We start from the raw sequence: 53,995 nt of genomic DNA, 5'->3' as shown, positions 1-53,995 counted from the left end.
TCTGTTTGATGCTGAGGGTGTGGTAAGAAATATTCTAAGCATATGGTGTTGGGTAGCCTGGAAAATTTTGGTTGCCTTCCAAAAGCCAGCCTTTTCTAATCCAGATTAAATGCCACCCTAACATTTTCTGGTGATTATTCCTGAGTGAAAGGGGATGCTAAAAATTATTAACGTTATATAAATCTGAGTGAAAGATGCCTTTCCCAAATATATATTTATTTATTTCCCTGCTATTACCTCTATTGCAAGACCTCCAAAGAGCCATTACCTTCTCCCCTGCAGCTCTGGTTTGCATGGTGATGTATGCTTTCTGCAAACAAACCAGCACTATGGAGAGAAAAGGCAGTGGCACCATACAAGCTGGTGCTGCGGAGAAGAAGGTGCAATGTAGCACACAAAAAGAGCACTGTGAGGGAGAATACAGTGGCACCACCCAGGCCATCACTGGGAGAAAGAAGAGGGCAGCTGCCTGGAGGTTCTCAAGGGATGTAATAGTGGGGAGGGTAACTAGGGCTATAAATCCAGGACAAATGGTAAACTGGCCAGGACAACAGGTATAAATTGGGACTGTCCCAGAGAAACTGGAATATATGGTCACCCTAGCTATAGATTGTCAACCCCACAAGGTGAACCAGACTAAGACACTAACGCCATATAAGTCAGGCCTACTTTTATTGTAACAGCTATCGTCATAAAATCTTGCAAGTCTGAATGTGCTTCGCACTCCCGCCCTTTATCTTCATGTGAACTAACGAGGGGCTTGTCTGAGATGTTTTCTCACATTATTTTTCTTGGTCCAGGCTCAAGCCCTCTTATCTGGACTGTTGCCTTAGTAGTAGCTCTTTTCCTTCCTGTCCTTCAAGGCCATTCCCTATTCCTCTTCATAGATCTTACTTTCTGGAAGATTTTTCCAACAGAATATAGTGCAAATTTTCACAGATCCACCACATATGTAGAAATGTAGCCATCTGGTTACATCCCCTCCAACAGTTCTCTAAATAATACATATGTTGTTATGGTAGATATATACACTATTCATATTGGGGCTAAATGCCATATATGAACTACCTTCAGCTACCATTCTTGTATGGAGGTCGGTAAATAGTGCCCTCTGACTTCCATAGGTTTTGCCAGTCCTTTTGTCGCGTTTACTTTTACCCAAATCTGTGTGTCCCAAACCTCCTGGCTAGTTCCATCTCTATTAGTAACTTACGTATTTTAGAAATATTTTTTTTTCAATTGTAAATAATAATTCATTATTAATTTGTTGAAACTGGTCAAGTTTGTCATTTCCTTTACCACATTATCATTAAAAAAAAAAAAAGATTTAAGTTGAATCCATGTTAACCAAGGTATCTGGCGGCCAACTTTAAATTCAATCTTATCTTTTCCACATAACAAATCATTGTTATAAAAATCTCTTATTCTATATAACTACATTCTCTCCATGGTTTGAACTGATTTTCCATCTTTAGATGAATTGTAAAAATGGGGAATTGCCCTTTTATCAGTTCTGCATGTCTCCTCATCCATACTTGAAACATAGCTTTAGTAAATATTTTCTTTATATTGTATATTTTTCTAAGATCCTCTGGAAAAAAGAATAGTTGATTTATATAACTATCCAATTCTTGTACATCAATCTGAATCCATTGTTTTGTTGTATCTTACAATATAAACAGATGTGCTAATTGATAATATAATTTTAATTATGGGATTCCCCCATCTGCCCTGTTTCTACAATCTATAAAAAAATTTCCTCTTACCCCTCAATCTTTTAGTATTGTTTTTTTTTCTCTGCCATATTTTTAAAGCATTTTTCTGGAATTTTGACCAGTAAGACTTGAAATAAAAGGTTAGTTTTGAAAATACCATCATTTTAATAGCTGCAATTCATCCTGCTATATTCAAATATTTCTTATGCCACCTTTTATTTCTTTTTTAATTTTCTTCCAAATAAGAATATGGTTATTTTCAAATAATTTATTATTACTTTAATAGCATTCATTCCTAAGTATATGAAAGATTGACATGCCACTGGTATATTTAAGTTACTAGATATCTCTTTCTGCATTGAATGTGGTGTGAAGGAACATTAGCTAAGACTTCTGAAAATTCACTACTAAACCTGATGCCTTTGCAAATTCCTTCATCTCCATCTTAATATATTTTGCAGAATCCCCAGGATTTGAGAGAGTTAGAATGAAATCATCAGCAAATAAGTTTAACCAATAGCTTTCTTTTCCTATCTTCTTAATTTCTTTGTTATGCGATGCTACCGCTGAAATTCATATGACAAGATAGAGAATTTTTTCTGTTAATTTTTCCTGGAGTTTTCTTTAACTCTATCAAAGTTCTGGTTATTTTGAAGAGAGTGGAAATAATCTCAATCTCCTTGAAGTCTGAACATAAATGAAACTTCCTGTTCATATCTTATCCCTCATTTTATAAATTCTTCAGTATGAGCTTGAAATCTCTTGTGTGTATAAAGGTTTGAATCCGTTGGACCTGAAGAAGTGGAGAGGATCCTTATGACTGTGAGCTCAGCCACCTACTCTCTAGATCCATGCTCCTCCTAACTAACTAAAGCTGCCAGGGAAGTATTGTGTGGGTGGGGTCTAGTGGTGCTGAATTCTTCCTTGAGCAAGAGGGTTGTTTCTCCACCCCTTAAGGAGGTATTGGTCTGCCTCCTCCTCAAGAAACCATTGCTGGATCCCAGCATACTGGACACTTTTCATCCAGTATCTAACCTTCCCGTTTTAGGGAAGAGGATTGATAAGGTGGTCATGCAGCAGTTTTCAGTTTCAGAGGACTCTAGATGAAGCGTCCTCCCCGTCCTTCAGTCGGGATTCAAGGCTGGGTATAGGGCAGAAATGGCATTGGTCACACTTTTAGATGATCTCTCGCAGGAGTGGGGATGGGGGTTGTTCAACCATCCTTGCTCTGCTTGACCTGTCAGCAGCCTGCAATACCATAGGCCATGGTGTTCTTCTGGACTGGCTCCAGAGACTGGGGTGGGCAGCGCTGTACTGTGCTGGTTCTCCTCCTTTCTCTGAGGTTGATTCCAATCAGTGATGACTGAAGAGGAGAGACCCCACCCTCGGCACCCACTCTGTGGGGTTCCGCAGGGTTCAGGCTCTTCTCCTATTCAGCATCTACATGTCGTCACTGGGTAAGATCATCCGTCACCATGGGGTGAGGTATCACCAGTATACTGATGATACCCAGCTGTACCTTTCTGCTCCTGGCAACCTAAGCAGTGCTGTTGATCCTGGTGCCTAGAGGTTCTGGGGACCTGAATGGGGAAAACAGGCTTCAGCTGAACCCTTGCTAGATTGAGTGGCTCTGGGTTTTGGGGCCTCTGACTCAGGGGCTATGCCACCTTTGGTACTGGATGTGGTTGCACTGCCCCAAACAGGCCAGGTATGCAACTTGGGGGTCCTACTAGATGCGTGACTCCTACTCAAAGAGCAGGTGGCAGTCATGGCGAGGAGGGCTTTCGCACAACTTCATGTTGTGCATCAGATGCCCAACATTCCTCGACCGGGAAGCTCTGCTCACAGTCGCTCATGCCCTGGTCACCGCCCAGATAGGCTACTGTAATGTGCTTTACATGAGACTGCCCTTTGAAGAGTATCCAGAAGCTCAGCTGGTGCAAATGCAGTGGCATGAAAGTTGTGTGCCCCTAGAACAGCACACATTATACTTTCTGCTCCGCAAGCTGCACTGGTTGCCAGTTTGCTTCCGGGTCCAATTCAAGGTGCTGGTTTTGACCTTTAAAGATCTTCATGGCACGGGGCTGGGTTGTTTGAGTTGATTACATCTGCCCACCTGATTACATCTGCCCATCCAGTAGGTCTGGCAGAAGTGGTATGCTGCTGGTACTGTCTGGCGAGACCCAGGAGGTGGGCCTTTTCTGCCATGGCACCCACTCTAAGGTGAGATTGGCCCCAACCTTGATATCCTTCCAGAAGTCCCTTAGAACATGGCTGTGTCAGCAGGCCTGGGGGAATCTCAAGGAAATGGTGATGTGATAGATGGCTGCATTGTTTTTGACATCAGTTCTCTCCACTATCTTGTTATTAATAATATTGTTGATGTCTTTTAATTGTAGTTTTTAACATTTGGATGTTATGATTGTTTTTATTGTAAGCCACCTAGAATCACTTTATTGTGAGATGGGCAACTATATAAATGTGATAGGTAAATAAATAAATAGCTGAACTTACACCCTGGGCGGATGTGGTTGATTTATCCCTTTCTTGTTGATGTTTGTAAAATACACATCAAAATTTACAAACCAGAATAGTAGCCAATAGAAAAAGTGCTTTGTCATTTAGTCAGCAATTGTGCTGAGTCATTATGGCTGAAAGGAAGTTGAAAAGAGAGATGATGCAATGTATGCTGCTATTGGATAATTGATGTATAAAGGTACAATTCTAACTTTAATTCTTGCTTGAGTTACTCCATCAGTTGTTGGATGGAATAACAAAGATCAACATCTAGGTCTTGGCTAGAACAATATTCAATTGCCCTCTCTGAAGATCCTTGTCCTCCATTCTTTCTTCTTCATTAATGAATGAAGGTGCTGCTTCAACTCTCTTTGAATCTTCCATATACACCTTTTTTTCCTTTATTTCTTTGTGAAACCAGCAAAGGTTTTAGCCAAGTTTGAACAGCAAGATTTTAATATAGCTGATTCAGGGGGAGAGCAATTAGTTCAGCATGTCCCTTTCCCCAGTTACGAGCCACTTCTCATTATTTTTTGGCACTTAAAACCCAAGCTAACTAAGGCTCTGTTTTGATGCAAGGCTATCTGGGTTGTCATTTCTCTGTTATGGCACCACCAAAAGACACTTTAGTTGAAGATACAATCTTGGAGGACTTCCGTATTCTGTGCTACATCAGGCGGCTTAGAGGCTATCCTAGAATTCAAGATGCCCAACATGAGTAGACTGAGAGAGGGAGGAAAATAATACTAGGGCAGGAAATCCAGTGAGCAAGACTGTGCACATATAATGCCCGAGAAAGCTGCGGTTTTGTCTACCCTGAGAGCATCACTTTAAACATGGTATTGTTAGGTCATCTTAGCAAGCCACCCCTACAAGTTAGGGATAATGATGATGGTGATTGTAAGAGTTATTGAAATAATGTATCCAAAGTGTTTTATTAACCCTGTGAGAATACTTACAAACTGTACCTGTGTCAGGTGGCACAGTGAGCAACGAGCAGCCCAAAGAGAGGCCTGGGCTGCAGCAGCCTGGGCAACTCAAATGGCCAAAAATTGGCTGGGCTGCCACTGGAGTGATAGTGGCAGCTCAAACAGGACCAGTGGCGACAGCCAGAGAACCAGGACCATTGGAAATCGGCCTGAAATCTGGCTTGTAAGCCGGCGCCCGGGCAGCAGTGGTGGCCTAAGTGGGCCCAAAAGGCCTGAAAACTGGCCTGTTTGGTTCCCGGGCAGTGATGAAGGCCTGAAGACCAGCAGCAATGGCCAAAGTACTGAATGCAACAGCCTGAGTGAAGCATAGGGGGCCTGGAAGGTGGCTGGATCGCTGGCTGGGTGGCAGTAGAGCAGCTGAGTGACCTGAGGAGCCAATTCAATGGCAGTGCAGCATGAGGAACAGCCTAGGTGGTGACCAAACTGGTGCCCTCTAGCCTGTCTAGAGAGGACAGAAGTGTGTGGGGGTCCCTCCAGTGTGTGAGAGTTGGGCCTCCCTCCCTAGTGTGAGAGACAGGTAGGGGAGTCTGAGGGTAGATGTGTGTGTGTGTGTGTATGAGTGCATGAGTGTGGTGAGGACACTTGCTTCCCAAGTGGGAATTGGGGAGGGAAGAGAAGAGAAGGGGTCAGGTGCCTCCTGCTGATTAATGAGAGGGGCCAGTAAAGCGGGCACAGTGGTGAAGGGGCTGGGGTTAGTGTTCCAGTCACCATTGAGAATGAGAGCTGATGTGCTGGGGAACCTGCTACCACCCTTCAATTGATTAGGTGTATTTGTTGACATATGGTTGGATGGAGGGATCCCCTAACAAGGGAAAACAGAGGCCCAGGATTGGGGGGAAATGGAAGCTCTGGGGAGTTTAAGGTGGATTACACTATTCAGACGGTGATGGGGAGGGGATGTTACGACGGGAGTCAGAGGGCAGGCAATTCTCAGGGAAGGTGGCCACAGTGTTGATTACTGGTGGCATGTTCCAGCCCTCTGTACTCAGACCCAGGCCCCGGATAGCAGACCCATGGAGGCTCTGGCTTTTGGCTGATGCTTTGTAACGCCAGGTCAGTTAACAACAAGGCCCCCCTTATATGTGATTTGATCACTGAGGACTGGGCAGACCTAGTATTTCTAACCAAGACCTGACTGGGCCCTGAAGGTTCATGGTATGGCACCATCTGAGACCCCAGGGCAGGGGAGGAGGGGTAGCAGTTGTCATCCGGGAATCTCTGCTGGCCTTCAGGGGCACTGCTCCATAAGTGGCCAGTTGTGAGACCCTATTCCTGAAGTTGGGCTCTCAAGAACAGTTGGGATTGTTGCTACTGTACCAGCCTCCCTGCTGCATAGCAACCTCCCTGCTTGAGCTACTGGAAGCTGTCTCAGGGTTGGCAGTGGAATTCCCCAGACTTATGGTTCTGGGGACTTTAACCTGCTATCCCTGGGGCATGCCTCAGAGGTGGCTTGGGAGTTCATGGCCACCATGGTGGCCATGGGCCTTTCCCAGATTATTCACAACCTGACTCGGGACAGTGGCCTCACACTGGACTTGGTTTTCTTGTCAGAGCACTGGCAATGTGACCTGAAGGGGGAGTTAAATCTGTCCCCCTTGTCATGGTCAGATCACACCCTGGTGGCATTGAGATTCTCTTATACTAACCCCCTCTGCAGGAAGGTGCAACCCATTCAATTGGTTCACCCAGTGGGGTTCCAAAGGGAGCTGGGGATTATACCCAAGGATTTGCTGCATGGTTCAGCAGACGCCGTGGCCGCCACTTGGAATTGGAAGGTGGCTGAGGCCTTGGGCAAGATCGTGCCCATGCAACCTCTCTTGATGCAGCAACCCTGATACTCCCTGTGGTATACGGAGGAGTTGAGGGTCCTGAGAAGGATTAAGAGATGTCTAGAGTGGAGGAAAACAAGGACTGAACCCGACTGAACACAGGCTAGAGCCACTATTAAAACCTACCTCGTAGCAGTAAGAGAGGCAAAAAATCAATATTTCTCCACTCTTATTGCATCTGCCAACCAGTGGCCCTGTTTAAGATCACTTGATCTCTTCTGGGAAAGGTGGCCCAGTAGTCCACCTGCAAAGTCATGCAGAAGAGTTTTCGGGGCATCTGGAGGATAAAATCGCTCAAATCTGTTCCCAGTTGGATACCAAGCGTCTGGCATGGCCTGTGGAGATGCTTGGGGTAGATACTTACCCTGTTATCTGGGAACAGTTTGATCCTGTTGAACCTGAGGAAGTGGACATCATCCTCCAGGCTGTAAATACCACCACTTGTCAATTAGATCCATGTCCCTCCTGGCTGGTTAAGGCAGCTCATGAGGTGATGAGAGGGTGGGTCCAGGTGATGGTAAATGTATCCTTGAGGGAAGGAAAGTTTCCAGTTGCCTTTATGGAGACACTAGTGTATGCCCTCCTCAAGAACCCATCGCTGGATTCTACCATACTGGACAATTTAAACCCAGTCTCCTACCTCACCTTTTTAGGAAATGTGGTTGAGAAGGTGATGGCATTGCAGCTCCAGAGGATCCTGGAGGAAACAGATTATCTGGACCCTTTTCAGTCAGGCTTCAGGCATGGATATGGGATAGAAACAGCATTGGTCACACATTTGGATGATGTCTGGTGGGAGCAGAATGGGGGTGGTACATCCATCCTTGCTTTTCTTGACCTGTCAGCATCTTTCAATACCACTGAGCATGGTAAACTTTGGATCAGCTTGGAGAGTTGGGGGTGGGTGGCACAGTTTTGTGTTGGTTCACTTCCTTCCTCCAGGGTTGGCCCCAATCAGTGTTGATAGGGAGCATAAGGCCGCCAGTACGGCTGTGGGCAAGGGGGCTGGAAAAAAGTTGCACCCCAATTCAAAAATGGAGGGCGGAATGGGATTTGAGATCGAATTTTATGCATAGAAACTGTTTTGAATAGAGATTTCCGGAACGGCCGATTTTGGCTATCCAGGAGGAAAATTCATGATGCCGGAAGTAGGTGCGCGGGCCGGGGGGCAGAAAAAAAGTTGCACCCAAAATCAAAAACAGGGCAGGACGAGATTCTGGGTGGAATTTTATGCTTAGGAACGGTTTTGCAGAAACATTTGCGGAACGGCCGATTTTGGTTCCCCAGGAGGAAAATTTGTGACACCGGCAGTAGGCAAGCGGCCTGGGGGGCAGAAAAAAAGTTGTACCCGAAATAAAAAATGGAGGGCGGGATGAGGTTTGGGGTGGAATTTTATGCTTAGGAACGGTTTTGCAGAGACTTTTCCGGAACGGCCAATTTTTCCCAGGAGGAAAATTCGTGATGCCGGCAGTAGGGCCAGGGGGCAGAAATAAAGTTCCACCCGAAATCAAAAACGGAGGGTGGGACGAGATTCAGGGTGGAATTTTATGCTTAGGAACGGTTGTGCAGAAACTTTGGCGGAACGGCCGTTTTTGGTTCCCCGGGAGGAAAATTTGTGATGCTGGCAGTAGATGCGTGGGCTGGGGGGGCCAAAAAAAAGTTGGACCCGAAATCAAAAACGGTGGGTGGGTATTAATAGAACAAAAAAAATTTTTTTTTCTTTTCTTTTTTGTTCTATTAATATCTAAGATCTATCTCTGGACTACACTTCTAGATGCTGGTGAGTTATCTTTTTATTCTCTGTCATGGAACGTAATGGGTGGAAATTGACAAATGGACTTTGCTATGATATGGAAATGTTTTATGGATTTTAAATAGAGGATTTTATAAATTGTTAATGGTTTGCCTTTTTTATGGGATTAAAAAAATTTCTTTTTTTTCTTTTTTGCTTTTTTTTGGCTCATAAACATATATTGGATTATGAAACTGCTGTTGGATTTTTATAGCTGAGTTTTCCCTTTTCTCTACGTTGAACTTAAAAGCTTGAGAACTGAGATGTTTATATATTTTATTATCTATATTTGGGAACAATATAGTCAGCTTTCTATAGCTGGGATTATAACTGCTGTGTTGTTAGAGAACTTGGAAGAAAGCTGTTGCTATTGGATTATAATTGTTGTTCTTTGAAGATCTTGAACATTCTACTGCTTACAATGGCCTTAAGAGGGAAGAAGGATCAAGAAAAGGAAGGAGAATCAACAAGAACTTTTACAGAACTGGCTGAGGGGGGTGGAGACGTGAAAAAAGTACTAGATGCAATTGCTGCCTTAAGCCACCAGATGGACCAAAGAGACACAAAAATGAGTGAAAAAATAGACAATTTAAAGAAGGAATTGACTCAAGAATTTAGAACTGAGGTTCAAAAAGTGAAAGATGTGGTGGATGATTTGTTAACTGATCTCAAGAAAACTCAAGGACAGGTACAGTTGTTAGAAATTAAGTCAGAAGCAGTTACTAAAGATATTGATCGAAACCTGGATGCTATTGCATTAGCAGAAATGAGGGAGAAAGAATTCATACTGAGATTGAGATCAGTAACAGAAAATTCTGGGGAAGATGTAAGAAAATTTATTACTACCGCATTAGCACAATTTTTAGAGATGGAAGAACAAGATTTAAATTCTGAAATAGACAAAGTTTATAGAGTCAATTCACGTTATGCTAGAGAAAAAAGATCCAAATATATATACTAATTCATTTTGTACGGAAGGTCACAAGAGAACAAATCTTGAAAAAACATTATAACGATGGATTGAGTATTGCAGGTAAAAAGGTGATTATCTTAAAAGAAATACCTTTAAGAATCTTGAGAAAAAGAAAGGACTACTCCTTCTTCACAGATAAATTAAAGCAACATGGTATTTCTTTTAGATGGGAGAGATTAGAAGGAGTATCCTTTATGTATAAAGAGCAAAGATTTAGAATAAATTCTGTTTTAAAGGCAGAAGCTTTTTTGGAAAAATATAAGGCAGACTTTTGCAATGCCCATAAAGAAATAGAAGATAAAGAAAAAGAAAAGACTGCAGAAGACATCGAAACCAGTGTGGACTTAACAAAACTTGGGGCTTCTGGAGTGGATTATAAAAAACTTTAATATAAATATACTTATGAATTACAAATACTTAACTTGGAATATAAATGGAGCAAATGCCGCTCAAAAAAGAAAGAATTTTTTTTATTTTTTAAAGAAACTGAATTTGGATATAATTTGTCTGCAAGAGACACATATTTGTAAAAAAGATATTAAGTATTTGGTTCGGAAACAAATTGGAGAAGAATTTATGTCGGCTGGACCAAAAAAGATTAAAGGAGTTGTTTTGTATATACAATCAAAATTGAATCCACAATTGATTTTGACCGATGATGGAGGAAGATATGTGGCAGTTGAAATTAGTATACAAGGGGTCAAAACACTACTTGTTGGACTATATGCCCCAAATGTTGATAAAGGGATATTCTATAAAACTTTGATGGACAAACTGATGGACTTACAATATGAGAATTGGTGCCTTATGGGTGATTGGAATGGGGTGATTTCCCCAATGGAAGACAAACAGTCCCCAAAGGGACTGAGACTTAAACAAGGAAAACTTCCTCAAACATTCTTTGATTTGAAAGACATGTTGGATTTACAAGATATTTGGAGACTTTTAAATGGAAATTCCAAAGAATATACATATTATTCTGAGAGATTTAAGTCCTTTTCTTGAATAAATATGTTTTTGTTTTCTAAAACTTTGATGATGGATGTTACTAAAGTTGAAATATTACCTAAGACCTTTTCAGACCATAATCCTGTTAAATTGACTATTAAAGGGGAAAAGAGTACATTTCGATGGAGATTAAATGAGACAATTTTACGGAAAAACGAAATAGTAGATATTTGTAAAAAAAAGATAAGAGAGTTTTTTCAATTGAATATGAATGAAGTCACTAATACACAGACTTTGGAATGCTAGCAAGGCTTATATGAGAGGTTATTTCATTCAATATAATGCCCAGTTGAAAAGAAAAAAACAAGAGAAGATGCAATTGATTTTAGATGAAATTAAAAATAAAGAGATTGAGATGAGGAACAATCCATTGGATGAGACTTTGAATACACAAATTAAATTTTTACAAAAACAAATATCAATGTTGATACAAGAATTAGAAATTCAATTGAAATTTGCGAAACAAATATTTTGAATCTGCGAATAAACCAGGTAGATGGCTAGCTTATAAATTGCGTAAACAAAGACAGAAAAGATTAATTTCTAAAATACAACATGAGGGGAAAGCTTTAATGGATAATGCAGGCATTCAAGAGGCCTTTTTCTGTTACTACTCATCATTATATAAATAACAATATGTTCATTTAGATGATATTGATAAATATCTGCCTAAACAAAAATTACCTATTCTTACTGATCAACAGAGAAAATTACTTAATGATCCCATCACATTAGAGGAAATGTCAACTGCCTTTAAGAAAATTAACTGTGGAAAAGCACCTGGCCCAGATGGTTTATCAGCGGCTTACTATAAATATTTTGAGGAGGAGCTTTGCCTTCCTTTACAAATGACTATGAATTCAGTTTTGGACACAGGAGTAATGCCAGAAACTTGGAAAGAAGCCCATATTACCTTGATTCCAAAAGATCAACAGGATTTGACCTTGACAAAGAGTTATAGACCAATATCTCTATTTAACAATGACTATAAGATATTTACAACAATTTTAGCGGAAAGAATGAAGAATATTCTGGTAAAATTTATCCATCAGGATCAAGCAGGATTTTTACCAAAAAGACAAATTAGAGATAACATTCGAAATGTTTTGGATATATTAGAATACCTGGAACAACATTATGAAAAACAAGCAGCTTTGATATTTTTGGATGCTGAAAAAGCCTTTGACAATTTAAATTGGCCCTTTATGTTTAAAGTTTTGGATTCTATGAAATTTGGGGAAAACTTTGTTAAATGGATTAAATCAATATATATACCACAAACTGCAAAAATAATTGTTAATGGAGACTTTACTAGACCATGTGAAATTCAAAAAGGTATGAGACAAGGATGCCCCGTCTCCATTATTATGTATATTGGTTTTAGAAGTATTACTTAGAGATATTAGAAAAGATGATAGCATTTTGGGAATAAGAGTTAAAAAAAAAAGAATATAAGTTAAGAGCCTTTGCTGATGACCTAGTCATTACTTTAGAAAACCTGTTGGAGGGGGTTGAGTCATTAATGCAAAAATTGAGAGACTTCAGGTCGTTAGCAGGGTTCAAAGTAAACATACAAAAAACAATGGTTTTAACTAAAAATATGGATTTCCACCAACAGAAGAAACTGAATGAAATAACTGGATTTACAATAGAGAAAAAAATAAAATACCTGGGAGTATATCTGACATCTAAGAATGCTGGTTTATTTCAGAATAATTATGTTCCACTCTGGACAGATATTAAAAAGATGTAGACCGATGAGAAAAGTTACAATTGTCATTATTAGGAAGAATATTGGTAATCAAAATGAATATTTTGCCATGAATTTTATATCTTTTCCAGACAATTCCAATATTGACTTCAGAAGCACCCTTTAAACAATGGCAACGTGATATTTCTAAGTTTATATGGCAAGGGAAAACAAGAATAAAATATAAAGTTTTGCAAGATGTGAAAGAAAGAGGCGGTTTGGGTCTTCCTGATTTGAAATTGTACTATGTAGCTTGCTGTTTAGTATGGCTTAAAGAATGGATTACCTTGAGAAATGATAAAATTATTAAATTTGGAAGGTCACAATTTGAGATTTGATGGCACGGATATTTGTGGTATGATAAAGTTAAAGTTAATGTGGACTTTAAAAACCACTATATCAGAAGATCTTTATTAAAAAGTTTGGACTAAATGTAGACCACTTTTATGCCCTAAGATGCTGATGTGGACCTCTATACAAGAATCTTTCTATAGAACTGAATCAATAGATAAAAACAAATGGATGAGATACAAAGACTTATTAGAAAAAGAACAAGGAGAATATAAAATTAAATCAAAAGAGCAATTGGTTTTAGAAGGACATACTTTTCAATGGCCTTCTTATATGCAATATAAAGAAAAATTTAAAATCGATAAAAAGAATTTGGATTTGAACAGAATAAATCAGAATTTGAAATTCAATTTTGTGAAACAGATGAACACTTAATAGCAAAAATGTATAAATTATTGTTGAGAGAAGAAAAGGTTGAAGAACAAGTTAAAGAAAGCATGATTAAATGGGCAAAAAAAATTGGACATAATATACATATGCACAAATGGGAAAATATGTGGTCTAAAGGATTAAAATTTAGTTTATGTTATAATTTAAAAGAATTTTTTATAAAATGATGTATCGATGGTATATGACACCCCAAAGACTATCAAAGATGTATGGGACAATTTCCAACGTTTGTTGGAAATGTAACCAACAAGAAGAGTTGTTTTATCACATGTGGTGGACATGTAAAAATGCAAAGAAATTCTGGACTTAAATACAAACCTTGATGCAGAGCATACTACAAATACAGATTCCATTTAAACCAGAATTATTCCTGTTGGGGATAATGGATTTCCAAATAGGAAAACATCTTATTAGAATTATTCAATACATGATTATCGCAGCAAGACTTCTTTATGCACAATTTTGGGAAACCCAGACACTACCAACAATACAAGAATGGTTGTTAAAACTGATGGAAATGGCAGAAAATGATAAACTGACTTGTTCATTAAAAGAAAATTCAAATAATTATTACCTTAAAGAATGGAAACCATTGATGGACTATTTGCAAAATGCAGGTGGGTGAAGCTTACATGGGGATTTGAAGATTAGATTATAAATGTAATGGGATATTCTTTGACAAAGAATTATTCCTACTTAATGCATTAAAAACTAGCACTTATGACACTTATATTATTCTTAAAACCAGAGATAGATTGGAAGCTATCTATTTTTCATGTCTTTTTTCTTTTTCTTTACTTTATCTCACCTTTTCCCTTTTCTTTATAATTTGTATTTTCAAATTTCTTTTTCACTTCAAACTATTAACTTTGTAATCTTAAAAATTTCAATAAAATACTATTAAAAAAAACGGTGGGCAGGATGAGATTAGGGTGGAATTTTATGCTTAGAAACTCTTTTGCAGAGAGCATTCCGGAATGGCCGATTTTGGCTCCCAGGTGTGAAGGAATGGTTGGATGAAGGCCGCGCTTGAGGAGATAAGCATTCCCTTAGCACTCAACAGGAGTGTGGGAAGTATAAAAAGATGAGACTGGCACCACCCTAAGGAATTCATGGTGTTGTGCCTTGCTGCCTTTGGAAGTTAGATTCAGTCTCGAGAGATTCTGTCTTGAGGTGGAAGCTAATAAACACAACAGAACTGTATCTGCGCTGTCTCAGGGAGTTCTTTGGGCTGAACCTGACACCGGGTGGAAAATTTGTGATGCTGGCAGTAGGCCAGGGGGCAAAAAAAAGTTGCTCCCGAATTGAAAAACTGAGGACGGGATGAGATACGGGGTGTAATTTCCTCCGTAGAGAAATGGCTGATTTTGGCTCCCTGGGAGGCATTCAAAAACGGAGGACTGGATGAGATTCGGGGTGGAATTTTATCCTTAGAAACAGTTTTGCAGAGAGTTTTGTGGAACGGCCAATTTTCGTTCCCCCAGGGCAGTAGGCATGCGGGCCAGAGGGCTGAAAAAAAGTTGCACCTGAATTCCAAAACGGCAGGCGGGACGACATTCGGGGTGGAATTTCCTGCTTAGAAACGGTTTTGCAGAGAGTTTTGCGGAAGGGTTGATTTTGGCTCCCCGGGAGTATCATTTGGGATGCCAGCAGTAGGCGCGCAGGCCAGGGAACTGAAAAGAAATTGCACCTGAATTCAAAAATGGAGGGTAGGACAAGATTCGGGGTGGAATTTTATGCTTAGAAACTGTTTTGCAGAGATTTTTGCGGAGTGGCCGATTTTGGCCCCTGGGGAGGATAATTCGGAATGCTGGCAGTAGGAACGCAGGCAGGAGGGCTGAAAAAGTTGCACCCAAATTCAAAAACAGAGGGCAGGACAAGATTCGGGGTGGAATTTTATGCTAAGAAACGGTTTTGCAGAGACTTTTGCGGAATGTCCGATTTTGGCTCCCTGGGAGGAAAATTCGTGATGCCGGGCCCATGGCCCCTCCTTTGTGGTGAGCTGCAGAGTTTCGTACTCTCCCTCTCCTTTTTAACATCTATATGAAACTATTGGGTGAGATCATCCAAACCATGGGATGTGGTATCATCAATATGCAGATGATACCCAGTTATAGATCTCCATCCTGGGTGATTTGAGTGGTGCTGTGACCACCCTTTAGCGGTGCCTGGAGGCTGTGGGGATCTGGATCGGGTGCAACAGGCTTCTGGTAAGAAAGAGTGGCTGTGGGTTGGGGGCTCCTCTGTACCTTGGAGTTTACCATCTTTGGTTCTGGAGGGGTGGCACTGTCCCAGACAGACCTAGTGCATGATCTGGGGTCCTCCTGGATTCACAACTCCTGCTCGAGGAGCAGATGGCATTCATGGCCAGGAGGGCCTTTGCTCAACTACATGTCGTGCGTCAGTTATACCCTTTCCTGGATCAGGAGGCCCTCTGGTCACTCATGCCCTAGTCATCTCCCGTATAGACTATTGCAATATGCTGTACATGGGGCTACTCTTGAAGAGTATCCAGAAACTACAGCTGGTTCAAAATGCGGCTGCATGGGCAATATTGGGTGCCCCAAGGATGGCACATGTTACACCTTTGCCATGGGAACTGCACTGGGGGCCAGTTTGCTTCTGGGTCCAATTCAAGGTGTTGGTTATCATCTTTAAAGCCCTACATGGCATGGGACCGGGTAACCTGAGAGACAATCTTATCTCCATTATATCAACCCGTCCCACCCGGTCAGGCAGAGAAGGTATGTTACGGACCCCATTGATGAAAGAATGTCGACTGGCAGGGCCCAGAAGGAGACCCTTCTCTGCCATTGCCCCCACCCTATGGAATACTCTACCCCCAGAGAGAGGGGAGGTTGGCCCCTACTCTCCCAACGTTCCAGAAAGGGGTGAAGGCCTGGCTCTGCCAACTCGTGTTGGGTGAGAAGAGAGGCTACCAACCCTGGGGATGGCTGGCACCTTGAAGATGCTCCCATAACTTTTATTTGCTATCAGTATCTTAGAAGCCATTATTTATGTATGAACATGGTTTTTTATTGTATTTTAATTAATATTTATTCTTGCTTTACTATAAACCACCCAGAGTCACTCTTGAGTGAGATGGGTGGTGACTAAATTTGAAATATAAATTTTTAAAAATTATTAATATATTATTTACTTGACAATAGGGTTGAACTAAATGATCTCAGATGATGCCTGATTGAGAACATTTCTGAGATTTTCTTTTCTCAGGTGTCCCAGAGAAAGAGCCCTTTGCTGAATATTCTACATGTAATCTCTACCATTTTTGTGGTGGTAACAATTTTTTCTCATACAATATTCTAGAATGCTGTTAGGGCAAAGCCATTGTGAAGGAACAGAATACTTCTGATTTAGTTTGGAAAAAAGGACAAGCTCTCTGATTCTGCTCACTGCAGGATAATCACTCTACTTAGAATTATTAGCAAACCATATAGAAAGTAGCTCTACGAGAGATATTAGACTGGATGGAACAGGACAATATACTGAGAGAAGCTGTTTGTAAGGTGGGAAGTTCTCATTAGCTCAGGGATTAGACTTCCAACATCTGGTTGAGAAGTATATGAGTATGCCAAGGTGAGTCTTTGTACCTTTTTTGTCTATTTCAAACACCTTTTGATGCAATGTCTAGGGATCAACTTTATTGATCACCATCCGCTCTTGCACATCCTTAGCTCCATAATATTGCCTTCCTTAGGAGATGTGAAACAAGAGTACATTCTTCCCCACCACCACCAACTTTACTTAATGCTAGGTAAACTCTTAGGTTTGACTGGAATATGCTTAGAAAAATGGGAATCCCAGAACATCTCATTGTCCTCATGGAAAACCCATATACAGGTCAGGAAACCGCAATCCAGACAAAACTAGGCAAACACACTGGATTCAGGTTAGCAAAGGAGTAAGACACGGCAGTATACTCTCCTTTATTTATTCAATCTATAGGCTGAATATATTTTAAGGGAAGCTGGATTGGAAGAGCATTTGTGTGGTTTTTAAATTAGTGGAAGAAACATCAATAATCTGCGCTGTGCTGATGACGCTGCTCTGATAGCTGAAAATGTAAAAGATCTGCAGGCTCTTAGTCAATAAAAACAATGAAAAAATGGGACTAAGATTAAATATAAAGAAGACCAGACTAATGACAACAGGTAAAACAACCAAACTTAGAACTGACAATGAAATTATTGAAGTGGTGGATAGCTTCTGCCTTTAAGAATCAACCATCAATGGTAAAGGAACAAGGAGTCAAGAAACATGCCACAGACTGGCACTCGGTAGAGCACCTTGGAAAAGATATTCAGATGCCATGATCTGTCTGTACTTGCAAAGATCAGAATCATGCAAGTAGTGCTATTCCCTGTGACACTCTATGGAAGTGAAAGTTGGTCAGAAGCAGGATAAAATGAGTATTGACACTATGGAATGGTGATATTGAAGAAGACTCCTGAGAATGCCATGGAGAGTCAAGAAAACAAACAAATTGATTATTGAGTTCTCATTATACAAAGACCTAGCTCTCTGGAGAAGGTTCTAATGCTGGGAAAGGTGGAAGGAAGGAGAAGAGGATGACCAGCAGCAAGGTGGATGGACTCAGTTACAGAGGTGATGAGTGCACCATTGAAAGACCTGAAAGACCAGGTTAGGGGCAGAACAACATGGAGAAAATCTATCTGTGTGGTCACTAAGAGTTGACACAGATTTGATGACACATAAACAATCAATCAAAAACTCTTAAGTGAAATGTTTTGATGACACCAATTTTCATCCCTATGTATTGGTGGAAAAATGAATAGCAATGTTATAGCGATATGCAGCTATTCATATCTGAACTAGAAAAGGTGCTTCAGAAGGGACATAGACATGCTTGCCATTCCTGTCGGAGCCTCTTTAAAAATGTTGCACTCTTTCCAGTTTCAGTTGGCAACTGCATGACTCCAGGAATTGGGAGTGTTTGAATTAAGGAAGCATGATGCAACATGATGCAATAAGGTTATTGTGTGGTCTTCTCTCCTCCTTAATAGCTCCATAATTATTTGAATTCAGAGATAAAGAACAAAACGTAACTAAAAATAAATGTTAACAATCTAGTTCATGGCAACTTCTCTTAGCAAATTATACATCTAATTTGACTTTAATGAATCAATCATGTCTGAAGTTTTTGTACAGATTCAAATTCAGATGACTAACCTATTTTAGGTTGGTAATAGGTAAATGTGATACTGATGCAATCTTGAACTGTATTTATAAAAACATTGCATCCAGATCAAAGGAGATAGTAATGCAACTGACATCTATACTGGTTCAACCACATTTCAAATATGATATTAAGTTCTTGGCACCACACTTTAAAGGGGATATGGAGAAAATGGAGTAAGTTCAAAAAGCCTCCAGACTGACTACAGGTCTAGAAATCTATGAAAATCTATGAAAAGGATCTGGGCACATTTAGCTTGTAAAAAAATAAGATTAAGGGAAGATAGGATAGAGGTCTACACCATCTAAAGGCTTTGTGTGTTGGAGGGGATAGCCCTGTTCTGTAATGAAACCAAGGACAGAACAAGAACCAATGGGCTGAAAGTAAAAGAAATATTAGAAGAAATATCCTGATGATAAGAGCTGAAAGCCAGTATGGTGTAGTGGTGAGATGCTGAACTAGGAGCAGAGAAAGCCAGGTTCTAGTCCTCACTTACGCATGAGAGCCAGTTGGGTGACCTTGGGCCAGTCATTCTCTCTGAGCACTCCAACAAGCTGGCTGAATTAAAAAAAAAAAATCATGTTGTATCATGCATTAATAAGCTTTGCTGTAAAAACAAGCAGACTGTGTAACCAAGTGGAATAACAGTAGGAACAGCAGTAGCAACATCTGATGGTAAAAGCAGTGAGATAGTCTTCCTAGAAGAATAATAGATCCTTCCTCTGTGGAAATTTTCAAATCAGGGCTGGATGGCTCTATTTCAGGCATATTTTAGTGGCTTCCTGCACTGAGCAGGGAGTTGGAACCAATGAGCTCTGTTCCAGCTCATATGTCCTATGCTGTCATTGGCTCCATTTCTAAATATGTAATTTTTGTGATGACACTGAGGCTTATAAAATAAAATAGCCTATTTTATTTACAGCCTATATAATCATACTTGTTTGTCACCTAAGCCGCTGGGATGACGAGTTTATCCTTTTTTCACAGCAGTATGTCTCTGTGAAAGCCATAATTTGATTTACTAGCATGCCCCAAAAGTTTCCTGTATTTATTTGTTTATTACAATAATCTGTATGGTGCCTACTCACTAGACTCTAAAATCTAAAAGCTGAGATTCACTGCGTGCACGTGATCAATCTGTGCAGAGATTAATTTCTTCTGCGAAAACAATTACATCTTACAGTGGTTGCAAAACCCGAACTATTATATACATACATATGAAAATATTTCCCATTCTAACATAGGGAAGAAAACACTCCCTGTACAGAGGAAACTTTATTATGACATTAGAGGTATCAGCCATAACAACAAAAATGCAGATAGGATCTGGAGGAGAAAGGATGGATTGAGAGGTGAGCAGTTCTCTGAGTAGAAGAAAAGTTTTTGGATTTCAGAATCCCACTTAACAGAAGCCCTCTTCTTGGTAAGACAAAACTGGCTTGTCTTAAGTAATCAGTGGACTACTGCTTGTTTCAAACTTCATGCCTTAAGTTTTGATGTGCAGCTGAAGGAAAGAGATGAGCGTGTCAATGTCACTAGTGATGTATTTCTTTCCTGCCCTGACTCTCAATTCTTTGAGTCTTCCATCAATGTTCAAGCAAGAGTGGTTTAATGAGGTGCCTTGATGAATTTCTCATCTTCTGTTTCATCTGACTGTCCCTCTTGAACTGGCCAGTGAAATGTCTCTCATTCCAGCCCACTTCCTGAGCTACTAGCTGAAAGTCTTACTGGAGGCAGCAAACTTGCCTTGATAGAACTTTCAAAATTAGTGCTCAGGCATGCCACAGTGTTCACTTACTTGTCCAAAATCTGGGTTGGCTTAAATCTGAAAGGAGGTTGCCCACTTTGCTGCTCCTTCATTACAAGGCTAATGATAACTTCTACACAAAAGCAGGTTTCTGGATCTGTGATCATTCTGATCACACAAACACAGAAAGTGGGGGAAGCCATGACGTTTCACAGAAATGTGCAGTTTGCACTGAGAAAGGAAGACAGTAAATTTGATGGATTCCTTATCATATTTGCCTGGCAAGAACTCCTGGGTCTACTTGGTTCCCTGCTGTAACAGTTGCCATTTATGGTGGTTGATTCTGTCCCACCTGTTGGGCTAGTGGATTCATAGCCCAGGCTAGCCAATTAATCTGATAACTGCTTGGTTCTGAGAGTGGTGCAAGGCATTAACACACTGCACTAATAGTCAGTAGAATTTCCACAGTGGTGGGTGGAAGGAGTAAGAGAGGGAAATCAAGTGGTCAGTTTCCCAGCAAGCCTCAGTAGACCTTTAAGGACACTTGACTTGGCATGGCTCAGCTTGGCCTCTAGGTTTGTGAGGCCTCAGATGCATGACATAGCATGGCTGAATAAGAATGTTTATTTCATATTAGAATGAAGCCACATTCCCCTTTGTCAAAGTAAAGTGCAAATCCTATCTGGTACCCCTGGCAGTTCTTCCTGCCACACTTCATCAGACTCCATTGTGCTTTTACAGCCTTGAAGCTGAGTGGTGGTTGCTTGTTCATATAATCAACCTCTCTGCCCTAGGAAAGGCTGGCTGTTGGCCTGATTCTCACATGCAAATTCTGAAGCACATCTTCCAAATCATTTTCAGAGTCTTCACAGCCCTAATACCTTGTGCAATTCTGAATCTAAGAGCCAGTTGCATATCCTTTGGTCATATTTAATATTTTGTCATATGAATTCATAATAATATATGTAGTTTTAAGCAATGAAAGAAAATCTCAGCAAGTCTACAAACTGATCTTGTGATGGAATAGAATTATGAAGGCCAAGCTCAGGGAGATAAACATTTTCTTAGCTCACCAGAACCGCGTGGGGGGAACAAGAGGATGAGACTGGCACCTCCCTGAGGAATTCACACTGTTGTGGCTGGAGGACTTTGGGAACTAGGGTTTTAGTCTGGGAAGATTCTTGCTAGAGGTTGTAGCTAATAAACATAGCTGGACTGAATTGGCATTGTCTCTTGGAGTTCCTTGGGCTAGGTCTGACAAGAATCTTCCCAGACTCTAAAACTCTAGTTCCCAAAGTCCTCCAGCCACAATAGTGTGAATTCCTCAGGGAGGTGCCAGTCTCATCCTCTTGTTCCTCCCACGCGGTTCTGGTGAGCTAAGAAAATGTTTATCTCCCTGAGCTTGGCCTTCATAATTCCATTCCATCACAGATCTATAGTAATCAGTTTGAGGATCCCATCTGCATTGCCTTTCTCTTCCTCTTTCACATGTATTCCAGATGATGATGATGATGATGATGATGATGATGATGATGATGAAGAAGAAGAAGAAGAAGAAGAAGAAGAAGAAGAAGAAGAAGAAGAAGAAGAAGAAGAAGAAGAAGAAGAAACAACAACATCTGCCTATCCCAGGTCTTTGGGAAGAACTTGATAGGTGGATAAAAATGCCAAATCCAGTCTAAATCTCTGGTTGACTGTGCAACCAACAATAACAATGCTATTCCAATCACCAGTTGAAGGGGATAAAGAGAAAGTGAAAGGGCTGTTTTGGTGGTGCACAGAAGTTCCCCTGTAGTGACATATATGTCCCCAAATCCCCATGGAAAGTACCATAAGTGTTTTGGCATGTATAAAATTGAACTTAACTTTGATCTCATGCTGCATTAAGCATTTTTTATTAACAGTAAGGATGCATAATTCTTAGCCCAATATCTCTGTTTAAAATATAATTCACGCTAAGAAATCTTATACTACAACGGAATAGTTTCAAGCTATCTCTGAAGATCTCAACAAACACAATGGGATTTAAACACATTGCACTTGTTAACTGATAAAATACATGTACTCTGTCTCACATGGAACCTATATCTGCATAACCCACCACTGTCTTCCCCACCATAGCCTGTCCCCTATCCCAGTTTAAATCCTACACAGTTTAGCCACTCCATGCACCTGATGAAGTGAGCTATAGCTCACCAAAGCTTATGCCTTTTAATAAAATTTCTACTCAGAAAAGATACTACAGGCTCCTGGTTTTTGGCTACCATAGCCTACCATGACTGTTCCCTTACAATGTCTCCATTAAAGCAAGTATTTCTGTGTACAGGCAGGGAGCAGCATCAAGACCCCAAATGAAATCCCAGTGGTTCCACGTGGGAAACTGCTTCTCGTGAACGAGATAAGTAATTCGAGGTTGCAACCGTGCAATTTCTGTGGGTTCAGAAACCCAGTCCTGTCCTCCACTCCACATTGCTATTGGGGTGGTGATTGCTTCTATGTCATATAGAGGAGGAGTTGTCTGGGAAAAAATAAATAACGTAGTAATCAACAAGACCATACATTTTAATTCATGGCAATTAATACAGTAAATTAATTTAGGGGACTCGATTTAAAAGAAAACAGGGGGGAAAAATGAATTAATTAGAAATTCAGTCCATGATATAACTGTCTGTCTACCTATTTATTATTTACCTACTCCCTTAAGTCAACCTCGACTTCTAGTGGCTTCATGGACACAGTGTGTAAGTATGTTTTTATTTATTTGGTTATTTCACTTTCTGGTTCAGCCTATAGCTTGGGGGTTTCCTTGTGGTTTACCATCCAAGTACAAACCACATCAATCCTGGTTACCAATTTAAGATCAGCAAAGTTTGGTTAGGTACTCTTTCTTTGGCTGATCAATACATGGCTCTATTTCCATTTTACCAGATCAGGGAAGCTGTAAACAAGGAACATAGTTTGGTTGGTTTTCTTTATTAGCAATGCAAATTATATGATGTTTTAATCAGTTCCATGCAAACATTGATTTGCATAACTTTCTAATGATTTACATGCATTTGGTCTGATGAGAAATATGATACAATGAACTTTTATAGCAATGGACTGCTATGGTATATTGACACACACTTCTCAGCCCTGGTCCTTTGTCCATGAAAGGAAATTGAGCACAATTTTTGTTTTGTTTTGTTTTTTGTTTTGTTTTGTTTTGTTTCACTTCACTTTATTTTTATTTTCTTTTGATCAGTCCAAAAAGGAGTAAAGCCAAAACGAAAGCTAAAATTGATCAGATGTAATTGAAATTAAAATGACCTTTACATTAATTAAATGCAGTTAATATGATTAATCCTTATATATTTAATAATATTTCCTTCCAATACATTAATAGATTCCAGTGTGGCAACTTATGGAGGGGGCATAAGGGGTCACACTCAAGGATCTCGGATCGAATATGGCCTCAGGAGTGCACCTCAAATAGCTTGACGTCATGGTCAGCTATTTCTCAGCAGGAGAAAAACGTAGGTTTTTACAAAGTTCCAGATGATCACAGAGAGATTTTCACATATATCACTGATAGCAGTCAATGGAATTTTCATGTTAGTTTGGAAAATATAAGGTTCCCTTATCATTATCTATGTTGGCTGGGCTGAATGAAAAACACCTATCATGATGTATGTCTTAGAATTTTAAAATAACATCAATTTCTAGAAACATCATTCTCAATAAGGGCATGTGGACAGGTTATACTACAAATCCTTCAATGGAAACTTCTTGAAGAAGGTTAATCTCCCTGAGCAAGATGATTGATAGGGTGATGGACAGCTGCCTCTAGTCATTATTGAATGAAGCTGAACATGTACATCATAGATGGGAAAATATAGCTGGTTCTCAATAACTATCTGATGTCCTTATACTTCCTGGTCAATTCCTGGGAACAAAGTGTAGGAAAACCCTTGTTCATGTGGGATTCTATGTATGTGAGATCCTCATCTCACTGGTCAGTAACCAATGCCAGTGGTTTTTTAGAGTTAAAAGCATTGCCTATTCATGATTGAGACCTATTTTAATAGGCTCGAGCTTGGTGTTGGGACAGAAACTTCTTTATGGGGTGACTTTTTCTTCCTTTTTTTTCAGTTGTACATTTCCCAGTTTGTTTTACATGCCATCAGAGAACATGACAGAACTATAAACCTTTAAATGGACCAGTATCTATATGTTGAAAGAGCCTTCCAAACTTTAGATCCTGCACTTCAGATATTTCTAAACCCAAATATTAATGACTCCCCAGCACAATAAAAGCATTTGGAGAAGGTAGAGTTGAAAGTAGAACATTCATTGTTCATTCCATTCCAAAATTAAACCCACAATCCCTTGCATTCTTACCTGGTTGTATATAACTTTGTTCTTTGAGCCATAATCATAATATGCAAACTGACCTGATTTAGATGTCTAGAAACTAAAAGAAAACAATGTTTGGATATGTATATAGACCCTTTAACAAAACACAAACCTGCACCTCCAAAACCAAAAGAATAATACATCCATAACTTTCACACCAAGGACAATGGATGAGAGATACAGAGATGCTTACATGCTGGATTCAATTTCTTCAACAATATTCAGTATTTGTTGTATATTAACTACAGTAGCAATACATCCTTGACCTATCTCACCATACACACACAGGCCCTCAAGACAAAGATGTATTGAATTTTCATTGCCTCCCAGCCTTACATCAGAACTGTTCCTTATACTATAATAAAAACACGAGTTTTTAGGGTTCAGAATTAAGATTAGGTCACAAGCCTTTTTATATGGCAGAATGTTTTGTTAGATTTAGAACTGCAATTAGTGAAAGGTTGCCAGAAAGGCAGATCTCAGAAAGCTCTTGATTTAAACTTTATCATGTTATTTATATCTTTGATAGCACAATTTGTGAAGAAGTGCTTATGTGTATCAAAGATCAGAACAATTAGTCCAAATCAGATGTCTTCTGGAATGTCTCCAAGGAAAGTGTGGATTTCCAGGAGGTGAAGAGCATATACAGTGAATGAAAGTGATACTGTCTACATTTCATTTGTGATCCTAGTGAAGAATTCAGAAATCTATTCTACTGCATGACAATCTGGATCATCAGCTAGCAACGCAGTGTAATATTATTTATGGAATGAAAAATTAAATATACATTAGATTTCAATGTTCTTGCATGAAATCTTATACATTTTTAAGTGAGAATGAGTAAAACCTGCAGCATTCCTACATGAGGAATATTTCTGCCTTCTTACACGGATTTGGTGTTGTATCCTCTTTGATTATGTGTGCTGTTAAAAGGATTTAATCTGAATGAAAGATTTATTTATAACTGCAGGATTAATAATGAAATGTGTGCTAAACACCATTCTGTGGTGTTCTACCTGTTTACATTTAGAGACAGAGATTATGGGTTTTAAAAATGGAATTGAGGAGTGTGAGTATCGAAATATTTTGGGATGAAACAATTTATGTGTAATAGATAAATGGTATTACAAAGTCTCACTATATCATCATTACCATTTTACATTAATAGTGGAATCAATTACCCAGACAGAAGGGGGGCTCACCATCATTGGAGGCCCTCACATGAAGATTAGATAGTCATCTGTTAGGATGCTAATGTTTGGAGCAGAGGGTTGGATATGTTGGTCTAAACAGCCCTTTCCAAGTCTATGATTCTATAGTTCAGTATTAGCTAAGTTTAGAGCTGAGCCCAAAGTTCTCAGCTGACAACATTTTTCCAGGATAGTTAGGGAAAAGCACAAGAAAAAGAATAGCCAGTAGCAGCTGACATTCCCTCCTCCTCCCTTCCAGTTACAACCACTGACCATAACACTATGCTATCATATTACATCTTAAATTCTGGGAAAAGACAGAAAATATCTTCCAGCTGCCAGGAAGAGCTCTCCTTGCCAAAACTACCAGTAACCCCACAGTCATGATGGATTTTATCCAGAGATGCCTTTCCTCCAACACCTCACCCATCCCTTCCTTGTTGCTCCTGGAACTTCCTGAAGGCCCATTCCAATATCCCACAATTGTTGTCTATTCTAATCTTTTTAAAATAAATTTCTTCTCTTCATTTGTTGGCATAGATCATTATTGGCTCAAGGAATATTTTCCACAACAATTTGGTGTCAGTGGTGCCTTGGAATGGCTGGTTTGTAAACATTTGGGAATTACAGGGTAGGCCCATGGACAATTTCATCCTGTACCCTGGATCCCTGGTTCTCACAAACCCACTTACCAATCTAAGCCTAATACAGAGAACAAAATGGAAGCTCTGAGGAAAAGCCATCAAAGAGGTAAGGAAGTGAGTAACTGGATGTTCATAACTGACAGACAGCCGGTTCCCTGTTTTTTGTGCCTTTCTTGGATTAGAGAGAGGGAGAGAGAGAGAAGTGGATGATTTAGTTGTACCAAGACTCTCCCACACAGGCCAGTTTTGAATGCAAGGGCAAACTTCCTGAGAAACTCATGAAAATGGGGTCAACAAACACAAAGTTCCTGAGGGGGACTTGAGTTCAATTTATGAACATGTGTGATAATTATAGAATCAGGAATATAAATTATGGTCACAAATGGAATGGGTGGACAAAGGAGGACCAGTTGAGGTAGTTCCCAGACTTGGAAATCTTTGATTTAGCTCAGCCTCTTTACTTGAGAAACATTTTGGTGAGTAAGGAGATAAAAAGGGAACTACGGGAATGTTTTTGTATATGGGAGGGTTAGAGTTAGGGTTCATTGAAACGAAACAGAAACCGGCATTGGTAATTAAACCACCTCCTTCCATTGCGCCATCCCAGCTAGTATTAGCATTGCTGACTGCAGCACATGTGAAGCATGTTTTATGTGAGTATACCCATTCTGAAGGCATTTTGGACACATGTAAGAGGTGATATGCACCCCAACCCTCCTATCTGGCTATCACTATAGATACCCTGCCAACCACTCCAGCAACAGCTCCCACAGAGGAAATGACACCAGAAACCAAGATGTAATCCTCACAGTCCTCAAAGGTATCCAACTAATCAAGGGGAATGAATATCCAATATGATAGACAATAGGTCTGGGTGGCAATGTCCATCAGGTTCATGCCCATGGACCCCTATTATTTAAGAACTGTGATTTACTAGTTTCCAAAACTCGATCAGGATTCACAAAGTTTCCATGGAGAGTTGCAGGGGGCTGATATAAATCAATTACTTGCAGCTTTTTAAATTGCAGACCAATGCTCTCACCTTAAACAGGTAGCTCAGTAGTATCCCCAAAGGTCTCTTGCAGTAATCCTTGGTTGCATATTAATTTACTGTTATTGTTATAATTATTGTTATAAGTTATTGATGAACTGTTTTCAGTCAGGTCCAACAGGGTTGGAATTAATTCCAGTAAGCAGGGTGCCTCAGAAACTGCCCAGGATTATCATGTATGCTTCCTAAAGGCTTTTGATCAAATTGCAGGTATTAATGATCTGCTGGAAACAGTCCCACAGATGGTAACTGCAGCCCTTGTAAATGGACTGTTGCCCCAAACCTCAAGACAAACTAAAACAATCCAGATAAATTGGGAAAACCAAAGGACATACATGCTGGATGAAGCTGTTCTTTGTGCTCAGTGATACAAATCCAAATGCACAATCAATAAACGCTTCCTCATGGCACTGCAAGCTACTTCTGTACAGAGAAGCGAAAGCTTTGCTCCCTTGTCTGTCCACGTTGGTTTTCCTCCTACAGGATGTGGGAGATGACATGGGCATGGGCCACAGGGCAAAGCAGATAATTGACAAACCTCTTCCCTATGATGCAAAACCCTCAAGCATGTTTTCAACATAGTTAGCTAGGTCATTGGCATTCCAAATGCCCACTAAAAGGGGGTTTCAGACCATCTCCAAGTGATCTGGTGGCACAAGGAGAGCAATTCAACTTGGTATGTCACCAACTCATTTTGGAACATGAAAGGCTCAATCTGGAATGCTGGCAGCTAAGTTTGGAATACCACCAACTCAAGGTAGCTCACAAACTACTCAATGTAGAACATAGGCTACTCAATTCAAAATGTCTAGCCAACAAAATCAATAGGGCTGCTTTAGGAGAACCTCTTTTTCCTTTCCTTTTTTACAACATGATACTGTCAACTCCATTCCTCTGACAGTTAATAGTGTTTTGGCTTTCTTTCTGGCGGATATTGGAATGTTGTGTTCTGCTTTGACTTCAGCTTCCTTTCCTTAACTTCCCTTATCAGGGATATTTATTAGAAACACATTCATCACTCATGAGGTAATATCACCTTTATCTGTGGAAATTAGACCTCTCTCTCTGAAGAATATGCTTTCACATTGTCTTAGATTTCCCAGTCAATCTTCTGGAGAGGGATTTGCTCCCTAAAATCAGTTGTGCTATCTTTTGCAACAAAGAAGAGAAGTACTTGCAGGTCCATGACAAGAATCACAATCTTGTATATGCAGTTTTGTCTACTTCACTGACTCCTTCACCCCATGTCCTGTCCTGTCCTGTCCTCTTCCTCCCCATCCTCCTCCTCCTCCTCCTCCTCCTCACTGGATCTTCCCCATTCTACTGTAGCTTGTGTACCATGGAAACTATGGACAACCTCAAAAATAAGTGTGGGTTTGTTAAATCTGCAGCTTCAGTCTCAATAACTCTGAAACCAGGAACTTCTTCCTCTTAAACTGCTTTGAATAAAACTGTAATCAAAGAACTCCTCCCATCACCAAGCTCAAGAGCAATTCTTCTTGATTCCAATCTCCATTCCAATTATGATAATAAAGAAACCTTTCCAAGAACCAAACATTCTACTTCGGTATCACTTGGTACAAGGAAGTGCAATGCAATTGTACTTCCTGTTTTCCTATGGTGCCTAATCCTGCAATATTCTAAGTGGCAAGTTTACAGTACTATCTTTACATATATTGTCTTGTGCTCTGCCTTTTTCTCTGTGCACTTGCACCCCAAAACTCAATATCTATTTGCCTTTACTTTTGAAGGAGAACAGGTAACTTGGACCAGAACAATGAAAGGATACATGGAAAGTTCTGACTGGTATGCAACAACTCTTCAGGCCAATTTAGTCACTCTTCAGGTCTTTAACTGCTCTGTGATTTTACAACTGTGGTACCTTGATGACCTACTGCTGGTTGCAGCTAATGGCAATTTAGCTGTACTGCTATTCCATCTAGCAAATCATAGACACAAAACCAGAAGAATCTACAGTTCTGCAAATTTTAGGTTTTGTTTCTAGGTAATTTCATTTCACAGGGTGAGCACAACCTATCTCCAGAGAGTGTATGAGCTATTCTGCAATTCCCCTTTCCCACCAAGAAGAAAGAACTAAGATCATTCCTAGGGATGGTTGGCTTTTGTAGGCCATGGATTGTGGACTGTATTTCCTATGCTCAATTATTCCAACTACTTCTAAGGGCATTGGGTAGCAGCAGATAAACCAGTTTTCAAAGCCCTTAAATCTGCATTTTCCTCTGCCCCTGCCTTGAGTCACCTAAATAATACATTGCCTTTCCTCCTTTTCCTCCATAACTGTAAAACATACTGGATGGCATGTTCTAGGATAGACGACATAATTGTCCATGGCTTTGGGGGTCTTATGACATATTGGAAGAAAGCAACTAAGCCAGTCAAGAACAGCCAAAACCAAGAAATGCCATCACCAAGATGCTGCCAACCATCAACTGGGCAACTGCACTTAAATTCTTTTTTAACCCCTCCCTGGATAACTGCTTTCTCCCCTTATCCAAAATGTATAATCTTTTCATATGCGGGGGCTTTTTTTAAGGAGAGTTTTTGGTCACCAAGGACTGTAGCAGGTATGGTAATGATATCACTGGGATTGATCATTTTGGAAGTTTATTGTATTTTGGGGTTCAGGAAGTGGTTAAAATAGAATAGATGAATTAATACCTGGCAGAGGCTTAATAAAATTCAAATTATTGTAATTATAATTATAATTATTATATTTTTATCCTGCCTCCCTCTCCCCCCCATATATTTAATACGTGTGTGTGTGTATATACATACAGAGAGAGAGAGGGAGAGAGAGAGGTCAATTTAAGGTGGTGAAGATATCTAATACTCTTGCCTTCTATTTCCCCCCACAATAACAACCCTGTGAAGTAGACTGGGCTGAGAAGAAGTGACTGGCCCAAAGTCACCCAGCCAACTTTCATGCCTAAGAGAGGACTAGAACTCACAGTCTCCTGGTTTCTAGGCCAGCACCTTACCCACTACACCAAACTGCAAACAGTGATCCTGGGGGTTCTGGGACCCTACAAAAACAGAACATCTACTCCTGACCCAACATTAGACTAGTCCTAATACTCTAGTTGGTTGGACCTCCTGGCACACCATACCCCAGTCGTGGATCAAGCTGGTGTTCTTCCAATCAAGCAAAGTTCCACCATACTATTAACAAAGGCAGACACGTTAAAACATTTTTTTTTCACTTGCAGTTACTATACCTGACTCCAATGGACTATATTTTTCACCGAGGTATAATCTGGGAATCGTGATAGGTACACATCAATCCGACTCTGTAAGGGAATGGTGTATTATTGAGAAGTAGTTTCACTCCATAGAAAGATCTTGTACTGGGACACTGATTGACCGCCTCTTAAGTGTTGCTCTTGGCAGCATGGCCTCATGAGAAGTCAGTGAGGGTGTCCCACTGGACAGGCCAAAAGCACCAATGCAGCAAACACTCACATGCATACATCATAAATGCCTGGTTATCCAGCTACCTGCCTTCCACAGTGACTCAAATGCTTGTGTTGCATCTGAAAATTTAAACAACCTCTCAAAGAAGTAACCATAAATGACAAGGAATCCAATAAAAGCCACCACTGCATCATGTGTGTCATGATATCATCACACAAATGATGCAAATGATGCAACTGTTGCGCAATCATTTGAGCAATGACCTCATGACATGCATGATGTCACATGTCCTCCCTTGTGCCTCCTGCCCACAACACATCAGTTGGCTAGTGCAGATCTGTTTCAGATCCCATGATGTCTATGGGAGTTGTAAGGTCAAATTTTCTCACTAATTTAGGCAAATGCAAAGGGTTTTCCTGTACAATAACAACATCCACAAATCTCAAGAGAAGACTCATGGCTTCTATGAACTGATACCAGACTTCCCCAACCTAATACCCTCCAGATGTGTTAGGGAACGCTGATGAATTCCAGGTATTGTACTATTCACACATCTGGGGCTCCCAGGTGTAGGAAAGATGAAACATAAGTATTGTTGAATGTTAGTGTTAAATTGCATTTACACTTACCGTATTCAAACTTCTCTTATTAAAACCACCAACAAGAAAAAGAGCTTGCTTGCAGATCATGCTTACTGGTTTGTAACTGCACTTTTGGGCCAGCTTTGCTCTCAGTTTGGGATTCAGCAAGCAGAATTCTTTTGTGCCAAATATGAACTGTACACAAATCACAAAGAAGATTCACATTTTGAGTATTAATTAAATGCATTTCTAAGATCAGTTTATTGCTCTGATTCAGGAATGCTGAGTATTCATTTTCTGGACTTGCTTCTGCCGATTGTTTCAAACTACAGCATTATTTTGACAGTACTGTTTGAACTCCACCATGCCCGCAACAGCCTCTATTTCAATAGAGTTTAATGAACATATAAGTAAGCATGAGCAGTCTTTGGGGGGGGGGTTAGGGTTATATACTTTATTTTCAGAAAGAGCAAGGGATCAAATTTACCCCATCCACCAGCGTGTTATTTGTGCTTTTCTATTCTGGGATTTTTTTTTTTTTTTTTAATGTTTGGACAGTGCACAGTGTCAGTTGGGCAAGTTCAAGGGAGAAAGAAGCACAAGACTTCAGGAAGTATCTTTAATGCTAGTCTTCAAGTAAATACAGAATTTTGGAAGCTGGAAGAGGACTTTAAATGCTTCTTCCCAGCTTTCTTGCCACCAGGGCCCAAGCTGCTGTTTATAAGATAAGCTACCACCAGACTTTTGACTGCTTATTTCTAATCTCCTTTCCATTACTTCCCCTATCTCTCACACTGAGCATATTGTGGGTGCTCACAGAAAATAGTTGCTGGAGAAACTGGATATTCACAGAATGAATGCTATGACAAGTATGGCCACTCTTAAAACTAAAAGACAAATTGATGAGTCTGTCCTCCATTGTCTGCTCTAACCCACCAACATTAGTTTCCCCGGGCATTACTCATCATTCACATCACAGCAGTGGCTAAAGAAACTGTGAGAAAACAATAGGATTGCAGACATACCTTAATCAATGACTTTGGCCAACGCAAGATTTACAGTGGGAGACTTTTGGTATTTTTAAATGTATATGCAGGGGCCAAGGCAAAGAGCATCTTAACCTTACAAGCCAGTTGAGGTATTATGGAAAAAGCTACAAAGGCTGAAGTTAAAGATTTCAGTTAGTATCCTTTAATTTGACTTTTAATCCAATAATTGTAGGAAGATTGAAGATTAAACTTTGAATTAAGCTCGACTCATTGGGAATTGTTTTCTTAGCAACAGTGCAGAAGTGGTTTGCCTTTGATTTGTTCCAGAAAGTGTTTTTTATCTTCTGGATCAAGCTTACATCTTTGGCATTTCCTGGGTCTTCCCATGCTGTTTAACTTTTCAAAATCAGACCAGGTCAGTTAAGTGCTGCCACCTAGCTAGGTCTTGTAGGTAGGTATTTGTTTAAAAAATCAAGTTAATAAAGAATTAGAATGGATGTAATAAATTAAAAAAAAATCAGTAAGAGGAGTGACGTTCTCATGAGCAACAACTCTGCATATGAATGACTTTGTTTTCAACTGGGTAACTATTGGTTACATATAAATCAAAAGATACTTTGATGTGGGAATTGGAAAGGCCTCTGCCTTAATGCCCACGATTTGCTTTACAGATGAATGTGCTGAACAAACATTCAAAGGCTTATCAATGGTAAGCACCCATTGCAATGATTGGCGAATATAGTCCAATTCAGATATGCTATCAATATATGGAGGAAGATGAGAGAGATCGTGCTCAACTTCCACAAGATCAGCTAATGTCTTGAAAGGATCTCCACGGGTTCCAGTTTGCTTGCAAAGCATTCCCAAATCAATTGTATGATTTGATCTGACCTGGATTGTAACTTCAATTCAGTTTCATTTATGAAACCCTTGTCTTCTTTATCTATGTCTTACATCTGAAGTCGAATATGCACTTGCCTTCTCCATGTATTCAAGTAACTTCTAAAGTAGGCAATTATAAGGACTGGGCTTGAATTCAGATGTTTGGATGATGCCATTAGTTATGTAGAAGAAAGGAGAACCAAAGGAAAGAGGAAAGAGGTGGGGGGTGTAGGGATGCAAGGGTAAACATTTCTCCAACCTTTTTTTATTCGTGGGTTGGAACTGCTGTTCCATGAGTCAGCTGTTCTACCTTGTAGAACACTTGATGAGATTTGTGGATTAATGTCTTAATTCTGGAAACAGGTAGGTGGTATTACAGCAATGAACAACCTCAGCAAGCACTAGGAAGGGGTTGGACTAGATGATTTCAAAAATATTTTCTAATCTTTCCATTCTGTGATTCTGTGAAGTTGTTTTTGATATGTAGGGTACAACTTCCCACAGCAATGATATTGCTCTAATTCTGGACTGTAAACAGTAGAAATGTCAGACATCACCAAGAATACACAAAATGTTGCCTTGGATAATAGCACCAAATTTCATTCTCAACATACCTGCACTGCAACTTTGTGAATGGCAGACAAAATAGAGATCCTTCTGTCCACTTTCCTGAAGAATAAAGTTTATCATGGCAGAAATGTCATAGAGTCCAAGTTCATGAAAACTGAAACCAAATAGACATAACAGAGAATGAAAAGTATTCTTAGTTCTTAATTCCATGTATCGGTCCTTTTCCTAAATTACTTGTAAGTGTATTTAACTAACAGAAGTGGAAAAATCAGCAAATTTCAGATATTTATACATTTGCCCAGGAAAAGAATAAAAACAGATATTTTCTAGGACCATTTGGTTCTAGGCTGGAAAAAAACTTACTGCATAGCTAAAATCATAATTATTAAGATCTAGGAGTATATGATTTGATCTGATCTGAATTGTAACTTCAATCTGAATCAAAGATTCAACTTAGTTTCAACAGTTGATTCCATTCAATTGATTCAAAGTTTTCAATAAACGGAACTACTTAATAAAAAGTAAGCACATGTACTGAAGTCCACTGAATTACCAAATCAATTTAAAGGTACCCAGTTTGAAGAAACTGGATTCAACCTAATGCAAAAACAATCTGGTGCTTCCATTCAGGAAGGCGATTATTTAGTCAACTCCTCTTCAGACTGAAACTATGCAGAACCTATTAAAACCCGTTGATTGAATCCCAAGACAACCTGGGAATAAAGTATTTCCTGGACCATAGTAGAGAATGGCTGTGAAGTGATTGCGTGTATGAGCATTTCCTCAGCCCACCAAAAAATGGCACATATTTTTTAACTGAAGTATTAACTCTTTCTTAGCAGAATGTCTGAGCAAGCAGAACAAATCCAGCAAGGTAATAAGTTGATGACATGTTACTTGATTTAGAAGTAAAGTATGTTCCACAAATTCAACAGAATTGTTTGAGAACTTGAAACTCAGCTGAAGAGCAGCAGTTGAACTTAGACATACGTATACTGTAATACGTTGCTGACTGTTAGACAAGATGGAAGCAAAGGCTATAATTAGCTGTAGATCCTGAGGGATCTTTTCCTGTAATATTAATCAATTGATTCCTTGAACTATCTCCAAGATTAAAAGGTGAGGTTAGGGGAATGGAGGCTGGGAGTTTCTTCCAAACTTACAGAATTAGAATAACTTACTGGATGCTAAAATGGAGCTTTTCCATAGAGTATTTGGTGGTTAGTTAATTGTTACCTTTTAAATGTTTAAATGTAACTACAGTGTTCTTTTTTCCCTTATATTTTGACTGTCTTATTTTGGTTGAATTATTTATTATTTTCTATTACTATTATTATAGCTGTTATTATTATATGTTGTTTACAATTTTGACTCTAATGATACTCACCATGGACATTTTAAACAATTGTATGCTTTTATTGGATTGCTGTAAACCACAGTGAGTCATTATTGATTCAGTGGTTTATGAATAAAGTAGCTGAATAAATAAAAATCAGAGAGAAAGACATGTTCAAAAATGAAATGTTGCCTAACAAAATTTCCTCAGCATTTTTAAGTGGTACGGTGCAGAAACAGGTTTTCAGAGTGGAAAGGCAAAGTACAAATCTAGTGAATTGACAAATAACTATATACATCAATATAATGGTTAGTCCCACTGTTTGCACAAGATCTCTTGGACTTAATTATGTACAGCATACAGCTTCATAATCCCACTATTCCACATTATCTAAAGCGAAATGGCAAAATATGTATTAAGGATGCAAATTCGGGTGAATTTGCTCCTTGGGTGGATGGGAAAACTATCAAGAAAGTTCAGGGAATGCCTGGAGATCTGGCAAAACATTGCAATATTTGCATACAACCAGAATTGCCTAAATATGTAATTATAAATGTAACATCTTTCAAATCAACTATCAGCATGTTAAATAGTGATCAAGATCAAGCTAGAGGATGCATGCTTTGAGTTGCAAAAGAATAAAATTAAAATGCCATCTCGCATAATGAATTCCAGTCATTTACATGCCAACTAAACATACCTGAAATCCCAAAATTCTTCTTGGTCTATTGAAAGGTGCTGGTGTCTCCTAGACCAGGAAGTTCCTCTAAAATTTCCAATCCACACATCATATCCAGCATCTGCTAGGATGAAGCCCAGGCTCTGATGTGGAAGGTTTTCTACCCAAACACTGCCTTCCATAGTCAAACAATGCATCAAGAGTATAGACGATTTGGAACCTCATGAAGTTTTGGAAATGAAAGAAATGAAAATATTAATTAATTGCAATATGTAACATTATAACTACCATATGATACTGTTTGGTTACTGCATTTGAGCATGAGATTTGGACTGCTGATGCTTAGCTGTGAGGTTCAGAGAGGAATGTTAGATGGATGTATGAAGAATCAAGCCAGCCTTTTTGCTCTTCTGCTGGAACTTTGTTCCCAAGTAAGACAGGCAGACCTTAAAGGGAGATGAAAAATCTATGATATTTACATAGGCATTCATTCCTTTTGTCCAAATGATTTTTTAATTAGACAACTCAGTACGATTAAAAACAAATTCATCCAGATATTTGAATCAGTTCAATTTGATAATCCAAATCACATCAGCACTTCAGATAGGAACTTACCTGAGGTATACATGACAACTCTTTACAGTTTGGTTCTATTGCCTAAAGTCTACGTAGTATACCCATTCTCATCGTCTGATTTCTGTTCTAAAAGCAAATTGATGACATCTCAAAAGAGACTATTTCTTCACTACCCTTGGAGGGTTTGCTTTCCAATAGTCATGGATGTCAAGTTGCAAAAAAAGAAAAGGGGGGGTAAGCAAATGTAATAACATGTTTAAGATGCATCAGTTTTGAGCAATGTGTTTTAGCCTTAACTGACGGCTTGATTCCATTTTGTGTGTGTGTGTGTGTGTGTGTGTATACACAGCCACACACACACACACATACGTACCTGCATACTGACCCAAATCTTGGAAGATCAACACAAATTGGGTAGGGGATCTTTTTTTCCCCTTAACTTTCCTACCTCCTGGGATCCTGTTCAGGGTCAAGTAGTAGCCATCCTCTGTAGGGACCTCATATTCTTCTGCTGGATAACCCCAGAACTGAATTATCTCACTCTGTAAGGATGCAAAGAGAAAATCTACCGCCACCATCTTCCAAAGCACAAATATAAACTTGCTAAAGTTGAAGCCAGAATTCATGAAAAGCTTTGTTGCTCAGCCTTACATAACAACCTGTCTCATGATACATTGGGTCCAATGGAGCAGGAAAGCCAAGAGGAAGAATGAACACTGGGATGGGATTAAAATGGCTAGAAAAGAAAGAAGAGCATAGAAATAAAGGAATAAAGAGTCTGGTCTTATTACTTGGAAGGATAATTTCTATAAGTCCAAAACCTCAACACAAAAAGAGCTATTCAGTACCAAGCATTTTCAGTGGGTATTCAGTGGACTCTTGGATGTGTGAGAAAAATACAATCTAAGAGAAGAGGAAGGAAATAGGATGGAGACAACTGAAACCCTGCAACGTTGTGTTAAAGACCCCCTTATAAGCACAAATATCAAAGCCATTGTCCAAGCGTTTATTGTCGCACAGTCAAGGCAGCATTAGCCATGTACAACAGGGTGCTATCAGCACAACTGAGGCAACGAAAGCTTTCAGAAGAGCACACGGACTTTAGAAAAAAATGCTAAGGGGAAAATAAACTAGCATGCTCATTTCTGATCACATTCGTGTGGCACCAAGTGCTGTCTGAGTGTTGGCGACAGGGGTGGAAATCCTGAGAGGAAGTTAGAATGCCCTGTTGGAGCCACAAGTACATCTGAATCCCAGCGTAGGAGCACTCGCCAATGCAATATTTTATTTCACAACTGACCTGTAAAGCCAAACCTTTGGACAGCCACTAGATAGGAGGAAAGGGAAATAAAAATCATCTTCTGCCATCTAGCGGATCTTCTTGCCATCTGGATTTTTGCAGCCTGGATATAATGGCCCTAGAAAAGGCTGTAATTGTACATACACATACATAGGAGTAAGCCCCATTGAACACAATAGGCGAGAATACTTTTTGAGAGCTCAACTTACAATATTCATATATGATTCAGGATTCATTTTTAGGTTGGTTTCGACTTCTTCTGGCCTCACATTTTCTTGTACATGAACCATAAGCAGCAATAGCCATATCCTGGAGCACCTGCAAACATTTAAATATTTTAGGGAAGAGACTCACTTCATTTGCAAAATGTGCACTTAGGTTCAAATAATAGTGAGTCTTACTCCATTGTAAGCACTGTTACAGAAACAAAGCGGGGGGGGGAAGCATTCGGATTAACTATAATGTATTTAAAGGTAAACTGGTCAATATCCCCTTTTGTGGAGGGGAGGAAAGCATTTTTTTAAAAAAACATAACACTGCTGAATTCCCTGACAGAATGCATTTGTTGATTGCATGTATTAATTCGGTGATTACTGAATTCAGCTTATTCAACTTATTCATTGCAAGCTGAATGTTTATATTTTCAAAAGCTTTTTAGCAGATGTACATTTACACTGTAGCCAGGAGCCAAAGGACACTACAAGTCACTCTACATATTCAAGGGAATCACGCACAAAAACCTCACTTGGCAGCGTAGGGTCTTTCCAAAAACAGTTTGTTATTTGATACATTCCATACTGTAAGAGCACTGAAGATGTTACCTAGCCAGGTAATGAAACGTTTGCAAGAAAAGAACCAAGCTCAGAGAACCCCAAGGACTCCACTGTAATAGTATTAACAGGGTCTTTCATTTACTCATCTAGCAGCTAAAATGATAGTCTTAGGGCATTTTAAAGAATTCTGCAAATCATCTTTATTTCTTTTCCCATTATCTTTTCTAGGATAAGAGAAGGAAAAGGAGGAGGAGGAGAATGTTCAAGAATTACATCCACTTCCTCAAATTAATAGTTAAGTTTCTCAAAACTTCTCAGAACTTTTCAGGCTTATCATATTCAGTATTCAGAAAACTTTGATACAAATATTACCAACTTTCTATGTTGGGCATACCGAAAAAATGCCTTCTATTTTTTGTAAAGAAAACAAGCAAAAGTTAAATGAGAAAAGTGGGTGGGGAAGGAGAAAAAAAAATTAAGCACTAGAATGACAGGAGATTTGAATAAAATTGCCTCAGTCAATTTCCTTTAGCAGCAACATGTCAGAAAGTCTAAATATTCTGAATTTTAAAGACGTTTTAGATTGGATATTATCAGTATAACTCTTTCATTAAAACAAACCAAAACTCACCTCAGCAGTCCCTTAAATACTTCCATTGTTCTCCTTCTAGATATCAAGCAATAATATTTCTCTGCCGCTATAGAAAAATTATCTGGAGACAAGTTTTGACATGACTTCCTGTTAACCAAGACTAAAAAATGAGCTTGCAACTTTCATTTAAGATGCTAGATGTCAGGTATTGGACTCAGTCCCCACCTTCTTAATGCATGCCTCATCTTAATCTGGTTTAATTATTTCCTATTAATTACCATCTATAAGATGAAAAAAGGTTCTTCATTTTGAGAAGCAAGTTACAGTTCAGGTTTGGTCTTATTTTTCTAAGTTTTCATGGCAATTACCCTTCATGTGATTCCTTACAGTGAAAGGAAGTAGAGATTTCCACATATTTAGGGAAACATCTGCTTCTCATGATTTTCCTTCTATAGTTGCAGCAGAGCCACCTTGGACAAGAAATTGGAATACAGGAACAAAAATGGATAAACGATAAGGATTTCTTTTTTATATATAATAATTTTATTAATGTTTAAGAATGCAAAGATAAAAAAAACATATTAAGAAAAAAGAAAAAAGTGCAGAGAAAAAGAAAAAGGACAGAGAGAGGATATATAAAGAAATTACTTCCCCCTTCATCATGACAAGTACAATTTTAGTAAATTTTCACCTTCTCTAACATTTCAACACAAGATCTCTTCTTCCCATCTCATCTCTTATTCATAAAAAAAATTATAAAGCCTTGCCATTCAGTCCTAATCAGAAAAATTAAGAACTCCATTAAGAGTTACCAGAAATAACTTATATATTTTAAACTTAATCAAATAAATAAATTTCCTTTCCTTTCCTTTCCTTTCCTTTCCTTTCCTTTCCTTTCCACACAGTAACTTATCATTTTCTCCAAAAATAAAGCTATAAAGATAATAAAGGTGGGATAAAAAAAATATTTTAAAAAAAACCCTTCTTCCCATATCTTAATCTCTTATATATGTAAAGTACTGTGCAAGGGTTTTAGGCAGTTGTGAAAAAATGCTGTAAGGTAAAAATGCTCTCAAAAGTATATATTCTAATTGTTTATGTTTATCAATTTACAAAATGCAAAGTGAGCAAACAGAAGAAAAATCTAAATCAAATCAATATTTGGTGTGACTACCCTTTGGCTTCAAACTAGCATCAATTCTTACACTTGCACACTTTGTACACTTGCACAAAGTCAGGGATCTTGTAGGATTAGAGTCAGGTATATGATTAATGTAACAGCTGTTTCTGTTAATGACTGTGTTTCAACCTACATATGAAATTGATGATCATTAGCACCTGCTTGGTAACCAATTATACCAAGCAGGTGCTAATGATCATCAATTTCATATGTAGGTTGAAACACAGTCATTAACAGAAACAGCTGTGTAGGAGGCTTAAAACTGGGTGAGGAACACCCAAACTCTGCTACTAAGGTGAGGAAGACAGTTTCATGTCACAGGTCATACACCATGACAAGACTGAGTACAGCAACAAGACACAAGGTAGTTATACTGCAACAGCAAGGTCTCTCCCAGGCAAAAATTTCAAAGCAGACTGGGGTTTCAAGATGTGCTGTTGAAGCTCTTTTGAAGAAGCACAGAAAATGGGCAACGTTGAGGACCGTAGACACAGTGCTTGGCCAAGGAAACTTAATGCAGCAGTTGAAAGACACATCATGCTTACTTCCCTTCAACATTGGAAGATGTCCAGCAGTGCCAACAGCACAGAACTGGCAGAAACCAGTGGGACCTAGGTACACCCATCTACTGTCTGGAGAAGTCTGGCCAGAAGTGGTCTTCATGGAAGAATTGTGGCCAAAAAGCCATACCTCTAATGTGGAAACAAGGCTAAGCAACTCAACTATGCATGAAAACATAGGAACTGGGGTACAGAAAAATGGAAGCAAGTGCTCTGGACTGATGAGTCCAAATTTGAAATATTTGGCTGTAGGAGGAGGCAGTTTGTTCACCGAAGGGCTGGATAGTGGCACAATAATGAGTGTCTGCAGGCAACAGTGAAGCATGGTGGAGGTTCCTTGCAAGTTTGGGGCTGCATTTCTGCAATGGAGTTGGAGATTTGGTCAGGATCAATGGTGTTCTCAATGCTGAGAAATACAGGCAGATACTGTCAGGCCTAGCCCAAAGAACTCCTGGAGACCATGCAGGTTCAATCAGCAAGGTTTATTAGCCAGCGCCTGTTTACAGAAATCTTCTCAGACTGACCACTAGTTCCCAGGCACAGCTATTCACTATCTTCTGGAATGTTTAGGCATGCGCCAGCTTTCTCCGCTTATCTCCAGAGCATTGCTCTGGAGACGAGAGCACCGTTTTCACCCCCCTTCCTCCATTCCAGTCCATCACAGATACTTTTCAATCATGCCATAACATCAGGGAGGCATGTGATTGGCCCCAAATTTATTCTGCAGCAGGACAATGACCCCAAACATACAGCCAATTTCATTAAGAACTATCTTCAGCGTCAAGAAGAACAAGGAGTCCTGGAAGTGATGGTTTTGCCCCCACAGAGCCCTGATCTCAACATCATTGAGTCTGTCAAAGTCATCTTTATTGTCATTGTACTTCTCGTACAATGAAATTAAATGCCACCCCAGTGCAGCTTTAAAAATATAAAAACCATAGAACACATAAAACGCAACCTTCACATTCCATTCACCATTGCACAGCCCCTGATGCTGCATTAATACTGCACTATACAGTAGAGTTCAGTATAGTTACAGCTCTAAGATAAAAGCTATTCTTCAGCCTATTTGTCCTTGTTTTCATTATCCTGTACTGTCTGCCAGATGGTCATAGTTCAAAAAAAGAATGTCCCGGGTGGGATGGATCCTTAAGAATGTTTTGAGCCTTCTTAAGGCAGCGGGAACTATAAAGTTCTTCCAAAGAGGGGAGAGGGCAACCAATGATCCTCTGGGCAGTGGTGGTAACCCTTTGGAGCGCTTTCCTATCTGCCACTGTGCAGTTAGCAAACCATACACAGGTGCAGTAGGTTAAAATGCTCTCTATAGTACAGCGGTAGAAGGTCACCAGCATTCATTCAGTTGTTGTTTCCTGAGAAGTCTCAGGTAGTATAATCTCTGCTGGGCCCTCTTAACCAAGGCTGCAATATGAGCGCCCCAGGTCAGGTCTTCCTTTATGGTAACACCCAGAAACTTAAAACTGGCCACCCGCTCCACTCGGTCTCCATTGATTACCAGGGGCTGGACATCTAATCTATTCCTTCTATAGTCCACTATAAGCTCCTTGGTGTTATTGATATTAAGAGCCAAATTATTGTCTCCGCACCACGAAAGCAGCCGGTCCTGGTTCTGTCTGGGATTACATGAAGAGACAGAAGGATTTGAGGCAGCCTACATCCACAGGAGATCTGTGGTTAGTTCTCCAAGATGTTTGGAACAACCTACCTGCTGAATATTTTAACCATGATCAAATAAGCCAACTTTATATTCCTTTTTTTTTTTTCCTTTTAAAAATCTTGATGTTTATTCCCTTTAGATAGTGTCCCAAAAGCTGATGTCTTTCCATTTTCTCTTTGTCTTTTCTCAGGAACTCCTTCATGAATATAATACATCTCTTTTGTAAGTCCAAGATAAAAGGGTTGTCCAAGTCACTCTTCTGATTGTGAATCCCTTTTGGTTATTAAGACATCAGCCGGTTTCATGTTTAATCCAGTGTAACATCTTTTTCCATATCATTCTTGTAACTTGTCATTTGTAAATCCAAATCCAAAACAGCCTGATTCTCAGTTGTATCCTTTTCTATCTCCTCTTTTAAACCCATTTTTATGGTAGCAGGCAATCTTAAAAGAAATTTCTGAGTGTGTTGTTCCCAAATATCCTTGAATTCTTCCAAAGTTAAAATACCTTTCTCCATTCTGTATTAGTGGGTCTCTTCTCCTTTAATTATAATCTTTAGTTCTTTCTGGTTGCCTCTAGTGTCCAGCTTTCACAGCCTCCTCTTATCTTGTTTTTCTCTAGTTCACAACATTTTCCCACAGGAAGATTTCTTACACTTAGATTCAAAATCTTCATCTATTTTAATAGGATTTTAAACCACCCACAGGAAGGATTCTTATAATTAATTTCAAAATCTTATTTCCAATCCATCTGGCCCTTAGTCCATTTGTAACTTTCCAAAATCAACGTTCTAATCACCCTTTTGCTGTTTATTTCAGAATAATTTTTTTAAAGTTCTTAAACTTACATGAGCCTTCTTTTGCTAAGGATTGAAGGAGAATCACCTGGTGAGATGAAACTTGTTGTTCTGAAGGTTCTTAATATTAAAAAAGCAGTTAACGAGCAATTTCAAGAGTGATTAAGAAAGGAAGTATGTGAACCCATGGTCCGTTTGAAGGCTCCGAACCACAGCTTGGGCAAAGCTGACTTTCCCTCAGCTCCCAGAGCTCTAACACCTGCCGGAGACTGCTGTTTTATGGTCTTATCGCAGGGAGCCTCTGTATGGAGCATTTGTGGGCAATCCTAGGTCCTCCCCTTTATCCAGAGAGGAATTTCAAGGCGCCAATCCATTCACCAGCCCCTCATTCTATCGCAGTTGTCAGCTCTGCTGAAGTGGAGCCATCTTCAGTCCACCATCACTTCCCCAGAAGTCAAGGATAAGGATTTCTCTGGTGCATTATTAATTGGTACAAATTGATTCAGCTGCTGTGCTTAGATCCAGGCAGTTGTTATTGTATCTTCTATTATATTAGATATGCAATATTTATACATACGCATCTGGATTGTTGTTTTCTAATCATGCATAGAAAAAAAATATTTCTGAAATGCTTCCTAGTTCCTTTTCCACCTTTGTGTAAGTATATGTTTGATGAGAGATGACAGGATTTCCTTTCATCATATTTGTGATTTTTCACATGAAGGTTAGATTTGGAGTTTTCTATACAGTATGGTAAAGGAAAATCTCAACAAAGGAATATGAGAATAAAATGAGATGTATGATCACTGATTTGAGGATCAGTTTTACACAGTCCACTTTCTGTCCTGTCTATAAAAGAAGAAACAAACACAAAGATCATTAAAACCTCACTCTGTTATATACATGCATGCATGTTCACAGTGGAAAATAGAATTCCTTCAGAAGAAAGGCAAAGTATCATTTGATATTAAATCTCAGATTCTGCAAATATTGTTTCTCTTAAGTTCTTATGCAGGATTCTTTTGGCATTTAGTTTTATTTTTTTATTTTTTTTATTTTTTAATTTATTAAATTTGTATGCCGCCCACCTCCCCCAGTGGGTGAAACAGTCCAATCAACCTAGATATGGAGGAAAGGTGGAAGAAGAATGCAGGGTAAAGATGTGTGAAGTTGACTTCAGAGAAACATTTTGATTAGTTAAAAATGAATATAAATAATGGATGTGCCTAATTAGATTCATGAACAGGTATATAATCAGAATATATAGAATATATATATTCTGTGTGTGTGTGTGTATACTTTCTCAAAATATGGAACCTTAGCATAGCCTCAATCCCAGAACGATGCTGTGCAACAGCTGGAATTATGTGGCTTTTCCACTGTCATTCTTGAGAAAAAGAAGACAGGTTTTCTGACAGCTGAAAGGATGTAGGATTCCATCTTTTGCTCTGTGTCATTTCTGTTCAACACATTCCTTAACTACACACTGTAATTTTCTATTGCCAAGGCTTATTTAATACATCACTTACCTTTGTACCTTTAATCTCATCCATCTATTCAAACCTCCCTGAATCTCTTCTGCCAACAATTTAATGTAGCAAAACAGCCTGTTTATGCTGTTCTCAGCAAACTAGGATCTCTGGAAGCATGTTTGGGAGGAATTTACCAAAATGGTCTGCCATCTGGCCCACATCACATGTGTTTCCCCCAAAGGGGGTACCCTCAGGAGATGCTCTCTGTTGACAGCAGCACTTGTTGAATATAGAATCTCAAATTGATGCTGGCAATATCGTCAAGCTCTTCATAGCTGACAGTGTGAGATACACAAGGGCATCAGCTCCATATCGCATATAATTAGATGTCTCAGAGAAAAAAAGAGGTTTCAGCCTAGCCTGATGCAGTGCTCTCCCTTCAGCATGGTTGGAAGCTAGATACAAGTAGGTACCATGGCCATTATGAGTGTGGGCCTATAAGTCAGGGTAGATAAAATCTATTGAGATGTCCTCCTCTCAGTTTCACAGGGAACCCCTCGGTACTCTAATTACCGTGTTTCTGAACAATCTTACAGGATTTACCACCCAAAGTAGTTTCTGCTATCTGACACCAACCCTGAGACAACACGTCCATAACCAGGTCCTGCACAGCTACATGTAAAATAAGGAATTTAGTAACTAAAAGCAGCTGAACCTCCTTGACTATGATCTGTAAGATGTGGCTTACTCTTAGCACTAGAATAGGACTGATCTTTTTATGAGCCAAAACTGCTCATATTTTAAGGGATACTTTTTCTTTTGGTTAAAATTTCTGTCTTGTATCTGCTATTTTTAGTTTTATCTTTCAGTTGACTGTTAAATGAAGCTTTTTGTCTTTGAATGCTCTTTTAGTTAAATTATAGTTTAATATTTATCTTCTGTTTAACCCTTTTATTCTCATTTTTAGCCTTTTTGTTGTATTTGCTTTGTGCCATTTAGTGACTGCAATAAATATTGATTTGATTTGATCAGACTGGAAAAGCCGAAACTATTCTGGCAAAAGGATTCTTGACAAGCTCCTAAAACAAAAAATAGCAGAATAACAAGATGTATACATTTGAAACTTGCAAAGATATGTTACTTAAGGAAATAAATAGAAATAAAATCTAAGCACTGATTTCACAACCTCTCCAGTTCAGAGCAGTATTACCTATTTTTTTTCAGAAGGGCTTAAAGTCCTTCTGGAAGCTCTGAGAATACTTAATATTCATTTTGCCCAAAGTACAGACATTAAAAACTCAACTCATTTTTACCTGATTGTATTTCTCTATATTGACAGTGCCATAAACAAAGTGTATGAATTCTCCTGATTTAGTTACCTAAAAATGTAACCAAATAAACAGTTGTTGAATTAATGTATTTGGCTTTCACCCAAAATCCAAGGAAAATATCTTGGTGTGGAAAAGACATTCTTGATATCAAAGGCCCTGTAACTACACTAGATATCTTCCCCCTGCAGCCTTACTAACGTATGATCACAATATTTTGTCCATCTAATCTTCCCCAGCATACATACAAGCTTTAGCATTGTCACTTACCCTTCCAAAAGAGAGAAAATAAACCACCTTTTTAAAATTTCCCAGACTTATGCAGCACAATGGGCCACTTCTCCCCATTGAGAATGAAGGTCAGTTCGGCAGGATTTCTATTAAGGGAGCTCAGTTGCAATTTTCTTCAAATGCATATTTTGAGATGAGCTCTTATCTGCAATGAACGCCTGATTTTAACTCATTCATAAGTCTTCTGGTCAAAGAACAGAATTTATAGTGTTTCTTACAAGTGAGAACTCTGCTATTAATGTAGGTAGAAATTCTTTCTAATTTTTCTTTAGTATCCATGTTGTTTTTTCCTCTTGCTCGCCATCTTTTGAATAGGTGTAGGGTTATTATTATTTGACAGAGAGTGACATGTTGGACATGCCCTTTCTCTTATCAGTTGGGCCCATTTGTTTTGGAAAATGAGCTCATTCCTCACTGCAAAGTGATCTGGATTATTTCCAATGGTGCACTGGAGTTCACACCAATGCATGAGAGCCAATTGTTCAATGTCCTGGAATTCTGCGAGCCGGTTGAGAGCAGAGCTGAGCCGCAATGCCTAGGGCATCAGTCAGCTGTTCCATGGCTAGCAGCATGGCATGGCAGTGGTTATTGGTTCGTAAACATTTACCAACACACTGCCGATTCTTTCCAATAACATAACAATAAGCAGGCAGCAAATGTATTCCACTTTAGAAATTCTACCTGGGTCCACTGGACTGCAGTTTTCACAGAAGGATAATCTGGGAATTGTGATATATACACATATTTAGCTTTAAAGTGGGGGGAGGGACTTTGAGTTTGTTCAGGACCACACAGTTTTGGTACATATAGTGCAGGAGGATGGTTCTTTTCCAAGACAGTGAATGTGTTGGATAATGAAATGGTTAGCTCAGCAATTAGAGTATGTAGGAATTTAACCTTTCAGGAACCATGCCGGAGCTTCTGAAAAGTCACAAACCCCTCAGATCAATTAAGCTTTCCTGAAACCATTAGCTGCAAGATTTCATTTCACCAGTGACCAGTTTGAAACAAGATACAATAAAACCCCATTATGCAAGTGTAAGATACCTAGGTATAAGTCAAATAATGCAGCACTGTACTTGATTAACAATAAGACTAGAAATTCAAACTAACAGTTAAAATTAGATAACAAAAAGGACCCTAAAATTAAAAGTGAAGTTTAAAACTACATACACAAGTCTATAGTATAGTGAATGGACAATATAGAAATAAACTGTACTGTAAAATTAATAATCTAAAATATGAATTATAAGTTCCAATTTCTAGTGCATTCATACACGACTGATGATGGATGGAACAAATATGAAGATCTTACCATGTAAGACTAGAAGTCAGCAGTTTGGGCACATTCACACCTGCTATCTAACTTTACTATATTATGCATAATAAGGTTTCTCTTATCTGATAGGAGGAAATCAACGTAATTTAGACTGGCCTGAGGCATATAACAACAAAGGAGACATGAGTCTGCTTTGAGTATTGTTGTTGGACGCAGATTCAAAGGAACCATCATCGCAAGAGCAAGTTCAACGAGCTTTGAAAACTTTATTAAATCTCCTATATAAAAATGCTGAAGGCAAGCTGTTGTATCTGGCTCTGGCCCTTTCTTGTAGTGGAAGGGCAAGTTGATGTAACAAGCTGGTGCCATTTGGAGTCCTAATGAGACAATACTTGCCTGATCTGATCCAAGCAAGAGTGAAACATTCATGGCTTCTACTCAAAGGGGTTGAAAACCTGGATCTGAGAGTTCCTTCTTGCCAGGGAATTCATGTATCCGTTGAACGAGGAGGAAATAGGATATATTCCAAGCAGTACCAAATCCCCTAAGTTTTTCTCTCAAAATGGGATATCAAAATTGAATCAAATGCTGATTTAAAATCAGTGAAAGCTTCCCATCTAACCTGTTCAGCTTGTGCCTGTCTCAAGGTCGACCTGACAGGAAACATGACCAGATGAGCTATTTCTACTTTATTGTAAGGTTACATTAACAGAATCTTACAAGTCTGAAAGTACCTCTCCTCCACCACCACCCCTGTCCCCTTTACAGCTCCAAAACAAGGGAGGGTCTCTTCTGAGCCTCTTGTTCCTCCCACATTCCTGTTGTGGGTGTCAGATTCAGCCGGCACGGCACTGCTGGGGACTTGCCCAGCCGCGCTGAGTCAGTTCCACCGCCTGAGCGCAGCAAGGCAAAAAGGGGAAGTGAAAACCGCAGACTGATGAATGGGCCAGCTGGGACCGCTTAACTGAAACTGCGGAGCGGATGTTTTGAATTGGTGCCCATTAGCCTTGAGCGCCGTGGACAAAGGGTTGAGCTGCGGCGAGCGGCAAAGCGATCAGCACGTGATTAGGAAAAACCCGGCTTTGCGCGCAACAGAAAAAACTAACGAGGCGCGGTCCCGGCAGCGGGGGAAAAAAGCAATCAAGGACAAAAGAACTGAACTGAAACTGCCATTTCAGCGAAGGGGGGAATTACCACGGGTGATTTGTAACATGGCAACAGGGCAAAGCGCGGGAACAGGGGAACTATAAATTGTATTGAAAAATGTGCCAAGCCAGTTCTGGCTTTGTCTGTAATTACATACGTTATGCTTGAGGAAATTTCTTTGTTGAACACACGTGTCACGAGAGTTTCTCTAGACGAACGGGGTAAACCTTACAGCGGGCTCAGCTGCCATTTATCTGACCCTTCCCTTGGTTGCGTCTCATTGCTCTGTCTCCCAAGGTCATTCCCACCTACCATTACAGCACCCCTCCAAGGCCCAAAGTGTATAACTTTTCTTCCCTACCTTTATTTTGGATCCATGAATATGGCCAATACTGTTAGCCCAGTTCTGCTTTATTAAGAGAGATGTTGTTTCTGAGTTCAAAACAGAGAAACAAACAAAGAAGTGTTTCAAAACATTTGCTTCAGATCAGAATCAAGCATGCTCTTTTGTCCCAACCTTAGAACAAACTTAGGTCATTCTGATGATCTGAATTCTACAAATACCTCAGATGTTCTGAGCACTGAAATTAGGGTGGTTTGACGGTTTGCGATTGGGCTGCTTTTTTCCCAACTTTTTCCAGCTAGCAAAAAGAACAGAAGGACATGACTTGGACTAGATGAGATAATCTGAGAGTAGAGTACCGAGACGAAAACAGCAATTAATCACATGACTATATAGGAAAAGATTGCTTGCAGTTTCATGCCTACCTACTGTGTAACTGCAGTATTAAAATGATTTTTTAAATTATATAATTAGGCATGGGGGCGGGGTTTGATTTTATATTGTTGGATTGCATGTTTGTTTTGCTATGCGTTATTGTGCACACAGGTAATGCAAAGTATTGTGCTTCACAGCCAAGCATTGCTAAAGCTACTGGTTATGGAAATGCAAAGATTCGGAGTACAATGTTGGTTTTGTTGGCTGGTTGGGTGGATTTTGGTTTGCATAGTTGGTTTGCATGGAAGTAGGGTTCTCTGAGAGGTTGCTGCGGGTTCCGCGAGAGATTGTGGACAACAACACTGTTTTTGGACTGCAAGGTATAGATATAATACTTTTTATGCAGGGGTTCCCTGAGACCTGAAAATTATTTCAAGGTGAAAAGGTGAAGAAAGGCTTGTTTAATTTGTTGAGCTTTGGCAGGAGGCGAAGGAGGAGTGGTGGAGGGTCCATTCTCTGCATGCAGTTTTGTGTCTTCTGGGTACAGTGTTATTCATTCACTGAAGAACCATGAGAAATGAAGAAGCACCAGAAGGCTTTAGAAAAAAAAAAAAATCAGCTACTGCCAACTCTCTTTGCAGGCAAACTGAGAATTTTGCTTTTGTGGAGTCGGGGCCAGATAGACGTGCTGCCAAGCAAAACAAAAGGGATTGCCCAAGGCATGCCAAAGCAATTGCTGGGTCTGGCCAACTAGGTGGGATGGCAGTGGCCGCCAGTTGTCTCTGTAAAGTCCCCTGGGAGGGTAAACCGTCACAAATTACTGAGTCTGCCTTTCCCCTTTCTCTTTAAGTATAGATATACACGTGTGTGTGTGTGTGTGTGTGTGTGTGTGAGAGAGAGAGAGAGAGAGAGAGAGATTTTCCTTCTTTTGCCTCCATTTATTTTCTTTTTGCTGCCCCAAATCTCGTTCCCCAGCTGATTTTTCCCTCTGACTGAGGGAATTTAAAGTTCTACATTTTAAAATATTTACAGTTCTCTGCTTTTTAAATTAATTCAATATTTGATCATTCTTTCTAATCCCAAATTTAAATGGCAAAGAGAAATGATAAAGCCCAAGGCTTAAAGGAGCACTTAAAAGAATGGAATGAGGACGAATCATTCGAAACCTGCAGGGATGGAAATCAAGGGACCTCCCCACAACCCCAAATGCCTTAGGGGTATTTTCCATTCAGCTAAGGACTTCAGCATGCAACTGCTGAGCAGCACAAATGTCCCAGATCAAATTCCAGTGGGTCCAGGCAGGAATCTTAGTCACTAAAAAGGACCAAACTGAACATTCTCAGGATATGTAGCTTCTGTCGAAGTTTCAGGTTTTCCATCATGCTATGACAAAAACATGGAAGAAGACAATTGTTACTGAGGCATGCTCTGAAAATACATATTAGGGCCTTAAAAAGTTCTGTAACACTTCGGTGCAAAGAAAAAACTAGCAAACAGCACTGAATTAAAATACATTTCTTCAAAATCCTCCTCTGAAGACTGTTACAGGTCCTTGCAACTGAAATAAAGTTGTGTTTCCCTTTAAATCCCTTTACTTACATTTTTCTTTCTAGTATGTGGAAGCAAATGTGTGGCTTTTTTTGCAGCTTGCCATTTCTATTCCCTTATTAGTATTATTGAATGTATAACTAGTCTCTTAAGAATACTCAAGTGTAGTGGCAAAAAAAAAAATCTTAATTTTCTTCAACCATTTGCAGTATTGTAGAAAACACAACAAAAGCTGGGGAGGGGAACAAGAGAAACTTCATTAAACTTCCTTTAAAAAGTGGGGGAGATTAATTCTCTATATAACTGAAAATAATTTAAAAATTAAAAAAAGAATAATGGTAATCTCTAATGTCATCCTACATATACTAAGCTTGGCAGAGAGAGCTATTTAAAATTATATTTTCTAGATTCCTAGTGCACCTGCATACAGAAATCACGAGTTTTCTAGAAGAATGGGGAAAAGGGAAGAGCAGGAAGAAAAGATACAAATATCCTTTGCTCTGTTGACACCAAGGTTTTTGACACTGTTGAGGAAAAATCTTTAAGAGGGAACATTTCTATTTCTTTATATCCCATTTCTCCATTTACATTTTCCCTCCCTTCCCCTTTGGCCCTACAGGGACAAGATGAGGTTCGGTTTGTCTACTCAAGCAGGATACTAGCGTACCTCAGTCTCCCAAAATTTATGATGAGTTTGCAAAGCCAGATCAAGCACATGGACATGTTCAGCAACATTCCAAAGGCAGGACCTTGGAACAAAGACAATAAGCTGTACTTATAATTACTCAACAAGAAACTACAGATGTGTAAGAATATGACTGGTTACAGAGAAAACCCAAAGTCAAAGATAAGTGGGTCCAACTTGCTCTGTTGAACAGCAACTTTTCACTAGCTGTACAGTGGAGCGCACATCCTCTTGCATCTTGCTCCTACAATCTTTCCAACCACAAATGCCATATAGAAACTACTTCTTTCTTGGAGCCTACTTGCCTGCTAAATATTTGCTGATACAGTTTAAATGCTTACTATGCGCAGGACCTCCATGCTAACCTATTTATTAATATTCAAATTGCTTCACTTCTTCCACAGTCTCAAATCCTTTTGAGTCTTACAGCAAAATTAGCTTGAAATGTGCAAACCAGTGCAGTGAGGATGCATTGTGTAATTTTTAATGGAATTGTAGCACACGTTGCTAAGGGCAAAGTCAGCACTGGATGTTTCTCACCCAGATTAATCCTGATTCTTGGCTATGACAAAACTAGCTTTCTGTGCCCTCAAGATATACAAATAGAGAGGGTGAAACCACAGCAATAGCAGACAAAACCTTTCCTTCCTCTTCATTATAAACAGCCTTAAATGACTTTAATTGCTTAGAATGGTCAATACATTCCACAAAAACAGACTGATAGCTAAGGGGGGGGATAGAGCCGGAGGGAAGGACAGGTGGAAGTATGTCAAGAGATGAGGGTGGCTGCTCCAAGGGAAGAGAGATTAATTAGAAATTGGAAACTTTGTACCAATGGACAGACTCAGCTTATCAGCCAGACATTTAGACTGCTGGGCATCTTGGACTCAGCCTGATGCTATTGAGCACCATGTCAATAAGTAGAAGGGAAATCAGATATGTGTTACCAAGGCCTGGCTGGATAAAGAGTAAGATCTGTCTAGCCACGTTTTGGGCAATGCATTAGTCTTAACCCTGGGATCCTTGGTGGTGGGATGCCTTGTGTCCAGTGACTGACTTGCATCTTTCAATTAACACCCGGAAGAGAGGCTGCTGAGACAAGTTAGCTCTTCCTATTTATTCTTGCAAGCTGCGAGATAACAAACTTCCAGCTCTAACCCCAATCAGATAATTATTTCTCTCTTGACCTAGCAGATGCCCAGTGCCTGCTAGACATTTAATCCTCATTAATAACTAACCTTCTTTTGTGGATGCCTAAGCTGAGCGACTCTGGGGGTGGAGGGGTAAAGAGAGGTAGCAGGGCTATAAAATGTGCCTGATGAAAGCAACCCCTTGCTGAACCGTGTTCTGAAAACCTTCCCTGCCATTTCGGGTTACCCGACTGTTTGGGGTTGTAGCCTTCTAATGCTGTAAGTATGTTCAGGGGCAATTACTTAATGAACCTTTTTCAAAATTTATTACCGCTCTGGCATCTCCCTTAGTTTTCTCGTTCTGTCCTGCAAATTCTAAATGAAGCATTGACGCACAGATTAACGGCAACACCTTGTTATGGGGAGACCTGCCCCACAGGTGCCTGGGCTTATGGGACTAAAGGGACAAGCTTTGATGCTTCATTGTACCACCATCCCAGCTATATGGCAACATCCCTTGCCAAGCTGCTTGATCTCATTCTGGAAGTGATTATGGATTCACCCAGACTATTATTTCTGAGCAGTTTTGACCTCACCTTCTTGGGTCTGGAGGTGGCTCCGGAATTCATTGCCTCTGTGACAACCACAGGTTTGTCCCAGGTCAAGAGTTCTACTGCTAACTGATGCAATGACTTCAACATTGATGTCATTCTAGCCTGGTGGAGTTCTTCTACCCGCAGTCTAGTTGTGCGCCTTGTACCAGCTGTAGCTTGATCTCCAATGACAGCCCAAGAGCAGAGTGCGTTACACTAGTCCAACCAAGAGTGGACCAGGGCATGGGTTACCACTGCCACCCTGGTCTAAATAGGATTGTAACTGGCACACCAGCCAAAGTTCGGTGAAAGCTCTCTTGGTAAT

The 53,995-nt window shown here is 39.6% G+C and overlaps 1 pseudogene; it reads right to left on the bottom strand.

The window, feature by feature from the left end:
* Nucleotides 1–22,566: 22,566 nt before the first annotated feature.
* Nucleotides 22,567–39,334, bottom strand: LOC148213671 (lipase member M-like; annotated as a pseudogene).
* Between the last annotated feature and the right edge of the window lie 14,661 nt (nucleotides 39,335–53,995).

Source organism: Python bivittatus, unplaced genomic scaffold (genome assembly GCF_059951505.1).
Source record: "Python bivittatus isolate LINGU-HERP-01145 unplaced genomic scaffold, Pbiv_v1 ctg000870_np1212, whole genome shotgun sequence".
Taxonomy (NCBI): domain Eukaryota; kingdom Metazoa; phylum Chordata; class Lepidosauria; order Squamata; family Pythonidae; genus Python; species Python bivittatus.
The sequence above is the reverse complement of the archived record's forward strand: the minus strand, read 5'-3'. Positions and strand labels throughout refer to the sequence as shown.